Here is a 68903-nt window from a genome sequence, read left to right on the forward strand (position 1 = left end):
GCATTGGTGTAGATGCACTTGAGCTGGGCTATCGGTTTCACCCCCAACCCTGGCATGCCACCTCTAGGCTCCTCTCTGGTAGGCCTGGTTGTATCCCCTTCCCCCTTTGAACCTAGTTTAAAGCCCTCTTGATGAGCCCCACCAACTCATGAGCAAGAATTGTTCTCCCCCTTTGAGACAGCTGAACTCCATCTGCCGCCAGCAGGCTCGGTGCCATGTAAACCTCGCCATGATCAGAAAAACCAAAATTCTACCGATGGCACCAGCCTCTGAGCCACGCGTTAATCAGATTAGTTTTCCTGTTCCTGTCAGTATTATTCTTCCCTGCCACTGATGGGATTGAGGAAAACAGTACCTGCGCCCCCAATCCTTCAACTAGTTGCCCCAGCGCCCTGAAGTCCCTTTTGAGTTCTCTTCAGCTTCTCTCCGCAACCTCATCACTGCCCACCTGCATAACCAGTACTGGGTAATAATCAGAGGGCCGAACCAGACCAGGGAGCTTCCTAGTAACATCTCTAATCCTGGTCCCAGGGAGGCAGCAGACTTCCCTGTGGGATGGGTCTGGTCAGCATGTTGGGCCCTCTGTCCCCCTCAGAAGGGAATCATCTACAACAATTACCCTCCTTTTCTTCTTAACATGGGCAGCCATAATGCACGGGGCTGACTGACTCTCCCTAGGAACCCCCAGGACGGACCTTCACCTACATCCTCATTTGCCTGGCCCTCAAGTTCCAGAGCCCCATATCTGTTGTGCAGGGGCAGCTGGGAAGGTGAGGGAGGCCAGGAGGGGATTCGCCTGCCGCCCCGAGCAGGGACCTCTTTCCATTCCTGATTTTTCCCTCCTGATGCTTGGTGGCAGGGTGGCAGGAGATTCTCTGCTTCCTGTGGAGCTTCTTGTGGAGCCTTAGCCCCAGGGATGGTACAGTGCGGCTCCACCAATCTATCTCCCTCTCACACTCCCTGATGCTCCTTAACCTTTCCGCTTCTTCCTTCAGCTCTGCCACCAGGCTGACCAGATCACCCCCCTGGTCACACTGCAAGCAGCTGCTGTCTCTGCTGCCCTCTGATGCGAATGCCAGGCTCAGGCACTGCCTTCAGCCAGACCCTGACAGCTGTGTGTTTGTGCGGGGGCTCCATCTGAGTCGCCACATTCCTTCTGGCAGCGGTTCTCAGGCGAGCGGAGACCATGGCCGGGGGCCTCTCCTGGGCGGGCGATGACCACTACCTGAGTGACTCGCCAGAGCCCTTAGAGCCGGGAAGGGGCCTGCGCCCCGCCCGCTCGAACCGCCGCGCCGCGGCCTACTCGCTCGCGCTCTCTGCGGGCCGTGCGGGGGCGTTTTCCCGCCTTCGCTCCTGTCCCCGCCCACGCTGAGGCAGAGCTGCCTCACCTCAGGCGTTCCCGCCTTCCCGCTCTGAGGGGGGGCTGCGCTACCCTCGCTCTCCTGCGCTTTTGGTTTTGCCTTCGCGCTTTTTGCTGCGGTTTTGACGCTTCCGGAAGGATCCTCCGGCGCGACCCTCCGCTCCGGAACCCTTCGTCTCAGTACACTGGGTTTTAAACTGCCACCTTCACTCTTGTCCCCACACACGCTGAGGCAGAGCTGCCTCACCTCAGCCTTGGCACCGTGACTGCCTCCCTGGGGAGCCTGTGCCAGGGCTCCACCACCCTCTGGGGGAAGGACCTTCTCCTAATGCCCAGCCTCACCCTCCCCTGGCACATCTCCCTGCCATTCCCTCGGGCCCTGGCGTTGGTCACCAGAGAGAAGAGACCAGCCCTGCCCCTCCTCCTGCCCTCGGGAGGGAGCTGCAGAGCGCCATGAGGCTGCCCTCGGCCTCCTCTGCTCCAGCTGAACAAACCCAGGGACTCCAGCCGCTCCTCGTACGGTTTCCCCTCTAAACCCTTCCCCAGCTCCGTGGCCTCCTCGGGACACTCTCCAGTAGCTTTATACCCTCCATGTCCTGCGGCGCCCAACGCTGCCCACAGCGCTCAGGGTGAGGCCGCCCCAGCGCGGGGCAGAGCGGGACAATCCCCCCCTCGCCCGGCTGCGATGCAGGGCTCGGTGCCCCCCAGGGCACGGCTGGCCCTCTGGGCTGCCAGGGCATGCTGTTCCACCTGCCGTCGGCCAGAGCCCCCAGGTCCCTCTGCAGAGCTGCTCCCCAGCCCCTCGTGCCCCCGTCTGTCTGTATCCCCAGGGCTGCCGCGCCCCAGGGGCAAAATCCAGCACTTGCCCTTGTTAAACTCCATACGGCTGGTGGTTGCCCAGCTCTCCAGCCTGCCCAGATCCCTCTGCAGGGCCTCCCTGCCCTTGAGAGCGTCAACAGCTCCTCCCAATTTTGTGCCATCGGAAAGTTAATTAATATTCCTTCCAGTCCCGTGTCCAAGTCATTTACAAACAGATTAATGAGTGCTGGCCCCAAGATGGATCCCTGTGGAACCCCACTAGTGACCGGCTGCCAGCCCGATGTAACCCCCATTTACTGTGACCCTTTGAGCCCGACCCATCAGCCAACTGCTCACCTGCTGCGTTACGTGCTTATCCAGCTGCGTGCTGGACATTTTGTCCAGGAGGAGACTGTGAGAGACAGTATCGAAAGCTTTACTGAAATCCAAAAAGGTCACATTGACTGGCTTCCCTTGGCCAGCTGAGTGGGTGACCTTGTCATAAAAGGAAATCAAGTTTGTTAAACAGGACTTTCCCATCGTGAACCCGTGCTGGCTGGGACCAATGACTTTTGTCTCTTAGTGCTTTTCAATAACTCCCAGAATAACCTCCATCATTTTGCCAAGCACAGCAGTGAGACTGACGGCCCTGTAGTTACCAGGCTCATCCCAGTTGCCCTTCTTGAAGACTGGGACAACATTTGCCAGCTTCCCGTCAACTGGGACCTCTCCAGATTCCCAAGAGCACTGAAAAGTCATTGAGAGAGGTCTTGCTATGACATCAGCCAGTTCTTTAAGTACCCTTGGATGAATCCCATCAGACTCCATCAATTTACAGGGATCCAGCTGGAGGAGCAAGTCCTGCACAAGTTCAGGGTTCGTTAGTTTATCATTCCCACAGTCATGGTTCTCTAGCCCAGGGCTCTGGGGCTCCCTGAGCCCACCATTGTGTTGAAGACCGAGGCGAAGAAAGCATTAAATGTTTCCCTTGTCTATGGCCCTGCTTGTGAGGTGACCGTTCTCATCAAGAAATGGGCCAATGTTATTTCTGGCCTGCCTTTTGCCATTAATGTATTTCAAAAAGCCCTTCTTATCGTCCCTCAGAGTACTGGCCACCTTCAACTCTAACAGAGCTTTGGCCGCACGTATTTCCTCCCTGCAGTGGAGAACAGCATCCCTAGAGTCCTCCCATGTTGCCTGACATTGCTTCAACTGGACATATAGTTTCTTTGTTCTCCTATTTCTAGAAGATCCCTGCTTAGCCAAGCAGCCTTCTGCCTTGCCTGCTTGACTCCATACACTTAGGGATTGCCTGCTCCTGTGCTTTTAGGAGGTGGTCATTAAAAAGCAACCAGTGCTGATGGACCCCAGCACCTTCAAAATATTTTCCCCAGGGGACCTTACTAAGTAGTTGCCAGAGTGACCTGAAGCCTGCTCGCCTCATGTCCAGAGCTGAGGTCTCCGTCACCTCCTGAGCAAGATGTGCCAGGGCTTGGGCAGCCTCACGAAGTCCAGTGTTCCCCAATGTGCACAGGACTCCTACTGTCTGGATACCTGCGGCTCCTTCTGCGCAGCCCCATGGAGCTTCTCCTTCCCGGCCCCATGGAGCCGGCAACATGCAGCCCCTTGGGGCTACTCCTGTCCAGTTCCACTGTGCTCCTGCCCAGAGCCTTGGCGCTGTGTCTGCCCAGTGTCATGGAGGCAGCAGGACCCCCCATGGAGGAGAACGTGGGAGCGAAGTGGCTGACTCGGATACACACCGCGTCCCCTCTGCCCCAGGCTTCTCTGCTCCCTGCTGGGGCTTTGGGGCTCCTGCTGGCTTTTGGGGGTCTGCATTCCGGGGATTTTGCCCCTGTGGGGGGGCTCCCTTGCAGCATGCATCTCGCACCCGCAGCTGCAGGATTGGTGAATGAACCACAGCACCAGGAGTAGCGGAAACATTTAATTTTTAATATTTCAGATGGGGTGGCGGCCCCGGGGCTTCCGGGCCCCGCACTGCTCGGACCCTCATTAGTCGCTGCTGTCGCTGCTGCTGGAGTACCAGCTCTGCCACCACGAGGGCTTGCGGATGCGGGTGTAATGGGGCTCGAAGTGGCATCTCCACCAGGCCTTCAGGGAGCACCAGAGCCGGGTACAGCCCTCCCGAAGGCACTGCGCTACCGGGCACAGCCATGGGGAAGCTTGGCCGTGCGCCCTGCCTGTGGGCACCCATTGCCGCCAGGGACTGGGCTCCGCAGGGGGGCTCCTGTCCCGAGCAGTGGGGGTGCTCCTGTCCAGGCCTGTGGAGCTGCTCCTGCCTGGCCGCATGGAGCTGCTCCCCCTCCATTCCAGTGGGCTCACTCTTTCTGGCTCCCTGTGGCTCCTTCTGCGCAGCCCCATGGAGCTTCTCCTTCCTGGCCCCATGGAGCTGGCAACATGTAGCCCCTTGGGGCTACTCCTGTCCAGTTCCACCATGCTCCTGCCCAGAGCCTTGGCGCTGTGTCTGCCCAGTGTCATGGAGCTGCTGCTCTTCACTTCTCCCGTGGTCCTGCTGCCCAGCCCCGTGGGGCTGCTCATGCCCAACTCTGTGGGGCTGCTCCTTTCCTGCTCCATAGAGTGGGTCCTTTTGAGTCCCGTGCAGATGCCACTGTCCATCTCCATGGAGCTGCTGCTCTTCACTTCTCCCGTGGTCCTGCTGCCCAGCCCCACACGGCTGCTCATGCCCGACTCTGTGGGGCTGCTCCTTTCCTGCTCCATAGAGTGGGTCCTTTTGAGTCCTGTGCAGATGCCACTGTCCATCTCCATGGAGCTGCTGCTCTTCACTTCTGCCGTGGTCCTGCTGCCCAGCCCCGTGGTCCTGCTGCTCCTTCCCAGCTCCATGGGGCTGCTCCTTCCCAGCTCCATGGGGCTGCTCCTTCCCAGCTCCGTGGGGCTGCTCCTCTCAGCCTTGTCCGTGTCCCCATCCACAGCGTTGTTCGTGGCCACGTCCACGTCCACCCCCGGCAGCTCCTCCACAGCGCACTGGGGCCACGCTCTGGCCTCCAGCAGCCCCGGCTGGTCTTGCACCTCCATGCTGGCGTGGGGCTGGCAGGGCTCCCCGGGAGGGGTCCCACCGCAGGACCCCCTGCTGTCCTCCGCCATCCCTTGCCGCTGGGTCAGTACTTTCCGCAGCAGCTCACAGCGCTGCTCGGTCGCTGCTGTGGTGTCCCGGATGGCTCGGATGAGCTCCAGGACAAGCTCTTCACTGAGCGGGGCCGTGGCTGGGGGGCTGCTGGGGGGCGGCTCCAAGTCACTCTGTGCCCTGTCCCCACTGTCCGCGGGAGCCTGCTCTTGCTCGGTCGCCGCTGGCACCTCCACTGGAGGCTCCTGGCGAGGGGCTGGCCCCGGCTCCCTCACCGGCCCCTTGACAGCCTTCGGAGACCAGGGGAATCTTGAGCGGGTGGGCGCTGCCAGCTCCGCCATCGCACCGGGCCAGGGCTCCGGGAAGGAGTAGAGGGAGCCCATGGAAATGGAGCTGCCCCACGACTCGGAGGCCAGGGAGCCCAGGGAGTCCATGGAGGCCAGCGGGGCACACGGGGACAGGCGATCCCTGCTCCAGGCGTCCGCTCTCGCCCTGCAGAGGAGGAGAGGGAAGAGACCCTGCTGCAGCCCGGCCCCTCCCGCAGGACCCACGGGCATCACCCGCTCCTCGGCCGGCGAGCAGGGCTCCCCAGCACGGGCAGGGGCAGGGCATGGGGTGGGGGTGTGGGTCAGGGTCTGAGGGTCTCTCCCAGCACTCACCACATCTCTGGGTTCAATGTGGGATTCCCCACTCCTCCATGTTCCCAAGAAGCACCTGCCAAGGGAGGAGATGGAGTGAGTGGCCGGCAGCCCCCGGCACAGCCGCGGGTCAGGGCTGCCGTGGGGTGTCGGCCGTTTGCAGGGCGCTCGGTGCCGGGGCCGCTCACCGCTCTCTTCCTGCGGCCGCGCTCTTGCCGCGCTCCTCCGGCGCATCGAATTCTTCCAGGATCTCTGCAGGATACGCAGAAGCTGGGTGAGATGGGAGCAGCTCCCGGCCCCACGCTGCAGCCCCCCATGCCTCTCCGTGCCACATGAGGTCACAACAGGCCGCCCCACCCCACCCCACGGCACAGCACAGCGCAGTGGTCACCTACCCATTGCCGCTTGGCCCACAGCAATGCCGCGACCGTGCTGAGCTGCAGCACCAGCATCAGGATCGGGAGCAGCTCGGCCGGGATGGGGCCGTTGGAGCGCCCCATGGCACCGGCTCTGGTGCAGTTGTGACTCTGCGAGTCACCAGCAGAAGCCTGCGATGCAGATCCCCAGTGACCTCCTGGGGCCCCAGGGACAGAACGCCAACACTGCCGGTGTGGCAGAGGCTGAGGCTGCAGTCTGCCGAGACGATGCCAGACTGCGGTGCCCACCGCCTGCTGCCTGCTCCGGCGGGGCCCCGCCCCCCCCTTTTATAGTCCGGCAGGTGGGCAGAGCCCCCTTTGAGACAGCGTGGGCAGGCAGAGACCCCTTTGAGACAGCATGGGCAGGCAGAGACCCCTTTGTGACAGCATGGGCTGGCAGAGCATCATCTGCCACACCTGCTGCCCCCCGCACCCTTCCTCGGCTGGTGTGGGCAGATGCGAGGGGCTCAGGAGGGGCCGGGACGTCCCCCTGCAGATCAGGGGTGACAGCTGGTGGAAGCCCATGCTCTGCAGGACGAGGGACCCTGGGGGGCCTTCCCGGGGGGGACAAGGAGGAAGAGGAGGAGGAGAAGGCCCGCCACCGCTGGCCCTCCAGCCAAGAGCAGCAGCGGCCAGAGCTTTGAAGTTGCAGAAGATCCCCTGGATGCTGAGCCCAGATGGTGCCCGAAGCCAGCGCGGGTCCCTCCCTGCTCGGCCCAGCCCCCGGCTGCGTGACCCCAGTGTTGTGTTAATAGTAAGAGTCTGAGGAGTGGCTGGGGGGAGACCCTACCGTTGAGTCACGAGGCTCACACAGGACCCCTTTGCTTTCTAAACTCCTCCAAGAGGAGTTAGGCGTGGCTAAGCCCAGTCTTAGTCTTAGACTTGGTCAATGTTTTTTTCCTAAGGGTTGAAGAAGTATTTGTTGTTAGTCACTAATCTGGCAGATGCGCAGGCCAGTTGTGTTCAATGAGACCCATTAAGGCTAGATTAATGAATAGTGCAATTCATTAAAGCAACAAATACTCAGGTTCTTTGTATTACTGGTGATAAATCTGATGGTTATAAAACACACATAAATACCAACCCCTTCCCTGGGGAGATTATTCCCATGGTGACTGTCCTCACTGTGAAAAATTTCCCTCTCATGTCCAACCGGAATCTCCCCAAGAACAACTTGTGTCCATCCCCCCTTGTCCTCTCCATGGGACTCTGTGTAAAAAGGGAGTCTCCATCTTCTCTGTAGCTGCCCCTTAAGTACTGGTACATGGGGATGAGATCCCCTCTGAGCCTCCTTTTCTCAAGGCTGAACAAACCCAGCTCTCCCAGCCCATCCTCATACGGCAGCTGCCCAGTCCTCTGATCATCCTGGTGGCCCTTCTCTGGACCCCTTCCAGCCTGGCCACATCCTTTTTGTACAGCGGGGACCAGAACTGCACACAGCACTCCAGGTGTGGCCTGGCCAGCGCTGAGTAGAGCGGGATGATGACTTCTTTCTCTCTGCTGGCGATGCCCTTTTTGATGCAGCCCAGCGCCCTGTTGGCCTTCTTGGCCACAGCAGCCACTGTTGGCTCATGTTGAGCTTCCCCCCACCAGAACCCCCAGGTCCCTTCCCACAGAGCTGCTCTCCAGCCAGGTGGATCCCAGTCTGTGCTGCACTCCTGGATTGTATTTTCCCAGGTGCATGATCTTACACTTGTCCTTGTTGAACTTCATATGGTTCTTGCTGGCCCACTCCTCCAGCCTATCCAGATCTCCCTGCAGAGCAGCTCTCCCTTCTGGAGTGTCTACTTCCCTGCTCAGTTTGGTGTCATCAGCAAACTTCATCGGGCTATACCTGATCCCATTATACAGATCACTTATGAAGATGTTGAATAACATTGGGCCCGATATTGATCCCTGGGGGATCCCACTTCTGAGAGGTCACCACTTCGAGAAAGAGCTCTTTACCACCACCCTTTGGGTGCGGCCTGTCAGCCAGTTCCCCACCCACTGCACAGACCACTTGTCTAGGCCATAACACATCAATTTCTCCAGGAGGAGGCTGTGGGGGACCGTATCAAAGGCCTTGGAGATGTCCAGGTAGACAATGTCCACCGCCCGCCCCATGTCAACCAGGCAGGTCAATTTGTCATAGAAGGCCACCAGGTTTGTCAGGCACGATCTGCCCTTAGTGAAGCCATGTTGGCTTTTCCCAATCACGTGCTGCAATTGACTTGTGATGGCCCTCAGGAGGATTCGTTCCATAACTTTCCCAGGGATTGAAGTAAGGCTGATGGGCCTATAGTTACCCAGATCCTCCCTCGAGCCCTTCTTGTAGGTAGGGGTAACTTTTGCCTTCCTCCAGTCCTCAGGGACATCCCCCGTTCTCCATGATTTCTCAAAGATTATGGAGAGTGGCCTTGCAATGATGTCAGCCAGCTCTCTCAACGCCCTCGGGTGGAAGGCGTCAGGGCCCTTCGATTTGTAGGGGTCAAGCTCCTGTAATAATTCATGTGCTGACTCTTCCTTCACTGATGGTGGGTCAGTGTTTGGATCAACCGGGAATTTCATTCCCAAAGCCTGGGACCTGACAATGTTGGTAAAGACAGAGGTGAAGAAAGCGTTGAGGACCTCTGCCTTTTCAGCATCGTTGGTGATTGAGTCTCCTCTTCTCTTTAACAGTGGGCCTGTGTTTGTTTACCTTCTGTTTCTGCTTGTGGTTGACATACCTGAAGGAACCTTTCTTGTTATTTTTGACATCTACAGCCAGTTTCAATTTGAGCTGGGCTTTTGCTTTTCTAACTGCATCTCTGCACCCTCTGGCAATGCCCTTGTAGTTCTCGATGGATAATCCTCCACTTCTCCATCTCTGGTGTGCTTCCCTTTTGGATTTGAGTAGACCCAGGAGGTCATGGTTGAGCCAAGGGGGCCTCTGGCTCAGCTTACTTCCCTTTCCTTTGTAGGGGATAAACTGGTTTTGTGCTTCCAATAGAGAGTTCTTGAAGAACTCCCAGCACTCACTAGCTCCTTTGTCTTCCATGGAAGTGTCCCACGGGATCTGTCCCAGCTGAGCCCTGAGTGAACTGAAGTTTGCTCTTCTAAAATCCAGAACCCTTGTCTTATTACTGACCTTCAGCACACTCAGCAGGATCCCAAACTCCACAGTATTGTGGTCGCTGCAGCCAAGGCTGTCACTAACCGAGACATTACAAAGCAGGTTTTCTCAGTTTGTGAACACCAAGTCCGGCAGCGCCTCCTTCCTGGTTGGCACTTCTGACATTTGTATCAGGAAACAGCCCTCTATGCATTCCAGGAACTTGGTGGATGACATGCGAGCTGCCGTATTGCTCTTCCAGCAGATGTCTGGGTAGTTGAAGTCCCCCATTCGGGACCAGGTTCTGTTGGCCGGAAGCTTGCTTTAGTGCCCCAGGCACCTCTTCATCGGCGTTGTCATCATGGTTAGAAGGTCGGTAGCAGATGCCCACCCTGAGGTCCTGCTTGGAGACGACCCCTCTGACCTCAACCGAGATGCATTCAATGGAGCAGTCGCACTCACCATAGTTGACTTCGATACATCTGAGGTTTTCTTTAAGGTAGAGCGCGACTCCTCCACCTCTTCTACCCAGCCTGTCCTTACAAAAGAGCCTATAACCATCCATTGCGATCTCCCAGTCGTTTGAGTTGTCCCACCGTGTTTCAGTTAGTCCTATGATGTCATAACCTTCTGAGTGGGCACGGAGCTACAGTTCCTCCTGTGTAGCTGTACGCTTCTACGGGAGAACTTATCTTGGGCCGCATATCTCCGGGACACAGGGCTCTACCCACCCTGGGGACAGTGATGCACAGACACCAATATGATGGATACAAAATGTCCGTCTATTTGGCTGCGTCACACGCTTATATAGCTCTTGCGGTTCCTGTTCCTGCCACGCCTATGGGGAGGAGTCTATCTTTCCGTCACATCCCGTAATCTTCCGGTCGCCGATCCCTGTCTATTCCCCTACATCTCCCCCTCCCCATGCTACTAAAATTCTGCAAAGCTACTTGCGTAAGCGGATACATATTGCGCTCAGGTCTATATTCATGTAATGCTCGCAGGCGCTCTTTGATTTGTCTTATAACACAGCATAACAATGGTAGCCCACAAGTAACCATGGTTACTACACACAACAAGATCCCCCCAATTATTACTATCCAGTTCCAGTTCATATCTCTCTTTTGCCGCCCTTTCCCAGTGTCGCTCTCGTTGCAATATTGCTTGCGATCTTGTCAAGGAGCTCATTTCTTTTCCCAATGGTACGGCTAGCATGAGGATCCATGTCAGCAGACCCTGCAAAGAGACAACTCAGAGAGGGATTATTCATTGTACATCCTTGCACAGTTCTGCTTTCACACACTTTGCAGGCACCCATTCTATGCGCCCTTCATTCTCAACCGCGGCGTAGCCCCTCCCCAGGCATCTCAGTTTCCATCCTCTCTCCCATTGCTCACTGCCTGGGAACCTTACTCGTACCTGCGGATAGCGCTCGCCTGCTTGAGCCTTGCCAAAGTGCTTCTCCACTGCTGTAACTTGCTCCTGCCCGCGTATAAAATGATTAAGCGAATATAATGCACGCATTAAAATAGTTTGCTGAGCTGCTATGGGTATAGTTCCCTTATACCCCTCCCCCTCCCCAAGCTGCATTATTTTTGCTTTCAAGGTGCGATGAGCGCATTCTACTATTGCCTGCCCTGTGCTATTGTAAGCAATGCCGTGTTTTAATACAATATTCCAAGCTTTACACCATTCTTGGGTACTTCGAGCCCGAAAGCATGGTCCATTATCTGTTTTTATCTCGGTAGGCTTTCCAAGCCACGCCATCACCGTGGTCCAATGCGCAGTCAAGTGCGTTGCGGTCTGCTTCCGATGTTGAGTAGCCATGATGACTCCACTACATGTATCAATTGTAATTGCCAGGTGCCTTCCGGGGGCCAACTGTGGACATTCAGTAAAGTCAGTCTGCCAGATGGCATTTGCTTCCAGTCCTCGAGGGTTGACTCCTGCCTCCCACAATGGCGAGTGCTGACAGTAAGGACAGGTGGCTACTACTTCTCTTGCTGCTCTTATTGAGATGCCACACTCCTTTGCCAAGGCTTTAGCACCCAGGTGCAGTTGTTCATGTAGTTTCTTTGCCTCCGCCAAGGTCCAGACTCCCGCGGCTGCCTCATCAGCCATGCGATTCCCCTCAATTAGTGGTCCAGGCCCCGTCTGATGACTGCGAATGTGAATTACTGTCACCGTTGCTCCTCGCTGCGATAAAGCAATCTCTAGCATCAAGGCAATTTCCGTGTGTGGTACACCCTGTCGTTTCATGGGCATGACTAATTTATACACATATAAGGAGTCTGTGCACACATTTATATGCCGATCTATATCCTTTCGCAGGGCCATCTCTAGCGCTTTCGCCTCCAGCCACTGCACACTTTTACCCTGCTCCTCATACGTCTGTCGCATCCAACTATTTTCTTCTTTCCACACTACCGCCGCTCTGTTCGTCTTTGAGGAAGCGTCTGTGAAATATGTTGGTCCTGGGTGAGGGGTATCCAAAACTCTACTATCCACACTCAAATCCACCACTTTGGCTGTTTCGGCCCACCTCTGTACCGTGCCTGTGACGATTTTCCCTGGGTATGAGTATACTGCCAATTGTCTATCCTCTTCACTCTCTACCACCTTCCGCCATTTCTCCCCATTCCACGGCACTGTCAGCTTATCTGGCTCTTTCCCAAAAATTACCTTGCTTTCCCGTCGCAGCCGCCAAATCATTCCCGCAGCTACCTTGACTTTTGTGGAGAATGCATCCTTGGGAACCTTCTGATATACCCATCGCAGTGGTTTTTCTTCCCCTGCTCGTATTTGATATAGCAATCCTAACCCTCCACTGGCGGTCAGAATCCAACCTGCAATTAATTCCTCCTGGGGGTCCCACCGCCATACTCCTTCCTTTTGCATTCGACGTTCTATCATCTGCAACTGCTGGACTGCCTCAGCGTCTAAACTCCTGGGCTCCCATGGGTCGGTCCCTTTCAGCAACGCATAGAAAGGTTGCATCTCCTCACCGGTGACGTGCACGAATGTCCGCAACCACTGCAGTGCTCCTACCAGCTTCTGGACATCGTGTAAATTTTTAACCTTAGGTGTAAGTTTAATAGGCTGAGCTCGTATGGAATCCCCTTGTATTCTAGCACCCAGAAATCCACACACTGGTCCTCGCTGTACCTTTGCCTCAGCTACCTTGAGGGCCTGTCCCGCAAGGCCCCTTTGGGTGTCTGAAAAGACTTGTTCACACAACGCCTCGGTGGGCGCAGCTATGAGGACGTCATCCATGTAGTGGATCATGTAGATTTGCTCCTGATACTGCTGCCTTACTTGCCGCAATGCAGAAGCCACATACCTCTGGCAGATCGCTGGAGAATTTTTCATCCCCTGCGGAAGTACTGTCCACTGCCATCTACTACCTGGTTCTGTGCGGTTCACTGCAGGCAGAGTAAAGGCAAATCTCTTTCTATCATCTGGATGTAGCGGAATGCTGAAGAAGCAGTCTTTGATATCTAAAATAATGACTCGCCATCCTTTCGGGACAGCACTCAGATCTGGTAGGCCAGGTTGGAGAGGCCCCATGTCCTCCATTTGCTGATTTACTGCTCTAAGATCATGCAGCATCCTCCATTGGTTTTTATCTTTCTTTTTTATAGCAAATATAGGGGTGTTCCACGGGCTCATCGAGGGCTCTAGGTGCCCTGCTTCATGCTCTCGTTTTACTATAGCTCTTACAGCCTCTGTTTTCTCTGTTGTCAGGGGCCACTGCTCCACCCAGACGGGCTGTTCGGTTTTCCACACTAACTTGTGCTGATGAAGCCCCTCTGAGGCAGTGGCCCTTATGCTAAATTTTTCAAGCCGATCCCCATCTGGGCAAGGGCGTCTCGCCCTAACAAGGGGCTTGCTACCCCATCTGCTACTAGTATGGTCACTACGGCCGTGAGGAGCTTCCCTGCGTCCTTGTCCATGACTTTGAGTTTCACAGGGCAAGTACTTGTTCTCGTCTGTTGTTCTCCTCCTACCCCTATTATACGTTTTCCCATGGCAAGGGGCCAAGTTGGTGGCCACCGTTCGAGTGGCATTATTGTGACATCTGCCCCGGTATCCACTAACATTCCCAGGCATATCCGTGCCGGGTAACTCGGTTCTTGCAGGGTAATCATCACTGCTGCCATGGGTCTCTCGTCACAGCCTATGACCAAGGCCACGCGGGGGCTGTAACCTGCAAATCTTGCCCCCCTGCATGACGGTTCACTCCCCCTTGGCTCGCTATGGTGGGCCAAGCTCCTGGCGTTGGCACCGTGATGGGGGTCATTTGACTCATAGGAGGCGCGAATCCCCCTCGCTTCGCCCTCCCTTGGCCGTTTCCCGGCCTCGTAGTTGGACAATCTCTTGCCAGGTGTCCTGGCTTCCCACACACCCAGCACCTCCCTACTGGGCGCGCTCCTCCTCCATTACATCCTCCCCTTTCCGCTAACGGGCACCCAGCTCTAAAGTGCCCTCGCCGGCCACACAAGTGACTCTCGGCCCCACCCCGGCCGCTTGCACCATCACCCTTTCTTCGCTTCCACAGTCAGTGTTCTGGCAGACGTGCGCTCCCGCACCGCCATGCTGGTTCAACGCCTCCTGGCGCAAGACATGCCTGATGGTTTCACCCAATGGCGCCCCTACCGCCAGGGTGCGGAGGATATCTTGTGTTTGCGGATTTGCTTGATTTCGGAGGCAATCCATAAGGACTGCCTCCTTGGCTGCTGGTGGCAATTCTGATTCTATAATAGCCTTTTGCAACCTATCACAAAACGTTGTAAATGGCTCTGCTAGGCCTTGCTGTATCTTTTACCAAGGTTCTGCTTTTTTCTCATACCTGCCCACTTCACTATACGCTTTGCGGGAACTCTCCGTTACCGCTTGCAGCTCCCTGCCCCTTAATTCTGCTGCTTGCAACTGCGGGGTTTCCAGTCCTTGACTTCTGCCAGTGAGCCGGTCAAGGGTGGTCCCCCTCAGCGGGTGGCCCGGAACTGCCGCCGCTTGCTGTACAAGGGCATGGCAAGCACTGTGCATTGCCTCCTTCCAAAGTATGTACATTGTGGGAGCCAATATTGCTTTCGCCAACTGCTTAGCATCAGAGGGGGTCAATGGCGCTGCATGCGCAGCGTCCAGCAGCAATCCTACTCCTTCGTCTTTCAGCCCCTTTTCTTTAATTTCTCGCCATAAACTTCGCACTAGCTTGGCATCTATCGGCGTCCACTCCACTCCTCCTCCTGGAGCTAATCGGACAGGGAAGATCCCGGGCATCTCTATCCTTACTCCATCGAGGCTACAATCTCTGGCTATCAGCCGCCAGTTAGGTAACTCCACTGACTGTCGCTGGGGTGCACCCTTCGTTAAAAGTCCTGTCTGCCGCCGAGTTACTTCCCCTAGTGCGCGCATAGCCTGCTGCAGCTGCCGCAGCACGTCCTCCGCGGACCCCTCCGGAGCTGCAGCGCCCCGGACCTCCCCTTTTGGCGGTCCCTCTCCTCCCTCCTGCTGACTGGTCCTCCGAGTCCCTGCTGTTTTGTGCCTCTTCTTTGCGCGCCGCAGGCAAGCTGCTCTCTCTTCCCACATACGGGCATCGGTTTCTCCCCCAACTTCTGGTTCGCTGCTACTCGAGGTTGTTCTATACTCCCCCTGCCCTCCCCTCCGGGCACCCCAATCCCCCTCCTCGTCCGACTCCCATCTCAAGGGTTGCCCCGGGAGCCAGTCTCGAGGGTCGGGCAGAGGGCGGTGCCGCTGCCGGCGCTGCTTCCGGCGCTGGTCATCTTCCTCCTTCCGCTCCGTCACTCCCGCTGCGTCCGCTGCCACGTCACTCTCCGCGCGCGGGCTCCCGCGCCCGTGCCAAATCGTCCCAGGGGTATGCGGGGGGGGACACTCTAAAGGCCCCGCTGGCCCAACAGGGAACACCGCCGCTTCCCGATCCACCTCCTTGGGAGCCTCAGACTGAGTCGCTGGCCAGGCTACTCCGTCCGAACTCTCCCCTTCTTTCCCATCCCCCGCGATGCTTGCCCCTGTCTGCGTCCCCACTGCCCCTCCTGGGTCTCTTTCCGGGCTACTGTCGCCTGTAGCACCGTGCAGGCACCGCCGCGCCTGCCGCCACGCCTCCTGATCATCCCGAGCTTTCAATAGTAATCGGTGTATCTTTCCCCAGAGCTGTATGTACTGGGTTTTTCCCATCATAGCCCTTTCGGCTAACTCCTCTTTAATCCTCACCCAATTATCTTTATTAAATATGTCTGCGGGACTCCGTATGAGCCCCTGCGTAATCATCCATTGGATGGCCTTTGAGGTAGGCGTCTTCGATATCGAAGTACCATATTCCTTCCCCAATCCCTTCAGTACCTTTACGACTGAATCCATGGCGCGCCCGCCGACCTGCGGCTCCCCGTCCCGCCCCTGCCTGCCCCAAGCTCTCTTTTCCCCCCGGCGAACCTGCCAAGCCTCCCCGCTAATCACGTCGGGGTCACCACTTGTAGCTGTACGCTTCTACGGGAGAACTTATCTTGGGCCGCATACCTCCGGGACACAGGGCTCTACCCACCCTGGGGACAGTGATGCACAGACATCAATATGACAGATGCAAAACGTCCGTCTATTTGGCTGCGTCACACGCTTATATAGCTCTTGCGGTTCCTGCTCCTGCCACTCCTATGGGGAGGAGTCTATCTTTCCGTCACATCCCGTAATCTTCCGGTCACCGATCCCTGTCTATTCCCCTACACTCCTGTTTGTTTCCTAGACTGTGTGCATTCGTGTAGATACACTTGAGGTGATTACTCTTCTGTCTCGCATCTTGGGAGACAGTGAAGGGACATTTGTCTCTGCACTGGTTGGCCTGACTTACCCCCCCATTGGACATGCTGCTATGAGCATTTCTGCAACGGATCCTGCCCCCCAAGTCCTTCAGTTTAAAGGCTACCTCACCAAGTTAGCCAGCCTACTGCTGGAGATTCCCTTACCCCTGTTGGGAAGGTGGGTTCCATCCCTCCCTAGCATGTTGTCGTCATTGAAGAACACCCCATTGTCATAAAAGCCAAACCCCCCACGGTGGCACCAGCCACGTAGCCAGGAGTTGATATACATTATGCGCCTGTTTCTGGCTGCTCCCTTCCCTCGAACTGGCAAAATGGAAGAGAAGATCACTTGGGCGCCAATGTTTTTCACTTGCTCCCCCAGGGCCCGAAAGTATTCCTTGATTTTAACCACGTAATGGCTCTTGGTGTCATTCATGCCTACATGAAATAGTAGCAGTGGACAGTAGTCCATTCTCTTGAGGAGTTGTGGCACCCTCTCGGCCAAATCTAGAACCTTGGCTCCTGGGAGGCAGCACACCTCTTGTGACTCCCTGTTGGGTCGGCAGGTGGGTGCCTCAGTACCCTTCAACTGAGAATCACCCACCACGAGCATGTGTTGTTTCTTTTTATGATGTCCACTCTATGTTGCTGGTACAGTTTCCCCTTGCAGGGGACTTTGCAGACCTTGCTCATGGGTGTTCTCCGTCCTTAAGGCTTCCTATCTGTTTCTGATTGTGATGGTGGAGGGTGCAGGCTGATGTGGAATCCTGCTTCTGAGAGTCACCAGGGCCCATGGTCCCTCATTCTCGGTGGTGTCTGCCACAGGAATAAGGTCAAGTGCTTCTGGGTAAGGATGAGGGGGAAGGCTAAGAAGGCAGTGTCACGATCCACTGTTGGGTTGAACAGTTTGGCAACGGTTCAACCCCCTTGCTTTCCAACCGACCTCAGATAATTCTGGGAGGTTGGGAGCCGGGCAGGACTCTCTTGTCCTTGTCTCCTTCTATGGTAAGGTGACCCGCTTAGCGGATGGGGGGGAAGGCTGTGGACGTTGTCTACTTTGACTTTAGTAAGGCCTTTGGCACTGTCTCCCACAGCATTCTCCTGGAGAAGTTGGCCACTCACGGCTTGGACAAGTGCACTCTGTGCTGGGTTAAACACTGGCTGGCTGGCCGAGCCCGGAGAGTGGTGGTGAATGAGCTAAATCCAGTTGGCGGCCTACATGAGTGGTGATCCCCAGAGCTCAGTGTTGGGGTCAGTCCTGTTCAATATCTTCTCTGATGATCTGGATGAGGGCATTGAGGACACCCTCAGTAAGTCTGCAGCTGACACCAAGCTGGGCGGGAGTGTCGATCTGCTGGAGGGCAGGAAGGCTCTGCAGAGGGACCTGGGCAGGCTGGATCATGGGCCGAGGCCAGTTAGTTGTGTGAGGTTTAACGAGGCCCAGTGCCGGGTCCTGCCCTTGGGTCGCACCAACCCCAGGCAGTGCCCCAGGCCTGGGGCAGAGGGGCTGGGAAGTGCCCGGCGGAGAAGGCCCTGGGGGTGGGGGCTGACAGCCGGCTGGGCATGAGCCAGCAGTGCCCGGGTGGCCAAGGAGGCCACCAGCCCCCGGGCTTGTGTCAGCACTGGTGTGGCCAGCAGGAGCCGGGCAGGGATGGGGCCCCTGTGGTCGGCCCTGGGGAGGCCCCACCTCGAGTGCTGGGCTCAGGTTTGGGCCCCTCGGGACAAGAAGGGCCTGGAGGGGCTGGAGCGTGTCCAGAGAAGGGCAGCGGGGCTGGGGCAGGGTCTGGAGCACAAGTGTGCTGGGGGGCGGCTGGGGGAGCTGGGGGGGTTTAGCCTGGAGAAGAGGAGGCTGAGGGGAGCCCTTCTCGCTCTCTGCAGCTGCCTGAGAGGGGCTGGAGTGAGGGGGGGGCTGGTCTCTGCTCCCAAGTCACCAGTGACAGGGCGAGAGGGAACGGCCCCAAGCTGCGTCAGGGGAGGGTTAGGTTGGGTGTGAGGGAAAATGCCTTCCCTGCCAGAGGGGTCAGGCCCTGGCACAGGCTGCCCAGAGAGGTGGGGGAGTCACCGTCCCTGTGGATATTTAAAAGAAGGGCAGACGTGCTGCTGGAGGATATGGTTCAGCGGTGGACTTGGCAGTGATAGGTTAGCAGTTGGACTTGATGATCTTAAGGATCTTTTCCAACCTTAACGATTCTATGATTCTATGAAGAGGGGTCAGCAGAAACACTGCATCCGCTTCTGCAGGCCACCGTGATGGCAGCGCTGGTCCCCCAACAGCAATGGGTGCTGTCGCTACTGCAGGTCTGAGCAGTGCGGGGCCCAGAACCCCATGGGCAGCCACCCCATCTGAAATGTTAAAAATTAAATGTTTTCTTTATTCCTGGTGCTGTGGTTCATTCACCAATCCCACGGCTAGGGGTGCAAGATACATCCTGTAAAGGAGCCCCACAGGGGGCAAAATCCCAAGGGTTGTGGACCCCCAAAAGCCAGCAGGAGCCAAAGACCCAGCAGGGAGCAGAGAAGCCTGGGGCAGAGGGAATGTAGCATCTATCTGAGACAGCCATTGTGCCCCCATGTTCTCCTCCATGGGGGGTCCTGCTGCCTACCCTGTGGCCCCCACAGGTGGGATGGCCATGGCCCAGGGGAGACTAACAAAAATTAGTGACTAACAACAAAGACTCTGATGAGTGGTTACTTCTTCAACCCTTAGGAAAAAACCATTGACCAAGTCTAAGACTAAGACTGGGCTTAGCCACGCCTAACTCCTCTTGGAGGAGTTTAGAAAGCAAAGGGGTCCTGTGTGAGCCTCGTGACTCAACGGTAGGGTCTCCCCCCAGCCACTCCTCAGACTCTTACTATTAACACAACACTGGGGTCACGCAGCCGGGGGCTGGGCCGAGCAGGGAGGGACCCGCGCTGGCTTCGGGCACCATCTGGGCTCAGCATCCAGGGGATCTTCTGCAACTTCAAAGCTCTGGCTGCTGCTGCTCTTGGCTGGAGGGCCAGCGGTGGCGGGCCTTCTCCTCCTCCTCTTCCTCCTTGTCCCCCCCGGGAAGGCCCCCCAGGGTCCCTCGTCCTGCAGAGTGTGGGCTTCCACCAGCTGTCACCCCTGATCTGCAGGGGGACGTCCCGGCCCCTCCTGAGCCCCTCGCATCTGCCCACACCAGCCGAGGAAGGGTGCGGGGGGCAGCAGGTGTGGCAGATGATGCTCTGCCAGCCCATGCTGTCACAAAGGGGTCTCTGCCTGCCCACGCTGTCACAAAGGGGTCTCTGCCTGCCCACGCTGTCTCAAAGGGGGCTCTGCCCACCTGCCGGACTATAAAAGGAGGGGGTCGGGGCCCCGCCGGAGCAGGCAGCAGGCGGTGGGCACCGCAGTCTGGCATCGTCTCGGCAGACTGCAGCCTCAGCCTCTACCACACCGGCAGTGTTGGGGTTCTGTCCCTGGGGCCCCAGGATGTCACACTGCGGATCTGCATCGCAGGCTTCTGCTGGTGACTCGCAGAGTCACAACTGCACCGGAGCCAGTGCCATGGGGCGCTCCAACGGCCCCATCCCGGCTGAGCTGCTCCCGATCCTGATGCTGGTGCTGCAGCTCAGCACGGTCGCGGCATTGCTGTGGGCCAAGTGGCAATGGGTAGGTGACCGCTGCGCTGTGCTGTGCTGTGCCGTGGCGTGGGGTGGGGTGGGGTGGGGTGGGGCGGCCTGTTGTGACCTCATGTGGCATGGAGAGGCATGGGGGGCTGCAGCGTGGGGCCGGGAGCTGCTCCCATCTCACCCAGCTTCTGCGTATCCTGCAGAGATCCTGGAAGAATTCGATGCGCCGGAGGAGCGCGGCAAGAGCGCGGCCGCAGGAAGAGAGCGGTGAGCGGCCCCGGCACCGAGCGCCCTGCAAACGGCCGACACCCCACGGCAGCCCTGACCCGCGGCTGTGCCGGGGGCTGCTGTCGCTCACTCCGTCTCCTCCTTTAGCAGGTGCATCGGTGGTGCATGGACGAGTGGAGAATCCCACATTGACCCTGGAGATGTGGTGAGTGCTGGGGGAGACCCTCAGACCCTGACCCACACCCCCACCCCATGCCCTGCCCCTGCCCGTGCTGGGGAGCCCTGCTCGCCGGCCGAGGAGGGGGTGATGCCCGTGGGTCCTGCGGGAGGGGCCGGGCTGCAGCAGGGTCTCTTCCCTCTCCTCCTCTGCAGGGCGAGAGCGGACGCCTGGAGCAGGGATCGCCTGTCCCCGTGTGCCCCGCTGGCCTCCATGGACTCCCTGGCCTCCCAGTCACGGAGCAGCTCCATTTCCACGGGCTCCCTCTGCTCCTTCCCGGAGCCCTGGCCCGGTGCGATGGCGGAGCTGGCAGCGCCCACCCGCTCAAGATTCCCGTCTCCGAAGGCTGTCAAGGGGCCGGTGAGGGAGCCGGGGCCAGCCCCTCGCCAGGAGCCTCCAGTGGAGGTGCCAGCGGTGACCGAGCAAGAGCAGGCTCCCAAGGACTGCAAGGACAAGGTGCCAACTTCCAGCAGCAGCCCAGTCACGGCCCTGGTCAGCGAAGAGCTCATCCTAGAACTTATCCGAGCCTTCCGGGACACCACGGCAAAGAGCGAGCAGCGCTGTGAGCTGCTGCGGGCGCTCCTGACTCAGCCGCGATGGACGGCGGATGACAGCAGAGGCACCTCCCGCGGGACCCCTCCTGAGGAAACCTCCCACCCCCCCGCCAGTATGGAAGTGCAAGACCAGCCAGAGCTGCTGGAGGCCAGAGCGTGGCCCCAGTGCGCTGGGGAGGAGCTGCCAAGTGCAGACGTGGACACGAACGACTCTGTAGATGGGGACATGGACAAGGTCATGGAAGAAGATAGGAGCAGCCCCATGGACCTGGGGACCAGGACCGTGAGAGAAGTGAAGAGGATCTGCTCTATGGTGTTGGGCAAAAGCAGCCCCACAAGGCTGGGCAGGAGCATGGTGGAACTGGACAGGAGTAGCCCCAAGGGGCTGCATGTTGCCAGCTCCATGGGGCCAGGAAGGAGAAGCTCCATGGGGCTGCGCAGAAGGAGCCACAGGGAGCCAGAAAGAGTGAGCCCACTGGAATGGAGGGGGAGCAGCTCCATGCGGCCAGGCAGGAGCAGCTCCACAGGCCTGGACAGGAGCACCCCCACTGCTCGGGACAGGAGCCCCCCTGCGGAGCCCAGTCCCTGGCGGCAATGGGTGCCCACAGGCAGGGCGCACGGCCAAGCTTCCCCATGGCTGTGCCCGGTAGCGCAGTGCCTTCGGGAGGGCTGTACCCGGCTCTGGTGCTCCCTGAAGGCCTGGTGGAGATGCCACTTCGAGCCCCATTACACCCGCATCCGCAAGCCCTCGTGGTGGCAGAGCTGGTACTCCAGCAGCAGCGACAGCAGCGACTAATGAGGGTCCGAGCAGTGCGGGGCCCGGAAGCCCCGGGGCCGCCACCCCATCTGAAATATTAAAAATTAAATGTTTCCGCTACTCCTGGTGCTGTGGTTCATTCACCAGTCCTGCAGCTGCGGGTGCGAGATGCATGCTGCAAGGGAGCCCCCCCACAGGGGCAAAATCCCCGGAATGCAGACCCCCCAGAAGCCAGCAGGAGCCCCAAAGCCCCAGCAGGGAGCAGAGAAGCCTGGGGCAGAGGGGATGCGGTGTCTAAAATGGGGTGGCCATGGCACCCCCGTGTGAAGCTGGTGAAGCGTTTTGTCGTGGTTTAATCCTGGCCTGCAAGTGAGCACTACACAGCCGCCCACTACCACAGGGTAGGGTAACAGTGAGAAAGAATATCTTGGGTTGAGATAAAAACAGTTTAATAATAAAAGGACAATTTAAAAAATTTTGGAAGGGAATAAAACTGAGAAGAAAATAATTGCTAAGAAATAAAAGTGATGCGAAAGAAAACAACTGCTCACCACCAACCTCCCAACCACTCCATGCCCACCAGTCCCCAGCACCGTCCACCCCCCACCCCACCAACTGCCCCCCAATTTTATTGCTGAACACAATGTGATATGGTCTGCCAGATCCCTTAGGTCAGTTGGGGTCAGCTGTCCCAGCTCTTGTCCCCTCCCAACTCCTTCTGACTGCCACGCTCAGCTGCCTCCAAAAGCCCTGGCTGCGGCTCATCCAGACTCCACTGGTGTCCCGGGGCTGCCGGCACGGCCCGGGGCCGGTGGCACCGTGGCAGGGCGAGCTGGGCACAGGCGGCCGCCACGCGGGGCCCTGCAGCGGGGCCGTGCCCATGGCCCCAGCCCCTCCTGCTGCCCCGTCCTATCCCGCCATCTCCATCAAGCTGCTGGCTCCCATTCCCGACCCCTTCTCCTCGCCGGCGTGCAGTGGCAGCGGTGGCGTCGCAGCTCAGGGGGCCCCGGCGGCCGCCAGGGCCGTGGCTGCCAGGAGGAGCCCCCAGAGGTGCGGGTGGTCCCCAGGGATGCTCCAGCCTGGGGGTGCTGGAGAGGGGGAGAGTCAGGGACAGCCGGGGGGCTCAGGGGGGCCCTGACTGGGGTGGTCCTCCCAGGCAGATCACCTGTGCTGAAGGCACAGGGCCAGCTCTTGAATCTCGTCTTTGGTGGTGTTGGGTTGGTGGTTGGACTTGATGATCTTAGAGGCCTTTTCCAATCCTAATGATTTAATGATTCTCTGCCAAAGAAACCAACTCTGTCTGCTCCTCGTCTGACCCAACCGTGCCGTGCCACGGTGTGCCAAGCTGTGCTGCGCCATGCCATGCCGTGCTGTGCTGTGCCACGCCGTGCCATGCTGCCAAGGGTCCCCATTGCAAACCCCAGGGCAGAGCGGCTGAGAGACCCCCAGGGACGCACGCCCAAAGGCAGGCTCCCCCCGTTGCCCTCCCCGCGATCAAGACCCCTCTTTCCCGGCAGAGCTGGTGGGATGGGGTCACCCCGGCCCCAGCCCCTGCACCCCACCAGTGGGGAGGGACCCCGTCCCGCAGGGACCCCACCTTTCACCAACTCGCAGTTGTAGGTGCTGAGCACGTCCTGGGAGCGGAGGTGGATGAGGGCTCTGTCCCCATCATGGGCGACGTCGGTGACCTCGAAGCGCTCGAAGGGTGGGATGAGGACCTCCTCCTCCTCGGGGAAGAAGGAGAAGTCCCTGATGGGGACGCCGTAGCAGGTCTCAACCGAGAAGAAGGTGTCCCGGCCAAAGGGGAGCGTGCTCTCGTTCCGGAGGGAGGCGGAGGTGAAGTGGCCGAAGCGCATGGACTGATGGCGCTGGGCAGTGAAGCGGATTCCCTGGACACCTCGGTAGACGTGGTGGCATTGGCGGGGCCGGGCATCCCGCAGGACACGCAGGGCCTCGCTCAGGAGGAAATGCAGCGCCTTGAAGCCGAAGGCACTGAGGTATTCCCTGCGGGAGCGCCCAGCCTCACGCACGGCTGCGTTGAACGCCCGGTGCAGGGGCCCCTGCTGGGTGTACGCCAGGAGGGCGACCGCCTGCTTTGGCCGCAGCACCAGCGGCTGGGGGACACGGTACTGCCGGCTCCTCCATTCGGCAGCAGCCTGGGTCCAAGCATTGGCATAGACGCTGTTGTTGGCGAACTCGGTGCGGTTGAGCTCCTCCAGCTCCTCCTCCATCATGCGGCTGCAGCCCCGGTACTGGTCGTCGAAGGAGGTGGGGGCCATGTCCAGCGCCAGCTCCTTGACAGGGTCGAGGTCTCGCCGGCGGTGGGATCCACTGACGGCCAGGGTCCCGGCCAGCAGCACCAAGCCCAGCGCCAGATGCTCCATGGTGGCCAGAGCCGCCCACGGGAGCCCCCGGGTGCTGCGGTGCCGTGGGCAGGGAAGCAGCCGGCTCCCCTGCAAGTAGCCAGGGAAGTGGGGGAGCAAGAGCAGGGTCAGCTCAGGGAGGGCAGCAGGGGCTGGGAGGGGGCTGCCAAGAGAAGCAGGGCAGGCTGGGAGAAAGCACTCAGTAATTGCCTCCCTGGCCAGGGGCACCCGCTTGGCACACGTCCCGGCACCAGCTGAGACCCCAACCCGGCACGGCCGAGACCCCGATCCTGTTACTTGCGTTAAACCCTGCCAAAAGGCGTCCGTCCCCGGAGCCTGGCAGCACGGTCCCGGCAGCCTGCAGGTCTGCGGCGTCACCCACTGGAGCAAACCCCTCCAGGAGTCCCAGTGAGAAGCGTTACCCGCCCCCCGCGGTGGGTGTGCGGTCGAGGTGCTGCTCCCCGCTCCTGCAGCACCCAGACCCTCGGGGCCCGCCTGCCACCGGCTGGGGAAGCGAGAAGGGGCCACTCGCTCTTGCTTTTTATAGCAGCCCTGGCCAGGATTGCTCGGGCACAGATCCAGCCCCCAGTTCTCTCCTCGTGGTTATTTTTACTGTCCCCTTTCCCGAGCGCCCAGAGCAGTCACTGCCCCCTCCAGCCTTGCAGCGGTCAGGAAACCCCCAAGAGATAAATTGCCTTTGCTTTAACATGGGTGCAGGCACCATCCTGCCGAGGGCTCTGTCTCATCCTGCAGGAGCCGATGCTGATCCTGCCCTGCTGACCCAGGACATGCTGCATGACTGACCCCCCTGTCACCCTCCTGAGGACGGGGCAGGTTGTGGCACAGGTGACACGGAGGCGTCGGTGGCACTGGCAGGGGCATTCCTGGTGGGTGAGCCCCTGCCTGCAGCCCCCAGGCTTTGGAGGGAGTTAGAGGCAGGAGGCAGGGCAGGGTGCAGGTAGCACGGCTGGGGACAGCCCAGTCCCTGTCCGCCCTGGCAGGAGCAGCTCTGGGCCGACGACCTGTCCCTGCCCAGTGCTTAAAGACACAGGGAGAGACAGAGGTAACAAAGTCTGGGGGAGATCGGAGCCGGTGCTGCAAAGGAGCCCTGAAACAAGCAAAATCCTAAGGGATGTGGACCCTCAAAGCCCTAGCAGGGAGCAGAGAAGCCTGAGGCAGTGGGGAAGTGGAAGATAAACCACAGAGCGGCCACAACAACCCCAGGTTCTCCACCATGGGGGGTCCTGCTGCCTCCCCCGGGGCCCCCTCAGGTGGGCTGGCCTGGCCAGGGATGGGGGGCACAGCTGACCGCGCCTGGCCCAGGGGACGCTGCAGCCCAACTGGCATCGCTCTGCCCGCTCAGATGGGGGGGCTTTTCCAACGCAGCCGTTGGTCAGGCCCTGCCTGGGCATCGCCTGGCTCCGCTGCTGGCGCCGGCCGCTCGGGCTCCTCATGGGCTTTGGTGCTTTAGTTCCCATCACTAATGAAACTCTCTTTGTCTCAAGCCAAGACGTTCCTTTATTGCTCGCATTTGCCCTCATGATTCTGCCCCCATCCCGCGGCGGGGTCGAGCGGCTGACAGGGGCTGGGCTGCTGCCCGGGGTCACGCAGCCGGGGGCTGGGCCGAGCAGGGAGGGACCCGCGCTGGGTTCGGGCACCATCTGGGCTCAGCATCCAGGGGATCTTCTGCAACTTCAAAGCTCTGGCCACTGCTGCTCTTGGCTGGAGGGCAGCACTCTGGGCACCCACCCCACCTGAAATGTTAAAAATTAGATTTGCTATATTTCTCGTGGTCTGGTTCATCCATTAATCCCGCAGCTGAGGGTGTGGCCCTCTCAGTCATCTGTATGTATTAGGGTCATGCTGCAGACCCTGCCCCAGCCCCGCTGCCCTTCTCTGGACACGCTCCAGCCCCTCCAGGCCCTTCTTGTCCCGAGGGGCCCAAACCTGAGCCCAGCACTCGAGGTGGGGCCTCCCCAGGGCCGACCACAGGGGCCCCATCCCTGCCCGGCTCCTGCTGGCCACCCCAGTGCTGACACAAGCCCGGGGGCTGGTGGCCTCCTTGGCCACCCAGGCACTGCTGGCTCATGCCCAGCCGGCTGTCAGCCAGCACCCCCAGGGCCTTCTCCGCCGGGCACTTCCCAGCCCCTCTGCCCCGGGCCTGGGGCGCTGCCTGGGGTTGGTGTGACCCAAGGGCAGGACCCGGCACTGGGCCTTGTTAAACCTCACACAACTGGCCTCGGCCCATCGATCCAGCCTGTGCAGGTCCCTCTGCAGAGCCTTCCTGCCCTCCAGCAGATCGACACTCCTGCCCAGCTTGGTGTCAGCTGCAGACTTACTGAGGGTGTCCTCAATGCCCTCATCCAGATCATCAGAGAAGATATTGAACAGGACTGACCCCAACACTGAGCCCTGGGGAACACCACTCGTGACCGGCGGCCAACTGGATGTGACTCCATTCACCACCACTCTCTCGGCTCAGCCACCAGCCAGTTTTTACCCAGCGAAGAGTACACCCATCCAAGCCATGAGCCACCAGCTTCTCTGGGAGGATGCTGTGGGAGACAGTGTCAGAGGTTTTGCTAAAGCCCAGGTAAACAACATCCACAGCCTTTCCCTCACCCACCAGCCAGGTCACCTGGTCATAGGAGATCAGGCTGGTTAGGCAGGACCTGCCTTTCATGAAGCCATGGTGGCTGGGCCTGATCCCCTGGCTGTCCTGCACCTCCCTAGTGAGCTCACTCAAGATGAGCTGCTCCATGACCTTCCCCGGTACTGAGGTCAGGCTGACAGGTCTGTAGTTCCCCAGATCCTCCTTCTGGCCCTTCTTGTAGATGGGTGTCACATCCGCAAGCCTCCAGGCATCTGGGACCTCCCCTGTTAACCAGAGCTGCTGATAAATGATGGAGAGGCTTGGCGAGCTCCTCTGCCAGCTCCCTCAGTACTCCTGGGTGGGTCCCATCTGGCCTCATCGACTTGTGAGTGTCCAGGTGGAGCAGCAGGTTGTAAACTGCTTCCTCCTGGATTATGGGGGGTTTGTTCTGCTCCTCGTCCCTGCCTTCCAGCTCCGGGCGCTGAATACCTTGGGGATACTGGTCTGGCATTTAAAGACTGAATCAAAGAATGTATTTAGTACCTCAGACTTTTCCTCATCCTCTGCATCCAATAAAGGATGGAGATTCTCTTTGGTTCTCTTTTTGTTGTTAATAGATTTGTAAAAACATTTTTTGTTACCCCTTACAGCAGTGGTCAGGTGGAGCTCTACTGGGCTTTTGCCTTTCTCATTTTCTCTCTGCAAGACCTTACGAGGCCTCTGTACTCTTCTGGAGTTGCCTGACCCTTCTTCCAAAAGCGGTAGACTCTCCTTTTTTCCCTGAATGCCAGCAAAAGCTCTCTGTTCAGCCAGGGCGGTCAGCTTCCCTGTCGGTTCGTCTTGCAGCACTTGGGGACACCTGCTCCGGCACCTGCAAGACTTTCTTCTTGAAGAATGCCCAGCCTTCCTGGGCCCCTTTGCCCTTCAGTACCGCCTCCCAAGGGACTCTCCCAACCAATGCCCTCAATAGGCCAAAGCCTGCCCTCAGGAAGCCCATGGTAGTGGTTCTGCTGACGCCCCTTCTTACTTCACCAAGGATTCAGGACTCAATCAGATCATGGTCACTAAGCCCAAGACGGCCTCCAACCACCGCATTCTCCCACCAATCCATCTCTGTGTGCAGACAGCAGGGCAAGCAAGGCACCTCCACTGGTAGGCTCACTGACCACCCTGTGTCAGGAAGGTCTCTTGCACATACTCCAGGAACCTCCTGGACTGTTTCTTCTCTGCTGTGTTGTATTTCAAGACACCTGGTAACTTGAAGTCCCCCACTAGAACAAGGGCAACCGATTGTGATATTTCTGCCAGCTGCTTGTAGAACACTTCATCTACCTCTTCATCCTGGTTGGGTGGTCTATAACAGACTCCCAGCACCATGGCTGCCTTCTGGCCCTTCCCACTCATCCTTACCCAGAAGCACTCGACCTTATCATCACAATCGCTAAGCTCTATGCAACTGAAGCACTCCCTAACATACAGAGCCACCCAACCACCTCTCCTTTCTTGCCTATCCCTTCTGAAGAGCTAATAGCCATCCATTGCAGCACTGCGGTCGTAAGAGTCATGCCACCATGTCTCTGTGATGGCAACTAAGTCATCACTATCCCGCTGCACAATGGCTTCCAGCTCCTCCTGTTTGTTGCCCATGCTGCATGCATTGGTGTAGATGCACTTGAGCTGGGCTATCGGTTTCACCCCCAACCCTGGCATGCCACCTCTAGGCTCCTCTCTGGTAGGCCTGGTTGTATCCCCTTCCCCCTTTGAACCTAGTTTAAAGCCCTCTTGATGAGCCCCACCAACTCATGAGCAAGAATTGTTCTCCCCCTTTGAGACAGCTGAACTCCATCTGCCGCCAGCAGGCTCGGTGCCATGTAAACCTCGCCATGATCAGAAAAACCAAAATTCTACCGATGGCACCAGCCTCTGAGCCACGCGTTAATCAGATTAGTTTTCCTGTTCCTGTCAGTATTATTCTTCCCTGCCACTGATGGGATTGAGGAAAACAGTACCTGCGCCCCCAATCCTTCAACTAGTTGCCCCAGCGCCCTGAAGTCCCTTTTGAGTTCTCTTCAGCTTCTCTCCGCAACCTCATCACTGCCCACCTGCATAACCAGTACTGGGTAATAATCAGAGGGCCGAACCAGACCAGGGAGCTTCCTAGTAACATCTCTAATCCTGGTCCCAGGGAGGCAGCAGACTTCCCTGTGGGATGGGTCTGGTCAGCATGTTGGGCCCTCTGTCCCCCTCAGAAGGGAATCATCTACAACAATTACCCTCCTTTTCTTCTTAACATGGGCAGCCATAATGCACGGGGCTGACTGACTCTCCCTAGGAACCCCCAGGACGGACCTTCACCTACATCCTCATTTGCCTGGCCCTCAAGTTCCAGAGCCCCATATCTGTTGTGCAGGGGCAGCTGGGAAGGTGAGGGAGGCCAGGAGGGGATTCGCCTGCCGCCCCGAGCAGGGACCTCTTTCCATTCCTGATTTTTCCCTCCTGATGCTTGGTGGCAGGGTGGCAGGAGATTCTCTGCTTCCTGTGGAGCTTCTTGTGGAGCCTTAGCCCCAGGGATGGTACAGTGCGGCTCCACCAATCTATCTCCCTCTCACGCTCCCTGATGCTCCTTAACCTTTCCGCTTCTTCCTTCAGCTCTGCCACCAGGCTGACCAGATCACCCCCCTGGTCACACTGCAAGCAGCTGCTGTCTCTGCTGCCCTCTGATGCGAATGCCAGGCTCAGGCACTGCCTTCAGCCAGACCCTGACAGCTGTGTGTTTGTGCGGGGGCTCCATCTGAGTCGCCACATTCCTTCTGGCAGCGGTTCTCTGGCGAGCGGAGACCATGGCCGGGGGCCTCTCCTGGGCGGGCGATGACCACTACCTGAGTGACTCGCCAGAGCCCTTAGAGCCGGGAAGGGGCCTGCGCCCCGCCCGCTCGAACCGCCGCGCCGCGGCCTACTCGCTCGCGCTCTCTGCGGGCCGTGCGGGGGCGTTTTCCCGCCTTCGCTCCTGTCCCCGCCCACGCTGAGGCAGAGCTGCCTCACCTCAGGCGTTCCCGCCTTCCCGCTCTGAGGGGGGGCTGCGCTACCCTCGCTCTCCTGCGCTTTTGGTTTTGCCTTCGCGCTTTTTGCTGCGGTTTTGCCGCTTTCGGAAGGATCCTCCGGCGCGACCCTCCGCTCCGGAACCCTTCGTCTCAGTACACTGGGTTTTAAACTGCCACCTTCACTCTTGTCCCCACACACGCTGAGGCAGAGCTGCCTCACCTCAGCCTTGGCACCGTGACTGCCTCCCTGGGGAGCCTGTGTCAGGTCTCCACCACCCTCTGGGAGAAGGACCTTCTCCTAATGCCCAGCCTCACCCTCCCCTGGCACATCTCCCTGCCGTTCCCTCGGGGCCTGGCGTTGGTCACCAGAGAGCAGAGACCAGCCCTGCCCCTCCTCCTGCCCTCGGGAGGGGGCTGCAGAGCGCCATGAGGCTGCCCTCGGCCTCCTCTGCTCCAGCTGAACAAACCCAGGGACTCCAGCCGCCCCTCGTACGGTTTCCCCTCTAAACCCTTCCCCAGCTCCGTGGCCTCCTCGGGACACTCTCCAGTAGCTTTATACCCTCCATGTCCTGCGGCGCCCAACGCTGCCCACAGCACTCGGGGTGAGGCCGCCCCAGCGCGGGGCAGAGCGGGACAATCCCCCCCCTCGCCCGGCTGCGATGCAGGGCTCGGTGCCCCCCAGGGCACGGTTGGCCCTCTGGGCTGCCAGGGCATGCTGTTCCACCTGCCGTCGGCCAGAGCCCCCCAGGTCCCTCTGCAGAGCTGCTCCCCAGCCCCTCGTGCCCCCGTCTGTCTGTATCCCCAGGGCTGCCGCGCCCCAGGGGCAAAATCCAGCACTTGCCCTTGTTAAACTCCATACGGCTGGTGGTTGCCCAGCTCTCCAGCCTGCCCAGATCCCTCTGCAGGGCCTCCCTGCCCTTGAGAGCGTCAACAGCTCCTCCCAATTTTGTGCCATCGGAAAGTTAATTAATATTCCTTCCAGTCCCGTGTCCAAGTCATTTACAAACAGATTAATGAGTGCTGGCCCCAAGATGGATCCCTGTGGAACCCCACTAGTGACCGGCTGCCAGCCCGATGTAACCCCCATTTACTGTGACCCTTTGAGCCCAACCCATCAGCCAACTGCTCACCTGCTGCGTTACGTGCTTATCCAGCTGCGTGCTGGACATTTTGTCCAGGAGGAGACTGTGAGAGACAGTATTGAAAGCTTTACTGAAATCCAAAAAGGTCACATTGACTGGCTTCCCTTGGCCAGCTGAGTGGGTGACCTTGTCATAAAAGGAAATCAAGTTTGTTAAACAGGACTTTCCCATCGTGAACCCGTGCTGGCTGGGACCAATGACTTTTGTCTCTTAGTGCTTTTCAATAACTCCCAGAATAACCTCCATCATTTTGCCAAGCACAGCAGTGAGACTGACGGCCCTGTAGTTACCAGGCTCATCCCAGTTGCCCTTCTTGAAGACTGGGACAACATTTGCCAGCTTCCCGTCAACTGGGACCTCTCCAGATTCCCAAGAGCACTGAAAAGTCATTGAGAGAGGTCTTGCTATGACATCAGCCAGTTCTTTAAGTACCCTTGGATGAATCCCATCAGACTCCATCAATTTACAGGGATCCAGCTGGAGGAGCAAGTCCTGCACAAGTTCAGCGTTCGTTAGTTTATCATTCCCACAGTCATGGTTCTCTAGCCCAGGGCTCTGGGGCTCCCTGAGCCCACCATTGTGTTGAAGACCGAGGCAAAGAAAGCATTAAATGTTTCCCTTGTCTATGGCCCTGCTTGTGAGGTGACCGTTCTCATCAAGAAATGGGCCAATGTTATTTCTGGCCTGCCTTTTGCCATTAATGTATTTCAAAAAGCCCTTCTTATCGTCCCTCAGAGTACTGGCCACCTTCAACTCTAACAGAGCTTTGGCCGCACGTATTTCCTCCCTGCAGTGGAGAACAGCATCCCTAGAGTCCTCCCATGTTGCCTGACATTGCTTCAACTGGACATATAGTTTCTTTGTTCTCCTATTTCTAGAAGATCCTTGCTTAGCCAAGCAGCCTTCTGCCTTGCCTGCTTGACTCCATACACTTAGGGATTGCCTGCTCCTGTGCTTTTAGGAGGTGGTCATTAAAAAGCAACCAGTGCTGATGGACCCCAGCACCTTCAAAATATTTTCCCCAGGGGACCTTACTAAGTAGTTGCCAGAGTGACCTGAAGCCTGCTCGCCTCATGTCCAGAGCTGAGGTCTCCGTCACCTCCTGAGCAAGATGTGCCAGGGCTTGGGCAGCCTCACGAAGTCCAGTGTTCCCCAATGTGCACAGGACTCCTACTGTCTGGATACCTGCGGCTCCTTCTGCGCAGCCCCATGGAGCTTCTCCTTCCTGGCCCCATGGAGCCGGCAACATGCAGGCCCTTGGGGCTACTCCTGTCCAGTTCCACTGTGCTCCTGCCCAGAGCCTTGGCGCTGTGTCTGCCCAGTGTCATGGAGGCAGCAGGACCCCCCATGGAGGAGAACGTGGGAGCGAAGTGGCTGACTCGGATACACACCGCGTCCCCTCTGCCCCAGGCTTCTCTGCTCCCTGCTGGGGCTTTGGGGCTCCTGCTGGCTTTTGGGGGTCTGCATTCCGGGGATTTTGCCCCTGTGGGGGGGCTCCCTTGCAGCATGCATCTCGCACCCGCAGCTGCAGGATTGGTGAATGAACCACAGCACCAGGAGTAGCGGAAACATTTAATTTTTAATATTTCAGATGGGGTGGCGGCCCCGGGGCTTCCGGGCCCCGCACTGCTCGGACCCTCATTAGTCGCTGCTGTCGCTGCTGCTGGAGTACCAGCTCTGCCACCACGAGGGCTTGCAGATGCGGGTGTAATGGGGCTCGAAGTGGCGTCTCCACCAGGCCTTCAGGGAGCACCAGAGCCGGGTACAGCCCTCCCGAAGGCACTGCGCTACCGGGCACAGCCATGGGGAAGCTTGGCCGTGCGCCCTGCCTGTGGGCACCCATTGCCGCCAGGGACTGGGCTCCGCAGGGGGGCTCCTGTCCCGAGCAGTGGGGGTGCTCCTGTCCAGGCCTGTGGAGCTGCTCCTGCCTGGCCGCATGGAGCTGCTCCCCCTCCATTCCAGTGGGCTCACTCTTTCTGGCTCCCTGTGGCTCCTTCTGCGCAGCCCCATGGAGCTTCTCCTTCCTGGCCCCATGGAGCTGGCAACATGCAGCCCCTTGGGGCTACTCCTGTCCAGTTCCACCATGCTCCTGCCCAGAGCCTTGGCGCTGTGTCTGCCCAGTGTCATGGAGCTGCTGCTCTTCACTTCTCCCGTGGTCCTGCTGCCCAGCCCCGTGGGGCTGCTCATGCCCAACTCTGTGGGGCTGCTCCTTTCCTGCTCCATAGAGTGGGTCCTTTTGAGTCCCGTGCAGATGCCACTGTCCATCTCCATGGAGCTGCTGCTCTTCACTTCTCCCGTGGTCCTGCTGCCCAGCCCCACACGGCTGCTCATGCCCGACTCTGTGGGGCTGCTCCTTTCCTGCTCCATAGAGTGGGTCCTTTTGAGTCCTGTGCAGATGCCACTGTCCATCTCCATGGAGCTGCTGCTCTTCACTTCTGCCGTGGTCCTGCTGCCCAGCCCCGTGGTCCTGCTGCTCATGCCCAACTCCGTGGGGCTGCTCCTTCCCAGCTCCGTGGGGCTGCTCCTCTCAGCCTTGTCCGTGTCCCCATCCACAGCGTTGTTCGTGGCCACGTCCACGTCCACCCCCGGCAGCTCCTCCGCAGCGCACTGGGGCCACGCTCTGGCCTCCAGCAGCCCCGGCTGGTCTTGCACCTCCATGCTGGCGTGGGGCTGGCAGGGCTCCCCGGGAGGGGTCCCACCGCAGGACCCCCTGCTGTCCTCCGCCATCCCTTGCCGCTGGGTCAGTACTTTCCGCAGCAGCTCACAGCGCTGCTCGGTCGCTGCCGTGGTGTCACGGATGGCTCGGATGAGCTCCAGGACAAGCTCTTCACTGAGCGGGGCCGTGGCTGCGGGGCTGCTGGGGGGCGGCTCCAAGTCACTCTGTGCCCTGTCCCCACTGTCCGCGGGAGCCTGCTCTTGCTCGGTCGCCGCTGGCACCTCCACTGGAGGCTCCTGGCGAGGGGCTGGCCCCGGCTCCCTCACCGGCCCCTTGACAGCCTTCGGAGACCAGGGGAATCTTGAGCGGGTGGGCGCTGCCAGCTCCGCCATCGCACCGGGCCAGGGCTCCGGGAAGGAGCAGAGGGAGCCCATGGAAATGGAGCTGCCCCACGACTCGGAGGCCAGGGAGCCCAGGGAGTCCATGGAGGCCAGCGGGGCACACGGGGACAGGCGATCCCTGCTCCAGGCGTCCGCTCTCGCCCTGCAGAGGAGGAGAGGGAAGAGACTCTGCTGCAGCCCGGCCCCTCCCGCAGGACCCACGGGCATCACCCCCTCCTCGGCCGGCGAGCAGGGCTCCCCAGCACGGGCAGGGGCAGGGCATGGGGTGGGGGTGTGGGTCAGGGTCTGAGGGTCTCTCCCAGCACTCACCACATCTCTGGGGTCAATGTGGGATTCCCCACTCCTCCATGTTCCCAAGAAGCACCTGCCGAGGGAGGAGATGGAGTGAGTGGCCGGCAGCCCCCGGCACAGCCGCGGGTCAGGGCTGCCGTGGGGTGTCGGCCGTTTGCAGGGCGCTCGGTGCCGGGGCCACTCACCGCTCTCTTCCTGCGGCCGCGCTCTTGCCGCGCTCCTCCGGCGCATCGAATTCTTCCAGGATCTCTGCAGGATACGCAGAAGCTGGGTGAGATGGGAGCAGCTCCCGGCCCCACGCTGCAGCCCCCCATGCCTCTCCGTGCCACATGAGGTCACAACAGGCCGCCCCACCCCACCCCACGGCACAGCACAGCGCAGCGCAGCGGTCACCTACCCATTGCCACTTGGCCCACAGCAATGCCGCGACCGTGCTGAGCTGCAGCACCAGCATCAGGATCGGGAGCAGCTCAGCCGGGATGGGGCCGTTGGAGCGCCCCATGGCACCGGCTCCGGTGCAGTTGTGACTCTGCGAGTCACCAGCAGAAGCCTGCGATGCAGATCCCCAGTGACCTCCTGGGGCCCCAGGGACAGAACACCAACACTGCCGGTGTGGCAGAGGCTGAGGCTGCAGTCTGCCGAGACGATGCCAGACTGCGGTGCCCACCGCCTGCTGCCTGCTCCGGCGGGGCCCCGACCCCCTCCTTTTATAGTCCGGCAGGTGGGCAGAGCCCCCTTTGAGACAGCGTGGGCATGCAGAGCCCCCTTTGTGACAGCGTGGGCAGGCAGAGACCCCTTTGTGACAGCATGGGCTGGCAGAGCATCATCTGCCACACCTGCTGCCCCCCGCACCCTTCCTCGGCTGGTGTGGGCAGATGCGAGGGGCTCAGGAGGGGCCGGGACGTCCCCCTGCAGATCAGGGGTGACAGCTGGTGGAAGCCCATGCTCTGCAGGACGAGGGACCCTGGGGGGCCTTCCCGGGGGGGACAAGGAGGAAGAGGAGGAGGAGAAGGCCCGCCACCGCTGGCCCTCCAGCCAAGAGCAGCAGCGGCCAGAGCTTTGAAGTTGCAGAAGATCCCCTGGATGCTGAGCCCAGATGGTGCCCGAAGCCAGCGCGGGTCCCTCCCTGCTCGGCCCAGCCCCCGGCTGCGTGACCCCAGTGTTGTGTTAATAGTAAGAGTCTGAGGAGTGGCTGGGGGGAGACCCTACCGTTGAGTCACGAGGTTCACACAGGACCCCTTTGCTTTCTAAACTCCTCCAAGAGGAGTTAGGCGTGGCTAAGCCCAGTCTTAGTCTTAGACTTGGTCAATGTTTTTTTCCTAAGGGTTGAAGAAGTATTTGTTGTTAGTCACTAATCTGGCAGATGCGCAGGCCAGTTGTGTTCAATGAGACCCATTAAGGCTAGATTAATGAATAGTGCAATTCATTAAAGCAACAAATACACAGGTTCTTTGTATTACTGGTGATAAATCTGATGGTTATAAAACACACATAAATACCAACCCCTTCCCTGGGGAGATTATTCCCATGGTGACTGTCCTCACTGTGAAAAATTTCCCTCTCATGTCCAACCGGAATCTCCCCAAGAACAACTTGTGTCCATCCCCCCTTGTCCTCTCCATGGGACTCTGTGTAAAAAGGGAGTCTCCATCTTCTCTGTAGCTGCCCCTTAAGTACTGGTACATGGGGATGAGATCCCCTCTGAGCCTCCTTTTCTCAAGGCTGAACAAACCCAGCTCTCCCAGCCCATCCTCATACGGCAGCTTCCCAGTCCTTTGGTCATCCTGGTGGCCCTTCTCTGGACCCCTTCCAGCCTGGCCACATCCTTTTTGTACAGCGGGGACCAGAACTGCACACAGCACTCCAGGTGTGGCCTGGCCAGCGCTGAGTAGAGCGGGATGATGACTTCTTTCTCTCTGCTGGCGATGCCCTTTTTGATGCAGCCCAGCGCCCTGTTGGCCTTCTTGGCCACAGCAGCCACTGTTGGCTCATGTTGAGCTTCCCCCCACCAGAACCCCCAGGTCCCTTCCCACAGAGCTGCTCTCCAGCCAGGTGGATTCCAGTCTGTGCTGCACTCCTGGATTGTATTTTCCCAGGTGCATGATCTTACACTTGTCCTTGTTGAACTTCATATGGTTCTTGCTGGCCCACTCCTCCAGCCTATCCAGATCTCCCTGCAGAGCAGCTCTCCCTTCTGGAGTGTCTACTTCCCTGCTCAGTTTGGTGTCATCAGCAAACTTCATCGGGCTATACCTGATCCCATTATACAGATCACTTATGAAGATGTTGAATAACATTGGGCCCGATATTGATCCCTGGGGGATCCCACTTCTGAGAGGTCACCACTTCGAGAAAGAGCTCTTTACCACCACCCTTTGGGTGCGGCCTGTCAGCCAGTTCCCCACCCACTGCACAGACCACCTGTCTAGGCCATAACACATCAATTTCTCCAGGAGGAGGCTGTGGGGGACCGTATCAAAGGCCTTGGAGATGTCCAGGTAGACAATGTCCACCACCCGCCCCATGTCAACCAGGCAGGTCAATTTGTCATAGAAGGCCACCAGGTTTGTCAGGCACGATCTGCCCTTAGTGAAGCCATGTTGGCTTTTCCCAATCACGTGCTGCAATTGACTTGTGATGGCCCTCAGGAGGATTCGTTCCATAACTTTCCCAGGGATTGAAGTAAGGCTGATGGGCCTATAGTTACCCAGATCCTCCCTCGAGCCCTTCTTGTAGGTAGGGGTAACTTTTGCCTTCCTCCAGTCCTCAGGGACATCCCCCGTTCTCCATGATTTCTCAAAGATTATGGAGAGTGGCCTTGCAATGATGTCAGCCAGCTCTCTCAACGCCCTCGGGTGGAAGGCGTCAGGGCCCTTCGATTTGTAGGGGTCAAGCTCCTGTAATAATTCATGTGCTGACTCTTCCTTCACTGATGGTGGGTCAGTGTTTGGATCAACCGGGAATTTCATTCCCAAAGCCTGGGACCTGACAATGTTGGTAAAGACAGAGGTGAAGAAAGCGTTGAGGACCTCTGCCTTTTCAGCATCGTTGGTGATTGAGTCTCCTCTTCTCTTTAACAGTGGGCCTGTGTTTGTTTACCTTCTGTTTCTGCTTGTGGTTGACATACCTGAAGGAACCTTTCTTGTTATTTTTGACATCTACAGCCAGTTTCAATTTGAGCTGGGCTTTTGCTTTTCTAACTGCATCTCTGCACCCTCTGGCAATGCCCTTGTAGTTCTCGATGGATAATCCTCCACTTCTCCATCTCTGGTGTGCTTCCCTTTTGGATTTGAGTAGACCCAGGAGGTCATGGTTGAGCCAAGGGGGCCTCTGGCTCAGCTTACTTCCCTTTCCTTTGTAGGGGATAAACTGGTTTTGTGCTTCCAATAGAGAGTTCTTGAAGAACTCCCAGCACTCACTAGCTCCTTTGTCTTCCATGGAAGCGTCCCACGGGATCTGTCCCAGCTGAGCCCTGAGTGAACTGAAGTTTGCTCTTCTAAAATCCAGAACCCTTGTCTTATTACTGACCTTCAGCACACTCAGCAGGATCCCAAACTCCACAGTATTGTGGTCGCTGCAGCCAAGGCTGTCACTAACCGAGACATTACAAAGCAGGTTTTCTCAGTTTGTGAACAGCAAGTCCGGCAGCGCCTCCTTCCTGGTTGGCACTTCTGACATTTGTATCAGGAAACAGCCCTCTATGCATTCCAGGAACTTGGTGGATGACATGCGAGCTGCCGTATTGCTCTTCCAGCAGATGTCTGGGTGGTTGAAGTCCCCCATTCGGGACCAGGTTCTGTTGGCCGGAAGCTTGCTTTAGTGCCCCAGGCACCTCTTCATCGGCGTTGTCATCATGGTTAGAAGGTCGGTAGCAGATGCCCACCCTGAGGTCCTGCTTGGAGACGACCCCTCTGACCTCAACCGAGATGCATTCAATGGAGCAGTCGCACTCACCATAGTTGACTTCGATACATCTGAGGTTTTCTTTAAGGTAGAGCGTGACTCCTCCACCTCTTCTACCCAGCCTGTCCTTACAAAAGAGCCTATAACCATCCATTGCGATCTCCCAGTCGTTTGAGTTGTCCCACCGTGTTTCAGTTAGTCCTATGATGTCATAACCTTCTGAGTGGGCACGGAGCTACAGTTCCTCCTGTGTAGCTGTACGCTTCTACGGGAGAACTTATCTTGGGCCGCATATCTCCGGGACGCAGGGCTCTACCCACCCTGGGGACAGTGATGCACAGACACCAATATGATGGATACAAAATGTCCGTCTATTTGGCTGCGTCACACGCTTATATAGCTCTTGCGGTTCCTGCTCCTGCCACTCCTATGGGGAGGAGTCTATCTTTCCGTCACATCCCGTAATCTTCCGGTCGCCGATCCCTGTCTATTCCCCTACATCTCCCCCTCCCCATGCTACTAAAATTCTACAAAGCTACTTGCGTAAGCGGATACATATTGCGGTCAGGTCGATATTCATGTAACGCTCGCAGGCGCTCTTTGATTTGTCTTATAACACAGCATAACAATGGAAGCCCACAAGTAACCATGGTTACTACACACAACAAGATCCCCCCAGTTATTACTATCCAGTTCCAGTTCATATCTCTCTTTTGCCGCCCTTTCCCAGTGTCGCTCTCGTTGCAATATTGCTTGCGATCTTGTCAAGGAGCTCATTTCTTTTCCCAATGGTACGGCTAGCATGAGGATCCATGTCAGCAGACCCTGCAAAGAGACAACTCAGAGAGGGATTATTCATTGTACATCCTTGCACAGTTCTGCTTTCACACACTTTGCAGGCACCCATTCTATGCGCCCTTCATTCTCAACCGCGGCGTAGCCCCTCCCCAGGCATCTCAGTTTCCATCCTCTCTCCCATTGCTCACTGCCTGGGAACCTTACTCGTACCTGCGGATAGCGCTCGCCTGCTTGAGCCTTGCCAAAGTGCTTCTCCACTGCTGTAACTTGCTCCTGCCCGCGTATAAAATGATTAAGCGAATATAATGCACGCATTAAAATAGTTTGCTGAGCTGCTATGGGTATAGTTCCCTTATACCCCTCCCCCTCCCCAAGCTGTATTATTTTTGCTTTCAAGGTGCGATGAGCGCATTCTACTATTGCCTGCCCTGTGCTATTGTAAGCAATGCCGTGTTTTAATACAATATTCCAAGCTTTACACCATTCTTGGGTACTTCGAGCCTGAAAGCATGGTCCATTATCTGTTTTTATCTCGGTGGGCTTTCCAAGCCACGCCATCACCGTGGTCCAATGCGCAGTCAAGTGCGTTGCGGTCTGCTTCCGATGTTGAGTGGCCATGATGACTCCACTACATGTATCAATTGTAATTGCCAGGTGCCTTCCGGGGGCCAACTGTGGACATTCAGTAAAGTCAGTCTGCCAGATAGAATTTGCTTCCAGTCCTCGAGGGTTGACTCCTGCCTCCCACAATGGCGAGTGCTGACAGTAAGGACAGGTGGCTACTACTTCTCTTGCTGCTCTTATTGAGATGCCACACTCCTTTGCCAAGGCTTTAGCACCCAGGTGCAGTTGTTCATGTAGTTTCTTTGCCTCCGCCAAGGTCCAGACTCCCGCGGCTGCCTCATCAGCCATGCGATTCCCCTCAATTAGTGGTCCAGGCCCCGTCTGATGACTGCGAATGTGAATTACTGTCACCGTTGCTCCTCGCTGCGATAAAGCAATCTCTAGCATCAAGGCAATTTCCGTGTGTGGTACACCCTGTCGTTTCATGGGCATGACTAATTTATACACATATAAGGAGTCTGTGCACACATTTATATGCCGATCTATATCCTTTCGCAGGGCCATCTCTAGCGCTTTCGCCTCCAGCCACTGCACACTTTTACCCTGCTCCTCATACGTCTGTCGCATCCAACTATTTTCTTCTTTCCACACTACCGCCGCTCTGTTCGTCTTTGAGGAAGCGTCTGTGAAATATGTTGGTCCTGGGTGAGGGGTATCCAAAACTCTACTATCCACACTCAAATCCACCACTTTGGCTGTTTCGGCCCACCTCTGTACCGTGCCTGTGACGATTTTCCCTGGGTATGAGTATACTGCCAATTGTCTATCCTCTTCACTCTCTACCACCTTCTGCCATTTCTCCCCATTCCACGGCATTGTCAGCTTATCTGGCTCTTTCCCAAAAATTACCTTGCTTTCCCGTCGCAGCCGCCAAATCATTCCCGCAGCTACCTTGACTTTTGTGGAGAATGCATCCTTGGGAACCTTCTGATATACCCATCGCAGTGGTTTTTCTTCCCCTGCTCGTATTTGATATAGCAATCCTAACCCTCCACTGGCGGTCAGAATCCAACCTGCAATTAATTCCTCCTGGGGGTCCCACCGCCATACTCCTTCCTTTTGCATTCGACGTTCTATCATCTGCAACTGCTGGACTGCCTCAGCGTCTAAACTCCTGGGCTCCCATGGGTTGGTCCCTTTCAGCAACGCATAGAAAGGTTGCATCTCCTCACCGGTGACGCGCACAAATGTCCGCAACCACTGCAGTGCTCCTACCAGCTTCTGGACATCGTGTAAATTTTTAACCTTAGGTGTAAGTTTAATAGGCTGAGCTTGTATGGAATCCCCTTGTATTCTAGCACCCAGAAATCCACACACTGGTCCTCGCTGTACCTTTGCCTCAGCTACCTTGAGGCCCTGTCCCGCAAGGCCCCTTTGGGTGTCTGAAAAGACTTGTTCACACAACGCCTCGGTGGGCGCAGCTATGAGGACGTCATCCATGTAGTAGTGGATCATGTAGATTCTCTCCTGATACTGCTGCCTTACTTGCCGCAATGCAGAAGCCACATACCTCTGGCAGATCGCTGGAGAATTTTTCATCCCCTGCGGAAGTACTGTCCACTGCCATCTACTACCTGGTTCTGTGCGGTTCACTGCAGGCAGAGTAAAGGCAAATCTCTTTCTATCATCTGGATGTAGCGGAATGCTGAAGAAGCAGTCTTTGATATCTAAAATAATGACTCGCCATCCTTTCGGGACAGCACTCAGATCTGGTAGGCCAGGTTGGAGAGGCCCCATGTCCTCCATTTGCTGATTTACTGCTCTAAGATCATGCAGCATCCTCCATTGGTTTTTATCTTTCTTTTTTATAGCAAATATAGGGGTGTTCCACGGGCTCATCGAGGGCTCTAGGTGCCCTGCTTCATGCTCTCGTTTTACTATAGCTCTTACAGCCTCTGTTTTCTCTGTTGTCAGGGGCCACTGCTCCACCCAGACGGGCTGTTCGGTTTTCCACACTAACTTGTGCTGATGAAGCCCCTCTGAGGCAGTGGCCCTTATGCTAAATTTTTCAAGCCGATCCCCATCTGGGCAAGGGCGTCTCGCCCTAACAAGGGGCTTGCTACCCCATCTGCTACTAGTATGGTCACTACGGCCGTGAGGAGCTTCCCTGCGTCCTTGTCCATGACTTTGAGTTTCACAGGGCAAGTACTTGTTCTCGTCTGTTGTTCTCCTCCTACCCCTATTATACGTTTTCCCATGGCAAGGGGCCAAGTTGGTGGCCACCGTTCGAGTGGCATTATTGTGACATCTGCCCCGGTATCCACTAACATTCCCAGGCATATCCGTGCCGGGTAACTCGGTTCTTGCAGGGTAATCATCACTGCTGCCATGGGTCTCTCGTCACAGCCTATGACCAAGGCCACGCGGGGGCTGTAACCTGCAAATCTTGCCCCCCTGCATGACGGTTCACTCCCCCTTGGCTCGCTATGGTGGGCCAAGCTCCTGGCGTTGGCACCGTGATGGGGGTCATTTGACTCATAGGAGGCGCGAATCCCCCTCGCTTCGCCCTCCCTTGGCCGTTTCCCGGCCTCGTAGTTGGACAATCTCTTGCCAGGTGTCCTGGCTTCCCACACACCCAGCACCTCCCTACTGGGCGCGCTCCTCCTCCATTACATCCTCCCCTTTCCGCTAACGGGCACCCAGCTCTAAAGTGCCCTCGCCGGCCACACAAGTGACATCTCGGCCCCACCCCGGCCGCTTGCACCATCACCCTTTCTTCGCTTCCACAGTCAGTGTTCTGGCAGACGTGCGCTCCCGCACCGCCATGCTGGTTCAACGCCTCCTGGCGCAAGACATGCCTGATGGTTTCACCCAATGGCGCCCCTACCGCCAGGGTGCGGAGGATATCTTGTGTTTGCGGATTTGCTTGATTTCGGAGGCAATCCATAAGGACTGCCTCCTTGGCTGCTGGTGGCAATTCTGATTCTATAATAGCCTTTTGCAACCTATCACAAAACGTTGTAAATGGCTCTGCTAGGCCTTGCTGTATCTTTTACCAAGGTTCTGCTTTTTTCTCATACCTGCCCACTTCACTATACGCTTTGCGGGAACTCTCCGTTACCGCTTGCAGCTCCCTGCCCCTTAATTCTGCTGCTTGCAACTGCGGGGTTTCCAGTCCTTGACTTCTGCCAGTGAGCCGGTCAAGGGTGGTCCCCCTCAGCGGGTGGCCCGGAACTGCCGCCGCTTGCTGTACAAGGGCATGGCAAGCACTGTGCATTGCCTCCTTCCAAAGTATGTACATTGTGGGAGCCAATATTGCTTTCGCCAACTGCTTAGCATCAGAGGGGGTCAATGGCGCTGCATGCGCAGCGTCCAGCAGCAATCCTACTCCTTCGTCTTTCAGCCCCTTTTCTTTAATTTCTCGCCATAAACTTCGCACTAGCTTGGCATCTATCGGCGTCCACTCCACTCCTCCTCCTGGAGCTAATCGGACAGGGAAGATCCCGGGCATCTCTATCCTTACTCCATCGAGGCTACAATCTCTGGCTATCAGCCGCCAGTTAGGTAACTCGACTGACTGTCGCTGGGGTGCACCCTTCGTTAAAAGTCCTGTCTGCCGCCGAGTTACTTCCCCTAGTGCGCGCATAGCCTGCTGCAGCTGCCGCAGCACGTCCTCCGCGGACCCCTCCGGAGCTGCAGCGCCCCGGACCTCCCCTTTTGGCGGTCCCTCTCCTCCCTCCTGCTGACTGGTCCTCCGAGTCCCTGCTGTTTTGTGCCTCTTCTTTGCGCGCCGCAGGCAAGCTGCTCTCTCTTCCCACATACGGGCATCGGTTTCTCCCCCAACTTCTGGTTCGCTGCTACTCGAGGTTGTTCTATACTCCCCCTGCCCTCCCCTCCGGGCACCCCAATCCCCCTCCTCGTCCGACTCCATCTCAAGGGTTGCCCCGGGAGCCAGTCTCGAGGGTCGGGCAGAGGGCGGTGCCGCTGCCGGCGCTGCTTCCGGCGCTGCTCATCTTCCTCCTTCCGCTCCGTCACTCCCGCTGCGTCCGCTGCCACGTCACTCTCCGCGCGCGCGGGCTCCCGCGCCCGTGCCAAATCGTCCCAGGGGTATGCGGGGGGGGGACACTCTAAAGGCCCCGCTGGCCCAACAGGGAGCACCGCCGCTTCCCGATCCACCTCCTTGGGAGCCTCAGACTGAGTCGCTGGCCAGGCTACTCCGTCCGAACTCTCCCCTTCTTCCCCACCCCCCGCGATGCTTGCCCCTGTCTGCGTCCCCACTGCCCCTCCTGGGTCTCTTTCCGGGCTACTGTCGCCTGTAGCACCGTGCAGGCACCGCCGCGCCTGCCGCCACGTCTCCTCATCATCCCGAGCTTTCAATAGTAATCGGTGTATCTTTCCCCAGAGCTGTATGTACTGGGTTTTTCCCATCATAGCCCTTTCGGCTAACTCCTCTTTAATCCTCACCCAATTATCTTTATTAAATATGTCTGCGGGACTCCGTATGAGCCCCTGCGTAATCATCCATCGGATGGCCTTTGAGGTAGGCGTCTTCGATATCGAAGTACCATATTCCTTCCCCAATCCCTTCAGTACCTTTACGACTGAATCCATGGCGCGCCCGCCGACCTGCGGCTCCCCGTCCCGCCCCTGCCTGCCCCAAGCTCTCTTTTCCCCCCGGCAAACCTGCCAAGCCTCCCCGCTAATCACGTCGGGGTCACCACTTGTAGCTGTACGCTTCTACGGGAGAACTTATCTTGGGCCGCATACCTCCAGGACACAGGGCTCTACCCACCCTGGGGACAGTGATGCACAGACATCAATATGACAGATGCAAAACGTCCGTCTATTTGGCTGCGTCACACGCTTATATAGCTCTTGCGGTTCCTGCTCCTGCCACTCCTATGGGGAGGAGTCTATCTTTCCGTCACATCCCGTAATCTTCCGGTCACCGATCCCTGTCTATTCCCCTACACTCCTGTTTGTTTCCTAGACTGTGTGCATTCGTGTAGATACACTTGAGGTGATTACTCTTCTGTCTCGCATCTTGGGAGACAGTGAAGGGACATTTGTCTCTGCACTGGTTGGCCTGACTTACCCCCCCATTGGACATGCTGCTATGAGCATTTCTGCAACGGATCCTGCCCCCCAAGTCCTTCAGTTTAAAGGCTACCTCACCAAGTTAGCCAGCCTACTGCTGGAGATTCCCTTACCCCTGTTGGGAAGGTGGGTTCCATCCCTCCCTAGCATGTTGTCGTCATTGAAGAACACCCCATTGTCATAAAAGCCAAACCCCCCACGGTGGCACCAGCCACGTAGCCAGGAGTTGATATACATTATGCGCCTGTTTCTGGCTGCTCCCTTCCCTCGAACTGGCAAAATGGAAGAGAAGATCACTTGGGCGCCAATGTTTTTCACTTGCTCCCCCAGGGCCCGAAAGTATTCCTTGATTTTAACCACGTAATGGCTCTTGGTGTCATTCATGCCTACATGAAATAGTAGCAGTGGACAGTAGTCCATTCTCTTGAGGAGTTGTGGCACCCTCTCGGCCAAATCTAGAACCTTGGCTCCTGGGAGGCAGCACACCTCTTGTGACTCCCTGTTGGGTCGGCAGGTGGGTGCCTCAGTACCCTTCAACTGAGAATCACCCACCACGAGCATGTGTTGTTTCTTTTTATGATGTCCACTCTATGTTGCTGGTACAGTTTCCCCTTGCAGGGGACTTTGCAGACCTTGCTCATGGGTGTTCTCCGTCCTTAAGGCTTCCTATCTGTTTCTGATTGTGATGGTGGAGGGTGCAGGCTGATGTGGAATCCTGCTTCTGAGAGTCACCAGGGCCCATGGTCCCTCATTCTCGGTGGTGTCTGCCACAGGAATAAGGTCAAGTGCTTCTGGGTAAGGATGAGGGGGAAGGCCAAGAAGGCAGTGTCACGATCCACTGTTGGGTTGAACAGTTTGGCAACGGTTCAACCCCCTTGCTTTCCAACCGACCTCAGATAATTCTGGGAGGTTGGGAGCCGGGCAGGACTCTCTTGTCCTTGTCTCCTTCTATGGTAAGGTGACCCGCTTAGCGGATGGGGGGGAAGGCTGTGGACGTTGTCTACTTTGACTTTAGTAAGGCCTTTGACACTGTCTCCCACAGCATTCTCCTGGAGAAGTTGGCCACTCACGGCTTGGACAAGTGCACTCTGTGCTGGGTTAAACACTGGCTGGCTGGCCGAGCCCGGAGAGTGGTGGTGAATGAGCTAAATCCAGTTGGCGGCCTACATGAGTGGTGTTCCCCAGAGCTCAGTGTTGGGGTCAGTCCTGTTCAATATCTTCTCTGATGATCTGGATGAGGGCATTGAGGACACCCTCAGTAAGTCTGCAGCTGACACCAAGCTGGGCAGGAGTGTCGATCTGCTGGAGGGCAGGAAGGCTCTGCAGAGGGACCTGCACAGGCTGGATCGATGGGCCGAGGCCAGTTGTGTGAGGTTTAACGAGGCCCAGTGCCGGGTCCTGCCCTTGGGTCGCACCAACCCCAGGCAGCGCCCCAGGCCTGGGGCAGAGGGGCTGGGAAGTGCCCGGCGGAGAAGGCCCTGGGGGTGCTGGCTGACAGCCGGCTGGGCATGAGCCAGCAGTGCCCGGGTGGCCAAGGAGGCCACCAGCCCCCGGGCTTGTGTCAGCACTGGTGTGGCCAGCAGGAGCCGGGCAGGGATGGGGCCCCTGTGCTCGGCCCTGGGGAGGCCCCACCTCGAATGCTGGGCTCAGGTTTGGGCCCCTCGGGACAAGAAGGGCCTGGAGGGGCTGGAGCATGTCCAGAGAAGGGCAGCGGGGCTGGGGCAGGGTCTGGAGCACAAGTGTGCTGGGGGGCGGCTGAGGGGGCTGGGGGGGTTTAGCCTGGAGAAGAGGGGGCTGAGGGGAGCCCTTCTCGCTCTCTGCAGCTGCCTGAGAGGGGCTGGAGTGAGAGGGGGGTTGGTCTCTGCTCCCAAGTCACCAGTGACAGGGCGAGAGGGAACGGCCCCAAGCTGCGTCAGGGGAGGTTTAGGTTGGATGTGAGGGAAAATGCCTTCCCTGCCAGAGGGGTCAGGCCCTGGCACAGGCTGCCCAGGGAGGTGGGGGAGTCACCGTCCCTGGGGATATTTAAAAGAAGGGCAGACGTGCTGCTGGAGGATATGGTTCAGCGGTGGACTTGGCAGTGATAGGTTAGCAGTTGGACTTGATGATCTTAAGGATCTTTTCCAACCTTAACGATTCTATGATTCTATGAAGAGGGGTCAGCAGAAACACTGCATCCGCTTCTGCAGGCCACCGTGATGGCAGCGCTGGTCCCCCAACAGCAATGGGTGCTGTCACTACTGCAGGTCCGAGCAGTGCGGGGCCCAGAACCCCATGGGCAGCCACCCCATCTGAAATGTTAAAAATTAAATGTTTTCTTTATTCCTGGTGCTGTGGTTCATTCACCAATCCCACGGCTAGGGGTGCAAGATACATCCTGTAAAGGAGCCCCACAGGGGGCAAAATCCCAAGGGTTGTGGACCCCCAAAAGCCAGCAGGAGCCAAAGACCCAGCAGGGAGCAGAGAAGCCTGGGGCAGAGGGAATGTAGCATCTATCTGAGACAGCCATTGTGCCCCCATGTTCTCCTCCATGGGGGGTCCTGCTGCCTACCCTGTGGGCCCCACAGGTGGGCTGGCCATGGCCCAGGGGAGACTAACAAAAATTAGTGACTAACAACAAAGACTCTGATGAGTGGTTACTTCTTCAACCCTTAGGAAAAAACCATTGACCAAGTCTAAGACTAAGACTGGGCTTAGCCACGCCTAACTCCTCTTGGAGGAGTTTAGAAAGCAAAGGGGTCCTGTGTGAGCCTCGTGACTCAACGGTAGGGTCTCCCCCCAGCCACTCCTCAGACTCTTACTATTAACACAACACTGGGGTCACGCAGCCGGGGGCTGGGCCGAGCAGGGAGGGACCCGCGCTGGCTTCGGGCACCATCTGGGCTCAGCATCCAGGGGATCTTCTGCAACTTCAAAGCTCTGGCTGCTGCTGCTCTTGGCTGGAGGGCCAGCGGTGGCGGGCCTTCTCCTCCTCCTCTTCCTCCTTGTCCCCCCCGGGAAGGCCCCCCAGGGTCCCTCGTCCTGCAGAGTGTGGGCTTCCACCAGCTGTCACCCCTGATCTGCAGGGGGACGTCCCGGCCCCTCCTGAGCCCCTCACATCTGCCCACACCAGCCGAGGAAGGGTGCGGGGGGCAGCAGGTGTGGCAGATGATGCTCTGCCAGCCCATGCTGTCACAAAGGGGTCTCTGCCTGCCCACGCTGTCACAAAGGGGGCTCTGTCCACCTGCCGGACTATAAAAGGAGGGGGTCGGGGCCCCGCCGGAGCAGGCAGCAGGCGGTGGGCACCGCAGTCTGGCATCGTCTCGGCAGACTGCAGCCTCAGCCTCTGCCACACCGGCAGTGTTGGCGTTCTGTCCCTGGGGCCCCAGGATGTCACACTGCGGATCTGCATCGCAGGCTTCTGCTGGTGACTCGCAGAGTCACAACTGCACCGGAGCCGGTGCCATGGGGCGCTCCAACGGCCCCATCCCGGCTGAGCTGCTCCCGATCCTGATGCTGGTGCTGCAGCTCAGCACGGTCGCGGCATTGCTGTGGGCCAAGCGGCAATGGGTAGGTGACCGCTGCGCTGTGCTGTGCTGTGCCGTGGGGCGGGGTGGAGTGGGGTGGGGTGGGGCGGCCTGTTGTGACCTCATGTGGCACGGAGAGGCATGGGGGGCTGCAGCGTGGGGCCGGGAGCTGCTCCCATCTCACCCAGCTTCTGCGTATCCTGCAGAGATCCTGGAAGAATTCGATGCGCCGGAGGAGCGCGGCAAGAGCGCGGCCGCAGGAAGAGAGCGGTGAGCGGCCCCAGCACCGAGCGCCCTGCAAACGGCCGACACCCCACGGCAGCCCTGACCCACGGCTGTGCCGGGGGCTGCTGTCGCTCACTCCGTCTCCTCCTTTAGCAGGTGCATCGGTGGTGCATGGACGAGTGGAGAATCCCACATTGACCCTGGAGATGTGGTGAGTGCTGGGGGAGACCCTCAGACCCTGACCCACACCCCCACCCCATGCCCTGCCCCTGCCCGTGCTGGGGAGCCCTGCTCGCCGGCCGAGGAGGGGGTGATGCCCGTGGGTCCTGCGGGAGGGGCCGGGCTGCAGCAGGGTCTCTTCCCTCTCCTCCTCTGCAGGGCGAGAGCGGACGCCTGGAGCAGGGATCGCCTGTCCCCGTGTGCCCCGCTGGCCTCCATGGACTCCCTGGCCTCCCAGTCACGGAGCAGCTCCATTTCCATGGGCTCCCTCTACTCCTTCCCGGAGCCCTGGCCCGGTGCGATGGCGGAGCTGGCAGCGCCCACCCGCTCAAGATCCCCGTCTCCGAAGGCTGTCAAGGGGCCGGTGAGGGAGCCGGGGCCAGCCCCTCGCCAGGAGCCTCCAGTGGAGGTGCCAGCGGTGACCGAGCAAGAGCAGGCTCCCAAGGACTGCAAGGACAAGGTGCCAACTTCCAGCAGCAGCCCAGTCACGGCCCTGGTCAGCGAAGAGCTCATCCTAGAACTTATCCGAGCCTTCCGGGACACCACGGCAAAGACCGAGCAGCGCTGTGAGCTGCTGCGGGCGCTCCTGACTCAGCCGCGATGGACGGCGGATGACAGCAGAGGCACCTCCCGCGGGACCCCTCCTGAGGAAACCTCCCACCCCCCCGCCAGTATGGAAGTGCAAGACCAGCCAGAGCTGCTGGAGGCCAGAGCGTGGCCCCAGTGCGCTGGGGAGGAGCTGCCAAGTGCAGACGTGGACACGAACGACTCTGTAGATGGGGACATGGACAAGGTCATGGAAGAAGATAGGAGCAGCCCCATGGACCTGGGGACCAGGACCGTGAGAGAAGTGAAGAGGATCTGCTCTATGGTGTTGGGCAAAAGCAGCCCCACAAGGCTGGGCAGGAGCATGGTGGAACTGGACAGGAGTAGCCCCAAGGGGCTGCATGTTGCCAGCTCCATGGGGCCAGGAAGGAGAAGCTCCATGGGGCTGCGCAGAAGGAGCCACAGGGAGCCAGAAAGAGTGAGCCCACTGGAATGGAGGGGGAGCAGCTCCATGCGGCCAGGCAGGAGCAGCTCCACAGGCCTGGACAGGAGCACCCCCACTGCTCGGGACAGGAGCCCCCCTGCGGAGCCCAGTCCCTGGCGGCAATGGGTGCCCACAGGCAGGGCGCACGGCCAAGCTTCCCCATGGCTGTGCCCGGTAGCGCAGTGCCTTCGGGAGGGCTGTACCCGGCTCTGGTGCTCCCTGAAGGCCTGGTGGAGATGCCACTTCGAGCCCCATTACACCCGCATCCGCAAGCCCTCGTGGTGGCAGAGCTGGTACTCCAGCAGCAGCGACAGCAGCGACTAATGAGGGTCCGAGCAGTGCGGGGCCCGGAAGCCCCGGGGCCGCCACCCCATCTGAAATATTAAAAATTAAATGTTTCCGCTACTCCTGGTGCTGTGGTTCATTCACCAGTCCTGCAGCTGCGGGTGCGAGATGCATGCTGCAAGGGAGCCCCCCCACAGGGGCAAAATCCCCGGAATGCAGACCCCCCAGAAGCCAGCAGGAGCCCCAAAGCCCCAGCAGGGAGCAGAGAAGCCTGGGGCAGAGGGGATGCGGTGTCTAAAATGGGGTGGCCATGGCACCCCCGTGTGAAGCTGGTGAAGCGTTTTGTTGTGGTTTAATCCTGGCCTGCAAGTGAGCACTACACAGCCGCCCACTACCACAGGGTAGGGTAACAGTGAGAAAGAATATCTTGGGTTGAGATAAAAACAGTTTAATAATAAAAGGACAATTTAAAAAATTTTGGAAGGGAATAAAACTGAGAAGAAAATAATTGCTAAGAAATAAAAGTGATGCGAAAGAAAACAACTGCTCACCACCAACCTCCCAACCACTCCATGCCCACCAGTCCCCAGCACCGTCCACCCCCCACCCCACCAACTGCCCCCCAATTTTATTGCTGAACACAATGTGATATGGTCTGCCAGATCCCTTAGGTCAGTTGGGGTCAGCTGTCCCAGCTCTTGTCCCCTCCCAACTCCTTCTGACTGCCACGCTCAGCTGCCTCCAAAAGCCCCGGCTGCGGCTCATCCAGACTCCACTGGTGTCCCGGGGCTGCCGGCACAGCCCGGGGCCGGTGGCACCGTGGCAGGGCGAGCTGGGCACAGGCGGCCGCCACGCGGGGCCCTGCAGCGGGGCCGTGCCCATGGCCCCAGCCCCTCCTGCTGCCCCGTCCTATCCCGCCATCTCCATCAAGCTGCTGGCTCCCATTCCCGACCCCTTCTCCTCGCCGGCGTGCAGTGGCAGCGGTGGCGTCGCAGCTCAGGGGGCCCCGGCGGCCGCCAGGGCCGTGGCTGCCAGGAGGAGCCCCCAGAGGTGCGGGTGGTCCCCAGGGATGCTCCAGCCTGGGGGTGCTGGAGAGGGGGAGAGTTAGGGACAGCCGGGGGGCTCAGGGGGGCCCTGACTGGGGTGGTCCTCCCAGGCAGATCACCTGTGCTGAAGGCACAGGGCCAGCTCTTGAATCTCGTCTTTGGTGGTGTTGGGTTGGTGGTTGGACTTGATGATCTTAGAGGCCTTTTCCAATCCTAATGATTTAATGATTCTCTGCCAAAGAAACCAACTCTGTCTGCTCCTCATCTGACCCAACCGTGCCGTGCCACGGTGTGCCAAGCTGTGCTGCGCCATGCCATGCCGTGCTGTGCTGTGCCACGCCGTGCCATGCTGCCAAGGGTCCCCATTGCAAACCCCAGGGCAGAGCGGCTGAGAGACCCCCAGGGACGCACGCCCAAAGGCAGGCTCCCCCCGTTGCCCTCCCCGCGATCAAGACCCCCCTTTCCCGGCAGAGCTGGTGGGATGGGGTCACCCCGGCCCCAGCCCCTGCACCCCACCAGTGGGGAGGGACCCCGTCCCGCAGGGACCCCACCTTTCACCAACTCGCAGTTGTAGGTGCTGAGCACGTCCTGGGAGCGGAGGTGGATGAGGGCTCTGTCCCCATCATGGGCGACGTCGGTGACCTCGAAGCGCTCGAAGGGTGGGATGAGGACCTCCTCCTCCTCGGGGAAGAAGGAGAAGTCCCTGATGGGGATGCCGTAGCAGGTCTCAACCGAGAAGAAGGTGTCCCGGCCAAAGGGGAGCGTGCTCTCGTTCCGGAGGGAGGCGGAGGTGAAGTGGCCGAAGCGCATGGACTGATGGCGCTGGGCAGTGAAGCGGATTCCCTGGACACCTCGGTAGACGTGGTGGCATTGGCGGGGCCGGGCATCCCGCAGGACACGCAGGGCCTCGCTCAGGAGGAAATGCAGCGCCTTGAAGCCGAAGGCACTGAGGTATTCCCTGCGGGAGCGCCCAGCCTCACGCACGGCTGCGTTGAACGCCCGGTGCAGGGGCCCCTGCTGGGTGTACGCCAGGAGGGCGACCGCCTGCTTTGGCCGCAGCACCAGCGGCTGGGGGACACGGTACTGCCGGCTCCTCCATTCGGCAGCAGCCTGGGTCCAAGCATTGGCATAGACGCTGTTGTTGGCGAACTCGGTGCGGTTGAGCTCCTCCAGCTCCTCCTCCATCATGCGGCTGCAGCCCCGGTACTGGTCGTCGAAGGAGGTGGGGGCCATGTCCAGCGCCAGCTCCTTGACAGGGTCGAGGTCTCGCCGGCGGTGGGATCCACTGACGGCCAGGGTCCCGGCCAGCAGCACCAAGCCCAGCGCCAGATGCTCCATGGTGGCCAGAGCCGCCCACGGGAGCCCCCGGGTGCTGCGGTGCCGTGGGCAGGGAAGCAGCCGGCTCCCCTGCAAGTAGCCAGGGAAGTGGGGGAGCAAGAGCAGGGTCAGCTCAGGGAGGGCAGCAGGGGCTGGGAGGGGGCTGCCAAGAGAAGCAGGGCAGGCTGGGAGAAAGCACTCAGTAATTGCCTCCCTGGCCAGGGGCACCCGCTTGGCACACGTCCCGGCACCAGCTGAGACCCCAACCCGGCACGGCCGAGACCCCGATCCCGTTACTTGCGTTAAACCCTGCCAAAAGGCGTCCGTCCCCGGAGCCTGGCAGCACGGTCCCGGCAGCCTGCAGGTCTGCGGCGTCACCCACTGGAGCAAACCCCTCCAGGAGTCCCAGTGAGAAGCGTTACCCGCCCCCCGCGGTGGGTGTGCGGTCGAGGTGCTGCTCCCCGCTCCTGCAGCACCCAGACCCTCGGGGCCCGCCTGCCACCGGCTGGGGAAGCGAGAAGGGGCCACTCGCTCTTGCTTTTTATAGCAGCCCTGGCCAGGATTGCTCGGGCACAGATCCAGCCCCCAGTTCTCTCCTCGTGGTTATTTTTACTGTCCCCTTTCCCGAGCGCCCAGAGCAGTCACTGCCCCCTCCAGCCTTGCAGCGGTCAGGAAACCCCCAAGAGATAAATTGCCTTTGCTTTAACATGGGTGCAGGCACCATCCTGCCGAGGGCTCTGTCTCATCCTGCAGGAGCCGATGCTGATCCTGCCCTGCTGACCCAGGACATGCTGCATGACTGACCCCCCTGTCACCCTCCTGAGGACGGGGCAGGTTGTGGCACAGGTGACACAGAGGCGTCGGTGGCACTGGCAGGGGCATTCCTGGTGGGTGAGCCCCTGCCTGCAGCCCCCAGGCTTTGGAGGGAGTTAGAGGCAGGAGGCAGGGCAGGGTGCAGGTAGCACGGCTGGGGACAGCCCAGTCCCTGTCCGCCCTGGCAGGAGCAGCTCTGGGCCGACGACCTGTCCCTGCCCAGTGCTTAAAGACACAGGGAGAGACAGAGGTAACAAAGTCTGGGGGAGATCGGAGCCGGTGCTGCAAAGGAGCCCTGAAACAAGCAAAATCCTAAGGGATGTGGACCCTCAAAGCCCCAGCAGGGAGCAGAGAAGCCTGAGGCAGTGGGGAAGTGGAAGATAAACCACAGAGCGGCCACAACAACCCCAGGTTCTCCACCATGGGGGGTCCTGCTGCCTCCCCCGGGGCCCCCTCAGGTGGGCTGGCCTGGCCAGGGATGGGGGGCACAGCTGACCGCGCCTGGCCCAGGGGACGCTGCAGCCCAACTGGCATCGCTCTGCCCGCTCAGATGGGGGGGCTTTTCCAACGCAGCCGTTGGTCAGGCCCTGCCTGGGCATCGCCTGGCTCCGCTGCTGGCGCCGGCCGCTCGGGCTCCTCATGGGCTTTGGTGCTTTAGTTCCCATCACTAATGAAACTCTCTTTGTCTCAAGCCAAGACGTTCCTTTATTGCTCGCATTTGCCCTCATGATTCTGCCCCCATCCCGCGGCGGGGTCGAGCGGCTGACAGGGGCTGGGCTGCTGCCCGGGGTCACGCAGCCGGGGGCTGGGCCGAGCAGGGAGGGACCCGCGCTGGCTTCGGGCACCATCTGGGCTCAGCATCCAGGGGATCTTCTGCAACTTCAAAGCTCTGGCCACTGCTGCTCTTGGCTGGAGGGCAGCACTCTGGGCACCCACCCCACCTGAAATGTTAAAAATTAGATTTGCTATATTTCTCGTGGTCTGGTTCATACATTAATCCCGCAGCTGAGGGTGTGGCCCTCTCAGTCATCTGTATGTATTAGGGTCATGCTGCAGACCCTGCCCCAGCCCCGCTGCCCTTCTCTGGACACGCTCCAGCCCCTCCAGGCCCTTCTTGTCCCGAGGGGCCCAAACCTGAGCCCAGCACTCGAGGTGGGGCCTCCCCAGGGCCGACCACAGGGGCCCCATCCCTGCCCGGCTCCTGCTGGCCACACCAGTGCTGACACAAGCCCGGGGGCTGGTGGCCTCCTTGGCCACCCGGGCACTGCTGGCTCATGCCCAGCCAGCTGTCAGCCAGCACCCCCAGGGCCTTCTCCGCCAGGCACTTCCCAGCCCCTCTGCCCCAGGCCTGGGGCGCTGCCTGGGGTTGGTGTGACCCAAGGGCAGGACCCGGCACTGGCCCTTGTTAAACCTCACACAACTGGCCTCGGCCCATCGATCCAGCCTGTGCAGGTCCCTCTGCAGAGCCTTCCTGCCCTCCAGCAGATTGACACTCCTGCCCAGCTTGGTGTCAGCTGCAGACTTACTGAGGGTGTCCTCAATGCCCTCATCCAGATCATCAGAGAAGATATTGAACAGGACTGACCCCAACACTGAGCCCTGGGGAACACCACTCGTGACAGGCGGCCAACTGGATGTGACTCCATTCACCACCACTCTCTCGGCTCAGCCACCAGCCAGTTTTTACCCAGCGAAGAGTACACCCATCCAAGCCATGAGCCACCAGCTTCTCTGGGAGGATGCTGTGGGAGACAGTGTCAGAGGCTTTGCTAAAGCCCAGGTAAACAACATCCACAGCCTTTCCCTCACCCACCAGCCAGGTCACCTGGTCATAGGAGATCAGGCTGGTTAGGCAGGACCTGCCTTTCATGAAGCCATGGTGGCTGGGCCTGATCCCCTGGCTGTCCTGCACCTCCATAGTGAGCTCACTCAAGATGAGCTGCTCCATGACCTTCCCCGGTACTGAGGTCAGGCTGACAGGTCTGTAGTTCCCCAGATCCTCCTTCTGGCCCTTCTTGTAGATGGGTGTCACATCCGCAAGCCTCCAGGCATCTGGGACCTCCCCTGTTAACCAGAGCTGCTGATAAATGATGGAGAGGCTTGGCGAGCTCCTCTGCCAGCTCCCTCAGTACTCCTGGGTGGGTCCCATCTGGCCTCATCGACTTGTGAGTGTCCAGGTGGAGCAGCAGGTTGTAAACTGCTTCCTCCTGGATTATGGGGGGTTTGTTCTGCTCCTCGTCCCTGCCTTCCAGCTCCGGGCGCTGAATACCTTGGGGATACTGGTCTGGCATTTAAAGACTGAATCAAAGAATGTATTTAGTACCTCAGACTTTTCCTCATCCTCTGCATCCAATAAAGGATGGAGATTCTCTTTGGTTCTCTTTTTGTTGTTAATAGATTTGTAAAAACATTTTTTGTTACCCCTTACAGCAGTGGTCAGGTGGAGCTCTACTGGGCTTTTGCCTTTCTCATTTTCTCTCTGCAAGACCTTACGAGGCCTCTGTACTCTTCTGGAGTTGCCTGACCCTTCTTCCAAAAGCGGTAGACTCTCCTTTTTTCCCTGAATGCCAGCAAAAGCTCTCTGTTCAGCCAGGGCGGTCAGCTTCCCTGTCGGTTCGTCTTGCAGCACTTGGGGACACCTGCTCCGGCACCTGCAAGACTTTCTTCTTGAAGAATGCCCAGCCTTCCTGGGCCCCTTTGCCCTTCAGTACCGCCTCCCAAGGGACTCTCCCAACCAATGCCCTCAATAGGCCAAAGCCTGCCCTCAGGAAGCCCATGGTAGTGGTTCTGCTGACGCCCCTTCTTACTTCACCAAGGATTCAGGACTCAATCAGATCATGGTCACTAAGCCCAAGACGGCCTCCAACCACCGCATTCTCCCACCAATCCATCTCTGTGTGCAGACAGCAGGGCAAGCAAGGCACCTCCACTGGTAGGCTCACTGACCACCCTGTGTCAGGAAGGTCTCTTGCACATACTCCAGGAACCTCCTGGACTGTTTCTTCTCTGCTGTGTTGTATTTCAAGACACCTGGTAACTTGAAGTCCCCCACTAGAACAAGGGCAACCGATTGTGATATTTCTGCCAGCTGCTTGTAGAACACTTCATCTACCTCTTCATCCTGGTTGGGTGGTCTATAACAGACTCCCAGCACCATGGCTGCCTTCTGGCCCTTCCCACTCATCCTTACCCAGAAGCACTCGACCTTATCATCACAATCGCTAAGCTCTATGCAACTGAAGCACTCCCTAACATACAGAGCCACCCAACCACCTCTCCTTTCTTGCCTATCCCTTCTGAAGAGCTAATAGCCATCCATTGCAGCACTGCGGTCGTAAGAGTCATGCCACCATGTCTCTGTGATGGCAACTAAGTCATCACTATCCCGCTGCACAATGGCTTCCAGCTCCTCCTGTTTGTTGCCCATGCTGCATGCATTGGTGTAGATGCACTTGAGCTGGGCTATCGGTTTCACCCCCAACCCTGGCATGCCACCTCTAGGCTCCTCTCTGGTAGGCCTGGTTGTATCCCCTTCCCCCTTTGAACCTAGTTTAAAGCCCTCTTGATGAGCCCCACCAACTCATGAGCAAGAATTGTTCTCCCCCTTTGAGACAGCTGAACTCCATCTGCCGCCAGCAGGCTCGGTGCCATGTAAACCTCGCCATGATCAGAAAAACCAAAATTCTACCGATGGCACCAGCCTCTGAGCCACGCGTTAATCAGATTAGTTTTCCTGTTCCTGTCAGTATTATTCTTCCCTGCCACTGATGGGATTGAGGAAAACAGTACCTGCGCCCCCAATCCTTCAACTAGTTGCCCCAGCGCCCTGAAGTCCCTTTTGAGTTCTCTTCAGCTTCTCTCCGCAACCTCATCACTGCCCACCTGCATAACCAGTACTGGGTAATAATCAGAGGGCCGAACCAGACCAGGGAGCTTCCTAGTAACATCTCTAATCCTGGTCCCAGGGAGGCAGCAGACTTCCCTGTGGGATGGGTCTGGTCAGCATGTTGGGCCCTCTGTCCCCCTCAGAAGGGAATCATCTACAACAATTACCCTCCTTTTCTTCTTAACATGGGCAGCCATAATGCACGGGGCTGACTGACTCTCCCTAGGAACCCCCAGGACGGACCTTCACCTACATCCTCATTTGCCTGGCCCTCAAGTTCCAGAGCCCCATATCTGTTGTGCAGGGGCAGCTGGGAAGGTGAGGGAGGCCAGGAGGGGATTCGCCTGCCGCCCTGAGCAGGGACCTCTTTCCATTCCTGATTTTTCCCTCCTGATGCTTGGTGGCAGGGTGGCAGGAGATTCTCTGCTTCCTGTGGAGCTTCTTGTGGAGCCTTAGCCCCAGGGATGGTACAGTGCGGCTCCACCAATCTATCTCCCTCTCACGCTCCCTGATGCTCCTTAACCTTTCCGCTTCTTCCTTCAGCTCTGCCACCAGGCTGACCAGATCACCCCCCTGGTCACACTGCAAGCAGCTGCTGTCTCTGCTGCCCTCTGATGCGAATGCCAGGCTCAGGCACTGCCTTCAGCCAGACCCTGACAGCTGTGTGTTTGTGCGGGGGCTCCATCTGAGTCGCCACATTCCTTCTGGCAGCGGTTCTCAGGCGAGTGGAGACCATGGCCGGGGGCCTCTCCTGGGCGGGCGATGACCACTACCTGAGTGACTCGCCAGAGCCCTTAGAGCCGGGAAGGGGCCTGCGCCCCGCCCGCTCGAACCGCCGCGCCGCGGCCTACTCGCTCGCGCTCTCTGCGGGCCGTGCGGGGGCGTTTTCCCGCCTTCGCTCCTGTCCCCGCCCACGCTGAGGCAGAGCTGCCTCACCTCAGGCGTTCCCGCCTTCCCGCTCTGAGGGGAGGCTGCGCTACCCTCGCTCTCCTGCGCTTTTGGTTTTGCCTTCGCGCTTTTTGCTGCGGTTTTGCCGCTTTCGGAAGGATCCTCCGGCGCGACCCTCCGCTCCGGAACCCTTCGTCTCAGTACACTGGGTTTTAAACTGCCACCTTCACTCTTGTCCCCACACACGCTGAGGCAGAGCTGCCTCACCTCAGCCTTGGCACCGTGACTGCCTCCCTGGGGAGCCTGTGTCAGGTCTCCACCACCCTCTGGGGGAAGGACCTTCTCCTAATGCCCAGCCTCACCCTCCCCTGGCACATCTCCCTGCCGTTCCCTCGGGGCCTGGCGTTGGTCACCAGAGAGCAGAGACTAGCCCTGCCCCTCCTCCTGCCCTCGGGAGGGGGCTGCAGAGCGCCATGAGGCTGCCCTCGGCCTCCTCTGCTCCAGCTGAACAAACCCAGGGACTCCAGCCGCTCCTCGTACGGTTTCCCCTCTAAACCCTTCCCCAGCTCCGTGGCCTCCTCGGGACACTCTCCAGTAGCTTTATACCCTCCATGTCCTGTGGCACCCAACGCTGCCCACAGCACTCGGGGTGAGGCCGCCCCAGCGCGGGGCAGAGCGGGACAATCCCCCCCTCGCCCGGCTGCGATGCAGGGCTCGGTGCCCCCCAGGGCACGGCTGGCCCTCTGGGCTGCCAGGGCATGCTGTTCCACCTGCCGTCGGCCAGAGCCCCCCAGGTCCCTCTGCAGAGCTGCTCCCCAGCCCCTCGTGCCCCCGTCTGTCTGTATCCCCAGGGCTGCCGCGCCCCAGGGGCAAAATCCAGCACTTGCCCTTGTTAAACTCCATACGGCTGGTGGTTGCCCAGCTCTCCAGCCTGCCCAGATCCCTCTGCAGGGCCTCCCTGCCCTTGAGAGCGTCAACAGCTCCTCCCAATTTTGTGCCATTGGAAAGTTAATTAATATTCCTTCCAGTCCCGTGTCCAAGTCATTTACAAACAGATTAATGAGTGCTGGCCCCAAGATGGATCCTTGTGGAACCCCACTAGTGACCGGCTGCCAGCCCGATGTAACCCCCATTTACTGTGACCCTTTGAGCCCGACCCATCAGCCAACTGCTCACCTGCTGCGTTACGTGCTTATCCAGCTGCGTGCTGGACATTTTGTCCAGGAGGAGACTGTGAGAGACAGTATCGAAAGCTTTACTGAAATCCAAAAAGGTCACATTGACTGGCTTCCCTTGGCCAGCTGAGTGGGTGACCTTGTCATAAAAGGAAATCAAGTTTGTTAAACAGGACTTTCCCATCGTGAACCCGTGCTGGCTGGGACCAATGACTTTTGTCTCTTAGTGCTTTTCAATAACTCCCAGAATAACCTCCATCATTTTGCCAAGCACAGCAGTGAGACTGACGGCCCTGTAGTTACCAGGCTCATCCCAGTTGCCCTTCTTGAAGACTGGGACAACATTTGCCAGCTTCCCGTCAACTGGGACCTCTCCAGATTCCCAAGAGCACTGAAAAGTCATTGAGAGAGGTCTTGCTATGACATCAGCCAGTTCTTTAAGTACCCTTGGATGAATCCCATCAGACTCCATCAATTTACAGGGATCCAGCTGGAGGAGCAAGTCCTGCACAAGTTCAGGGTTCGTTAGTTTATCATTCCCACAGTCATGGTTCTCTAGCCCAGGGCTCTGGGGCTCCCTGAGCCCACCATTGTGTTGAAGACCGAGGCGAAGAAAGCATTAAATGTTTCCCTTGTCTATGGCCCTGCTTGTGAGGTGACCGTTCTCATCAAGAAATGGGCCAATGTTATTTCTGGCCTGCCTTTTGCCATTAATGTATTTCAAAAAGCCCTTCTTATCGTCCCTCAGAGTACTGGCCACCTTCAACTCTAACAGAGCTTTGGCCGCACGTATTTCCTCCCTGCAGTGGAGAACAGCATCCCTAGAGTCCTCCCATGTTGCCTGACATTGCTTCAACTGGACATATAGTTTCTTTGTTCTCCTATTTCTAGAAGATCCTTGCTTAGCCAAGCAGCCTTCTGCCTTGCCTGCTTGACTCCATACACTTAGGGATTGCCTGCTCCTGTGCTTTTAGGAGGTGGTCATTAAAAAGCAACTAGTGCTGATGGACCCCAGCACCTTCAAAATATTTTCCCCAGGGGACCTTACTAAGTAGTTGCCAGAGTGACCTGAAGCCTGCTCGCCTCATGTCCAGAGCTGAGGTCTCCGTCACCTCCTGAGCAAGATGTGCCAGGGCTTGGGCAGCCTCACGAAGTCCAGTGTTCCCCAATGTGCACAGGACTCCTACTGTCTGGATACCTGCGGCTCCTTCTGCGCAGCCCCATGGAGCTTCTCCTTCCCGGCCCCATGGAGCCGGCAACATGCAGCCCCTTGGGGCTACTCCTGTCCAGTTCCACTGTGCTCCTGCCCAGAGCCTTGGCGCTGTGTCTGCCCAGTGTCATGGAGGCAGCAGGACCCCCCATGGAGGAGAACGTGGGAGCGAAGTGGCTGACTCGGATACACACCGCGTCCCCTCTGCCCCAGGCTTCTCTGCTCCCTGCTGGGGCTTTGGGGCTCCTGCTGGCTTCTGGGGGGTCTGCATTCCGGGGATTTTGCCCCTGTGGGGGGGCTCCCTTGCAGCATGCATCTCGCACCCGCAGCTGCAGGACTGGTGAATGAACCACAGCACCAGGAGTAGCGGAAACATTTAATTTTTAGTATTTCAGATGGGGTGGCGGCCCCGGGGCTTCCGGGCCCCGCACTGCTCGGACCCTCATTAGTCGCTGCTGTCGCTGCTGCTGGAGTACCAGCTCTGCCACCACGAGGGCTTGCGGATGCGGGTGTAATGGGGCTCGAAGTGGCATCTCCACCAGGCCTTCAGGGAGCACCAGAGCCGGGTACAGCCCTCCCGAAGGCACTGCGCTACCGGGCACAGCCATGGGGAAGCTTGGCCGTGCGCCCTGCCTGTGGGCACCCATTGCCGCCAGGGACTGGGCTCCGCAGGGGGGCTCCTGTCCCGAGCAGTGGGGGTGCTCCTGTCCAGGCCTGTGGAGCTGCTCCTGCCTGGCCGCATGGAGCTGCTCCCCCTCCATTCCAGTGGGCTCACTCTTTCAGGCTCCCTGTGGCTCCTTCTGCGCAGCCCCATGGAGCTTCTCCTTCCTGGCCCCATGGAGCCGGCAACATGCAGCCCCTTGGGGCTACTCCTGTCCAGTTCCACCATGCTCCTGCCCAGAGCCTTGGCGCTGTGTCTGCCCAGTGTCATGGAGCTGCTGCTCTTCACTTCTCCCGTGGTCCTGCTGCCCAGCCCCGTGGGGCTGCTCATGCCCAACTCTGTGGGGCTGCTCCTTTCCTGCTCCATAGAGTGGGTCCTTTTGAGTCCCGTGCAGATGCCACTGTCCATCTCCATGGAGCTGCTGCTCTTCACTTCTGCCGTGGTCCTGCTGCCCAGCCCCGTGGTCCTGCTGCTCATGCCCGACTCTGTGGGGCTGCTCCTTCCCAGCTCCGTGGGGCTGCTCCTCTCAGCCTTGTCCGTGTCCCCATCCACAGCGTTGTTCGTGGCCACGTCCACGTCCACCCCCGGCAGCTCCTCCGCAGCGCACTGGGGCCACGCTCTGGCCTCCAGCAGCCCCGGCTGGTCTTGCACCTCCATGCTGGCGTGGGGCTGGCAGGGCTCCCCGGGAGGGGTCCCACCGCAGGACCCCCTGCTGTCCTCCGCCATCCCTTGCCGCTGGGTCAGTACTTTCCGCAGCAGCTCACAGCGCTGCTCGGTCGCTGCCGTGGTGTCCCGGATGGCTCGGATGAGCTCCAGGACAAGCTCTTCACTGAGCGGGGCCGTGGCTGGGGGGCTGCTGGGGGGCGGCTCCAAGTCACTCTGTGCCCTGTCCCCACTGTCCGCGGGAGCCTGCTCTTGCTCGGTCGCCGCTGGCACCTCCACTGGAGGCTCCTGGCGAGGGGCTGGCCCCGGCTCCCTCACCGGCCCCTTGACAGCCTTCGGAGACCAGGGGAATCTTGAGCGGGTGGGCGCTGCCAGCTCCGCCATCGCACCGGGCCAGGGCTCCGGGAAGGAGTAGAGGGAGCCCATGGAAATGGAGCTGCCCCACGACTCGGAGGCCAGGGAGCCCAGGGAGTCCATGGAGGCCAGCGGGGCACACGGGGACAGGCGATCCCTGCTCCAGGCGTCCGCTCTCGCCCTGCAGAGGAGGAGAGGGAAGAGACCCTGCTGCAGCCCGGCCCCTCCCGCAGGACCCACGGGCATCACCCCCTCCTCGGCTGGCGAGCAGGGCTCCCCAGCACGGGCAGGGGCAGGGCATGGGGTGGGGGTGTGGGTCAGGGTCTGAGGGTCTCTCCCAGCACTCACCACATCTCTGGGGTCAATGTGGGATTCCCCACTCCTCCATGTTCCCAAGAAGCACCTGCCAAGGGAGGAGATGGAGTGAGTGGCCGGCAGCCCCCGGCACAGCCGCGGGTCAGGGCTGCTGTGGGGTGTCGGCCGTTTGCAGGGCGCTCGGTGCCGGGGCCGCTCACCGCTCTCTTCCTGCGGCCGCGCTCTTGCCGCGCTCCTCCGGCGCATCGAATTCTTCCAGGATCTCTGCAGGATACACAGAAGCTGGGTGAGATGGGAGCAGCTCCCGGCCCCACGCTGCAGCCCCCCATGCCTCTCCGTGCCACATGAGGTCACAACAGGCCGCCCCACCCCACCCCACCCCACGGCACGGCACAGCGCAGCGCAGCGGTCACCTACCCATTGCCGCTTGGCCCACAGCAATGCCGAGACCGTGCTGAGCTGCAGCACCAGCATCAGGATCGGGAGCAGCTCAGCCGGGATGGGGCCGTTGGAGCGCCCCATGGCACCGGCTCCGGTGCAGTTGTGACTCTGCGAGTCACCAGCAGAAGCCTGCGATGCAGATCCCCAGTGACCTCCTGGGGCCCCAGGGACAGAACGCCAACACTGCCGGTGTGGCAGAGGCTGAGGCTGCAGTCTGCCGAGACGATGCCAGACTGCGGTGCCCACCGCCTGCTGCCTGCTCCGGCGGGGCCCCGCCCCCCCCTTTTATAGTCCGGCAGGTGGGCAGAGCCCCCTTTGAGACAGCGTGGGCATGCAGAGCCCCCTTTGTGACAGCGTGGGCAGGCAGAGACCCCTTTGTGACAGCATGGGCTGGCAGAGCATCATCTGCCACACCTGCTGCCCCCCGCACCCTTCCTCGGCTGGTGTGGGCAGATGCGAGGGGCTCAGGAGGGGCCGGGACGTCCCCCTGCAGATCAGGGGTGACAGCTGGTGGAAGCCCATGCTCTGCAGGACGAGGGACCCTGGGGGGCCTTCCCGGGGGGGACAAGGAGGAAGAGGAGGAGGAGAAGGCCTGCCACCGCTGGCCCTCCAGCCAAGAGCAGCAGCGGCCAGAGCTTTGAAGTTGCAGAAGATCCCCTGGATGCTGAGCCCAGATGGTGCCCGAACCCAGCGCGGGTCCCTCCCTGCTCGGCCCAGCCCCCGGCTGCGTGACCCCAGTGTTGTGTTAATAGTAAGAGTCTGAGGAGTGGCTGGGGGGAGACCCTACCGTTGAGTCACGAGGTTCACACAGGACCCCTTTGCTTTCTAAACTCCTCCAAGAGGAGTTAGGCGTGGCTAAGCCCAGTCTTAGTCTTAGACTTGGTCAATGTTTTTTTCCTAAGGGTTGAAGAAGTATTTGTTGTTAGTCACTAATCTGGCAGATGCGCAGGCCAGTTGTGTTCAATGAGACCCATTAAGGCTAGATTAATGAATAGTGCAATTCATTAAAGCAACAAATACACAGGTTCTTTGTATTACTGGTGATAAATCTGATGGTTATAAAACACACATAAATACCAACCCCTTCCCTGGGGAGATTATTCCCATGGTGACTGTCCTCACTGTGAAAAATTTCCCTCTCATGTCCAACCGGAATCTCCCCAAGAACAACTTGTGTCCATCCCCCCTTGTCCTCTCCATGGGACTCTGTGTAAAAAGGGAGTCTCCATCTTCTCTGTAGCTGCCCCTTAAGTACTGGTACATGGGGATGAGATCCCCTCTGAGCCTCCTTTTCTCAAGGCTGAACAAACCCAGCTCTCCCAGCCCATCCTCATACGGCAGCTGCCCAGTCCTCTGATCATCCTGGTGGCCCTTCTCTGGACCCCTTCCAGCCTGGCCACATCCTTTTTGTACAGCGGGGACCAGAACTGCACACAGCACTCCAGGTGTGGCCTGGCCAGCGCTGAGTAGAGCGGGATGATGACTTCTTTCTCTCTGCTGGTGATGCCCTTGTTGATGCAAGCCAGCGCCCTGTTGGCCTTCTTGGCCACAGCAGCCACTGTTGGCTCATGTTGAGCTTCCCCCCACCAGAACCCCCAGGTCCCTTCCCACAGAGCTGCTCCCCAGCCAGGTGGATCCCAGTCTGTGCTGCACTCCTGGATTGTATTTTCCCAGGTGCATGATCTTACACTTGTCCTTGTTGAACTTCATATGGTTCTTGCTGGCCCACTCCTCCAGCCTATCCAGATCTCCCTGCAGAGCAGCTCTCCCTTCTGGAGTGTCTACTTCCCTGCTCAGTTTGGTGTCATCAGCAAACTTCATCGGGCTATACCTGATCCCATTATACAGATCACTTATGAAGATGTTGAATAACATTGGGCCCGATATTGATCCCTGGGGGATCCCACTTCTGAGAGGTCACCACTTTGAGAAAGAGCTCTTTACCACCACCCTTTGGGTGCGGCCTGTCAGCCAGTTCCCCACCCACTGCACAGACCACCTGTCTAGGCCATAACACATCAATTTCTCCAGGAGGAGGCTGTGGGGGACCGTATCAAAGGCCTTGGAGATGTCCAGGTAGACAATGTCCACCGCCCGCCCCATGTCAACCAGGCAGGTCAATTTGTCATAGAAGGCCACCAGGTTTGTCAGGCACGATCTGCCCTTAGTGAAGCCATGTTGGCTTTTCCCAATCACGTGCTGCAATTGACTTGTGATGGCCCTCAGGAGGATTCGTTCCATAACTTTCCCAGGGATTGAAGTAAGGCTGATGGGCCTATAGTTACCCAGATCCTCCCTCGAGCCCTTCTTGTAGGTAGGGGTAACTTTTGCCTTCCTCCAGTCCTCAGGGACATCCCCCGTTCTCCATGATTTCTCAAAGATTATGGAGAGTGGCCTTGCAATGATGTCAGCCAGCTCTCTCAACGCCCTCGGGTGGAAGGCGTCAGGGCCCTTTGATTTGTAGGGGTCAAGCTCCTGTAATAATTCATGTGCTGACTCTTCCTTCACTGATGGTGGGTCAGTGTTTGGATCAACCGGGAATTTCATTCCCAAAGCCTGGGACCTGACAATGTTGGTAAAGACAGAGGTGAAGAAAGCGTTGAGGACCTCTGCCTTTTCAGCATCGTTGGTGATTGAGTCTCCTCTTCTCTTTAACAGTGGGCCTGTGTTTGTTTACCTTCTGTTTCTGCTTGTGGTTGACATACCTGAAGGAACCTTTCTTGTTATTTTTGACATCTACAGCCAGTTTCAATTTGAGCTGGGCTTTTGCTTTTCTAACTGCATCTCTGCACCCTCTGGCAATGCCCTTGTAGTTCTCGATGGATAATCCTCCACTTCTCCATCTCTGGTGTGCTTCCCTTTTGGATTTGAGTAGACCCAGGAGGTCATGGTTGAGCCAAGGGGGCCTCTGGCTCAGCTTACTTCCCTTTCCTTTGTAGGGGATAAACTGGTTTTGTGCTTCCAATAGAGAGTTCTTGAAGAACTCCCAGCACTCACTAGCTCCTTTGTCTTCCATGGAAGCGTCCCACGGGATCTGTCCCAGCTGAGCCCTGAGTGAACTGAAGTTTGCTCTTCTAAAATCCAGAACCCTTGTCTTATTACTGACCTTCAGCACACTCAGCAGGATCCCAAACTCCACAGTATTGTGGTCGCTGCAGCCAAGGCTGTCACTAACCGAGACATTACAAAGCAGGTTTTCTCAGTTTGTGAACAGCAAGTCCGGCAGCGCCTCCTTCCTGGTTGGCACTTCTGACATTTGTATCAGGAAACAGCCCTCTATGCATTCCAGGAACTTGGTGGATGACATGCGAGCTGCCGTATTGCTCTTCCAGCAGATGTCTGGGTAGTTGAAGTCCCCCATTCGGGACCAGGTTCTGTTGGCCGGAAGCTTGCTTTAGTGCCCCAGGCACCTCTTCATCGGCGTTGTCATCATGGTTAGAAGGTCGGTAGCAGATGCCCACCCTGAGGTCCTGCTTGGAGACGACCCCTCTGACCTCAACCGAGATGCATTCAATGGAGCAGTCGCACTCACCATAGTTGACTTCGATACATCTGAGGTTTTCTTTAAGGTAGAGCGCGACTCCTCCACCTCTTCTACCCAGCCTGTCCTTACAAAAGAGCCTATAACCATCCATTGCGATCTCCCAGTCGTTTGAGTTGTCCCACCGTGTTTCAGTTAGTCCTATGATGTCATAACCTTCTGAGTGGGCACGGAGCTACAGTTCCTCCTGTGTAGCTGTACGCTTCTACGGGAGAACTTATCTTGGGCCGCATATCTCCGGGACACAGGGCTCTACCCACCCTGGGGACAGTGATGCACAGACACCAATATGATGGATACAAAATGTCCGTCTATTTGGCTGCGTCACACGCTTATATAGCTCTTGCGGTTCCTGTTCCTGCCACGCCTATGGGGAGGAGTCTATCTTTCCGTCACATCCCGTAATCTTCCGGTCGCCGATCCCTGTCTATTCCCCTACATCTCCCCCTCCCCATGCTACTAAAATTCTACAAAGCTACTTGCGTAAGCGGATACATATTGCGCTCAGGTCTATATTCATGTAATGCTCGCAGGCGCTCTTTGGTTTGTCTTATAACACAGCATAACAATGGTAGCCCACAAGTAACCATGGTTACTACACACAACAAGATCCCCCCAATTATTACTATCCAGTTCCAGTTCATATCTCTCTTTTGCCGCCCTTTCCCAGTGTCGCTCTCGTTGCAATATTGCTTGCGATCTTGTCAAGGAGCTCATTTCTTTTCCCAATGGTACGGCTAGCATGAGGATCCATGTCAGCAGACCCTGCAAAGAGACAACTCAGAGAGGGATTATTCATTGTACATCCTTGCACAGTTCTGCTTTCACACACTTTGCAGGCACCCATTCTATGCGCCCTTCATTCTCAACCGCGGCGTAGCCCCTCCCCAGGCATCTCAGTTTCCATCCTCTCTCCCATTGCTCACTGCCTGGGAACCTTACTCGTACCTGCGGATAGCGCTCGCCTGCTTGAGCCTTGCCAAAGTGCTTCTCCACTGCTGTAACTTGCTCCTGCCCGCGTATAAAATGATTAAGCGAATATAATGCACGCATTAAAATAGTTTGCTGAGCTGCTATGGGTATAGTTCCCTTATACCCCTCCCCCTCCCCAAGCTGCATTATTTTTGCTTTCAAGGTGCGATGAGCGCATTCTACTATTGCCTGCCCTGTGCTATTGTAAGCAATGCCGTGTTTTAATACAATATTCCAAGCTTTACACCATTCTTGGGTACTTCGAGCCCGAAAGCATGGTCCATTATCTGTTTTTATCTCGGTAGGCTTTCCAAGCCACGCCATCACCGTGGTCCAATGCGCAGTCAAGTGCGTTGCGGTCTGCTTCCGATGTTGAGTGGCCATGATGACTCCACTACATGTATCAATTGTAATTGCCAGGTGCCTTCCGGGGGCCAACTGTGGACATTCAGTAAAGTCAGTCTGCCAGGTGGCATTTGCTTCCAGTCCTCGAGGGTTGACTCCTGCCTCCCACAATGGCGAGTGCTGACAGTAAGGACAGGTGGCTACTACTTCTCTTGCTGCTCTTATTGAGATGCCACACTCCTTTGCCAAGGCTTTAGCACCCAGGTGCAGTTGTTCATGTAGTTTCTTTGCCTCCGCCAAGGTCCAGACTCCCGCGGCTGCCTCATCAGCCATGCGATTCCCCTCAATTAGTGGTCCAGGCCCCGTCTGATGACTGCGAATGTGAATTACTGTCACCGTTGCTCCTCGCTGCGATAAAGCAATCTCTAGCATCAAGGCAATTTCTGTGTGTGGTACACCCTGTCGTTTCATGGGCATGACTAATTTATACACATATAAGGAGTCTGTGCACACATTTATATGCCGATCTATATCCTTTCGCAGGGCCATCTCTAGCGCTTTCGCCTCCAGCCACTGCACACTTTTACCCTGCTCCTCATACGTCTGTCGCATCCAACTATTTTCTTCTTTCCACACTACCGCCGCTCTGTTCGTCTTTGAGGAAGCGTCTGTGAAATATGTTGGTCCTGGGTGAGGGGTATCCAAAACTCTACTATCCACACTCAAATCCACCACTTTGGCTGTTTCGGCCCACCTCTGTACCGTGCCTGTGACGATCTTCCCTGGGTATGAGTATACTGCCAATTGTCTATCCTCTTCGCTCTCTACCACCTTCCGCCATTTCTCCCCATTCCACGGCATTGTCAGCTTATCTGGCTCTTTCCCAAAAATTACCTTGCTTTCCCGTCGCAGCCGCCAAATCATTCCCGCAGCTACCTTGACTTTTGTGGAGAATGCATCCTTGGGAACCTTCTGATATACCCATCGCAGTGGTTTTTCTTCCCCTGCTCGTATTTGATATAGCAATCCTAACCCGCCACAGGCGGTCAGAACCCAACCCGCAATTAATTCCTCCTGGGGGTCCCACCGCCATACTCCTTCCTTTTGCATTCGACGTTCTATCATCTGCAACTGCTGGACTGCCTCAGCGTCTAAACTCCTGGGCTCCCATGGGTTGGTCCCTTTCAGCAACGCATAGAAAGGTTGCATCTCCTCACCGGTGACGCGCACAAATGTCCGCAACCACTGCAGTGCTCCTACCAGCTTCTGGACATCGTGTAAATTTTTAACCTTAGGTGTAAGTTTAATAGGCTGAGCTTGTATGGAATCCCCTTGTATTCTAGCACCCAGAAATCCACACACTGGTCCTCGCTGTACCTTTGCCTCAGCTACCTTGAGGGCCTGTCCCGCAAGGCCCCTTTGGGTGTCTGAAAAGACTTGTTCACACAACGCCTCGGTGGGCGCAGCTATGAGGACGTCATCCATGTAGTAGTGGATCATGTAGATTCTCTCCTGATACTGCTGCCTTACTTGCCGCAATGCAGAAGCCACATACCTCTGGCAGATCGCTGGAGAATTTTTCATCCCCTGCGGAAGTACTGTCCACTGCCATCTACTACCT

The 68903-nt window shown here is 58.2% G+C and overlaps 2 protein-coding genes across 4 annotated transcripts; both read right to left on the reverse strand.

Moving 5' to 3' along the window:
* Positions 1-22540: 22540 nt before the first annotated feature.
* On the reverse strand, positions 22541-23928 carry LOC135311509 (erythroblast NAD(P)(+)--arginine ADP-ribosyltransferase-like). Of its 2 annotated transcripts, XM_064440827.1 has the most exons (3): positions 23137-23928; positions 22710-22746; positions 22541-22623 (listed from the first exon to the last, which is right to left on the reverse strand). In XM_064440827.1, the coding sequence occupies exons 1-3, from the start codon at positions 23926-23928 to the stop codon at positions 22541-22543; spliced, it is 912 nt and encodes a 303-aa protein (XP_064296897.1). The 2 variants fall into 2 exon arrangements, with proteins under 2 accessions (XP_064296897.1, XP_064296903.1); XM_064440833.1 differs by lacking the exon at positions 22710-22746 and having other exon boundaries at positions 23142-23928.
* A 26723-nt stretch (positions 23929-50651) lies between these two features.
* Positions 50652-52039, reverse strand: LOC135311512 (erythroblast NAD(P)(+)--arginine ADP-ribosyltransferase-like). 2 transcript variants are annotated; one of them, XM_064440842.1, is made up of 3 exons: positions 51248-52039; positions 50821-50857; positions 50652-50734 (listed from the first exon to the last, which is right to left on the reverse strand). In XM_064440842.1, exons 1-3 carry the CDS (start codon positions 52037-52039, stop codon positions 50652-50654), a joined length of 912 nt encoding a protein of 303 aa, XP_064296912.1. The 2 variants fall into 2 exon arrangements, with proteins under 2 accessions (XP_064296912.1, XP_064296920.1); XM_064440850.1 differs by lacking the exon at positions 50821-50857 and having other exon boundaries at positions 51253-52039.
* Positions 52040-68903: the final 16864 nt, after the last annotated feature.

This window comes from Phalacrocorax carbo, chromosome 1 (genome assembly GCF_963921805.1).
Source record: "Phalacrocorax carbo chromosome 1, bPhaCar2.1, whole genome shotgun sequence".
Classification (NCBI taxonomy): Eukaryota; Metazoa; Chordata; class Aves; order Suliformes; family Phalacrocoracidae; genus Phalacrocorax; species Phalacrocorax carbo.

Excerpts from the sequence above, each read along its gene's own strand:
- LOC135311512 (XM_064440842.1), bottom strand. The coding sequence starts at position 52,039 with ATGGAGCATCTGGCGCTGGGCTTGGTGCTGCTGGCCGGGACCCTGGCC. Across the intron at positions 50,858-51,247 it reads GCGAGTTGGTGAAAGGTGGG|ACGAGATTCAAGAGCTGGCC; the intron begins GTCCCTGCGGGA and ends ACACCACCAAAG. Across the intron at positions 50,735-50,820 it reads GCCCTGTGCCTTCAGCACAG|GCTGGAGCATCCCTGGGGAC; the intron begins GTGATCTGCCTG and ends CAGCACCCCCAG.
- LOC135311509 (XM_064440827.1), bottom strand. The coding sequence starts at position 23,928 with ATGGAGCATCTGGCGCTGGGCTTGGTGCTGCTGGCCGGGACCCTGGCC. Across the intron at positions 22,747-23,136 it reads GCGAGTTGGTGAAAGGTGGG|ACGAGATTCAAGAGCTGGCC; the intron begins GTCCCTGCGGGA and ends ACACCACCAAAG. Across the intron at positions 22,624-22,709 it reads GCCCTGTGCCTTCAGCACAG|GCTGGAGCATCCCTGGGGAC; the intron begins GTGATCTGCCTG and ends CAGCACCCCCAG.